This window comes from Aegilops tauschii, chromosome 7 (genome assembly GCF_002575655.3).
Source record: "Aegilops tauschii subsp. strangulata cultivar AL8/78 chromosome 7, Aet v6.0, whole genome shotgun sequence".
NCBI lineage: Eukaryota > Viridiplantae > Streptophyta > Magnoliopsida > Poales > Poaceae > Aegilops > Aegilops tauschii.
Window position 1 is genome coordinate 413,151,808 of NC_053041.3, and position 72,089 is coordinate 413,223,896.

Consider the following 72,089-nt stretch of genomic DNA (forward strand, 5'->3'; position numbering starts at 1 on the left):
AGCAAAACAAAATAAAATAAAATGACGCTCCAAGCAAAACACATATCATGTGGTGAATAAAAATATAGCTCCAAGTAAAGTTACCGATGAATGAAGACGAAAGAGGGGATGCCTTCCGGGGCATCCCCAAGCTTAGGCTCTTAGTTATCCTTGAATACTACCTTGGGGTGCCCTGTGCATCCCCAAGCTTAGGCTCTTGCCACACCTTATTTCATAGTCCATCGAATATTTACCCAACTTGAAAACTTCACAGCACAAAACTTAACAGAAAACTCGTAAGCTCCGTTAGCGAAAGAAAACAAAACACCACTTCAAGGTACTGTAATGAACTCATTCTTTATTTATATTGGTGTTAAACCTACTGTATTCCAACTTCTCTATGGTTTGTAGACTATTTTACTAGCCATAGATTCATCAAAATAAGCAAACAACACACGAAAAACAGAATCTGTCAAAAACAGAACAGTCTGTAGTAATCTGTAACTAACGCAAACTTCTGGAACTCCAAAAATTCTACCAAAATAGGAAGACCTAGAAAATTTGTTTATTGATCTTCTGCAATTGGAATCATTATTTTATCACGTTCTGGTGATTTTAAACAATTGTTTTCGTGAACAGAAAGTTTCTGGAATTTTCAGCAAGATCAAATAACTATCATCCAAGAAGATCCTATAGGTCTTACTTGGCACAAACACTAATTAAAACATAAAACTACATGTAACCAGAGGCTAAATGAATTATTTATTACTAAACAGAACCAAAAAGCAAAGAACGAAAATAAAATTGGGTTGCCTCCCAACAAGCGCTAACGTTTAACGCCCCTAGCTAGGCATGATGATTTCAATGATGCTCACATAAGAGATAAGAATTGAAACATAAAGAGAGCATCATGAAGAATATGACTAGCACATTTAAGTCTAACCCACTTCCTATGCATAGGGATTTTGTGAGCAAACAACTTATGGGAACAAGAATCAACTTGCATAGGAAGGCAAAACAAGCATAACTTCAAAACTTTAAGCACATAGAGAGGAAACTTGATATTATTGCAATTCCTACAAGCATATATTCCTACCTCATAATAATTTTCAGTAGCATAATGAATGAATTCAACAATATAACCAGCACATAAAGCATTCTTTTCATGATCTACTTGCATAGAAACTTTATTACTCTCCACATAAGCAAAATTCTTCTCATGAACAATAGTGGGAGCAAAATCAACAAAATAACTATCATGTGATTGAAAATTAAGATCAAGATGACAAGTTTCATGGTTATCATTATTCTTTAAAGCATACGTGTCATCACAATAATCATCATAAATAGGAGGCATGCTTTCATCATAATAAATTTGCTCATCAAAACTTGGGGGACAAAAAATATCATCTTCATCAAACATAGCTTCCCCAAGCTTGTGGCTTTGCATATCATTAGCATCATGGAATTCAAGGAATTCATACTAACAACATTGCAATCATGCTCATCATTCAAATATTTAGTGCCAAACATTCTAATGCATTCTTCTTCTAGTACTTGAGCACAATTTTCCTTCCCATCATTATCGCAAAAGACATTACAAAGATAAAGCATATGAGGCACCCTTAATTCCATTTTTTTGTAATTTTCTTTTATAAACTAAACTAGTGATAAAACAAGAAACTAAAAGATTCGATTGCAAGATCTAAAGATATACCTTCAAGTACTCACCTCCCCGGCAACGGCGCCAGAAACTGCTCGATGTCTACTACGCAACCTTCTTCTTGTAGACGTTGTTGGGCCTCCAAGTGCAGAGGTTTGTAGGACAGTAGCAAATTTCCCTCAAGTGGATGACCTAAGGTTTATCAATCCGTGGGAGGCGTAGGATGAAGATGGTCTCTTTCAAACAACCCTGCAACCAAATAACAAAGAGTCTCTTGTGTCCCCAACACACCCAATACAATGGTAAATTGTATAGGTGCACTAGTTCGGCGAAGAGATGGTGATACAAGTGCAATATGGATGGTAGATATAGGTTTTTGTAATCTGAAAATATAAAAACAGCAAGGTAACTAATGATAAAAGTGAGCACAAACGGTATTGCAATGCTAGGAAACAAGGCCTAGGGTTCATACTTTCACTAGTGCAAGTTCTCTCAACAATAATAACATAATTGGATCACATAACTATCCCTCAACATGCAACAAAGAGTCACTCCAAAGTCACTAATAGCGGAGAACAAACGAAGAGATTATTGTAGGGTACGAAACCACCTCAAAGTTATTCTTTCCAATCAATCCGTTGGACTATTCCTATAAGTGTCACAAACAGCCCTAGAGTTCGTACTAGAATAACACCTTAAGACACAAATCAACCAAAACCCTAATGTCACCTAGATACTCCAATGTCACCTCAAGTATCCGTGGGAATGATTATACGATATGCATCACACAATCTCAGATTCATCTATTCAACCAACACATAGAACCTCAAAGAGTGCCCCAAAGTTTCTACCGGAGAATCAAGACGAAAACGTGTGCCAACCCCTATGCATAGGTTCATGGGCGGAACCCGCAAGTTGATCACCAAAACATACATCAAGTGGATCAATAGAATACCCCATTGTCACCACGGGTATCCCACGCAAGACATACATCAAGTATTCTCAAATCGTTAAAAGACTCAATCCGATAAGATAACTTGAAGGGAAAACTCAATCCATTACAAGAGAGTAGAGGGGGAGAAACATCATAAGATCCAACTACAATAGCAAAGCTCGCGATACATCAAGATCGTATCACCTCAAGAACACGAGAGAGAGAGAGAGAGAGAGATCAAACACATAGCTACTGGTACCCTCAGCCCCGAGGGTGAACTACTCCCTCCTCGTCATGGAGAGCGCCGGGATGATGAAGATGGCCACCGGTGAGGAATCCCCCCTCCGGCAGGGTGCCGGAACAGGGTCCCGATTGGTTTTTGGTGGCTACAGAGGCTTGCGGCGGCGGAACTCCCGATCTATTCTGTTCCCTAATGGTTTTAGGGTATATTGGTATATATAGGAGGAAGAAATACGTCAGGGGAGCCACGAGGGGCCCACGAGGGTGGAGGGTACGCCCAGGGGGGTGGGCGCGCCGCCTGCCTCGTGCCTTCCTCGTTGATTCCCTGACGTGCACTCTAAGTCCCCTGGATTGCTTCCGTTCCAAAAATAACTTTCCTGAAGGTTTCATTCCGTTTGGACTCCATTTGATATTCCTTTTCTGCGAAACACTGAAACAAGGAAAAAACAGAAACTGGCACTGGGCTCTGGGTCAATAGGTTAGTCCCAAAAATAATATAAAAGTGCATAATAAAGCCCATAAACATCCAAAACGGATAATATAATAGCATGGAACAGTAAAAAATTATAGATATGTTGGAGACGTATCAATGATGAAGATGGCCTTCTTGATGGCTTGCCCCTCCGGCAAGGTGCCAAAGAGGAGGTGAGGTCGCTTTGAAACAGAGGCTTGCGCCGACGGAGTAAAAGTTCTATGTTTTTTTGGGGGGTTTATCAATTTATAGGAATTTTCAACGTTGGAATCACGCCAAAAGGAGTTGCGAGGGACCCACAAGCTCAGGTGGCATTCCTACCCCCAGGGCGTGCCACCTGAACTTGTGGCCACATCTTGGGTCTTCTGGTCCTTCCCCAAAGCTACGGGGGTCTTTTATGTTCCAAAAAATAGTCAAAAAGTTTCGTCGTGTTTGGACTTTGTTTTGTATGGTTTTTCTGCAAAACCAAAAACAAGCAGAAAACAGCAACTCGCACTGGGCACTAGATTAATATGTTATTCCATAAAGAAAAAGTCCATTTTACTACCCTGAACAAAGTAGGTGGTTCACATTACCCCCTGAATTTTTTTGGTTCCCTTACCCCCCTAAACAAACCCATACCGGACAAAAAAACACTCGGTGGTTTGCCCAGACCAGATGCTGACATGGGCACGGTCAAAGGTGGTAATTGACCTGCGGGTGGGTCCCGCTTGTCAGTTTTTTATCTAAGAAATAAAGAAAAGAAGTACTGTACCTGGGCCTTACCTATTGTAAGTTTTGGCCCAGCCCAACCCAAAGAGGGGTAGGGTTGTCTTCAACCCCTAGCCAGGAGGACGACGTCGTGGCAGAGTGTGCGACGCCAATCTCCCCCTTCTGCTCCATGCTGGCGGCCTCCCCGTGCCCAACTCCTCGCCCAGGAGATGAGCCCTACCACCTGCACCTATCCTCTCTCTCAGAATTCACCCTTTCTCTCTCTCTCTCTCTTTCTCGGATTCATCCATCGCAGTGAGCACCGCCCTCCATCGACATAGCCACCAGCCACCCCGCCACCAAAACATCGTGTCCAAAGCCTCCAAGATCTCATGAAGGTCCTCTACACCGACGGAATTGGGATAAAAAGCCCGGAGCTGACCCAATCGAGCCGTCTTCTCAGACTGCGGCCGTTGGACGCCGACGAGTGATTTGCCACGCACCAATGAGCCCCGGTCTAGCCGTTGCGTGCATTAGACTCGCGTGAGCCTCTCCTAGTTTCCCCTCTGCTCGGGAGCTTGCACTCGTGTTGTAGTTGTCATCCACGTGAGCTCATCACCGTCGTGCGCCATGGCACATGTGCTCCTCATTTTCGAGCTCCCCTTTGTGTCGTCATGCTGCCTACCGTGCTCAACTGGTCCGTAGATGCCGCCCATCTGCATAGTTCGCTCGGGTTCATGCCGTAATGCCGACATCGTCGGACCCGTGGCTCTTCCGCTGCTTAGCTCTGTTGCTAGCCTACTTCCGACCCTCCCACGGCCTCCCAGGACCACCCATGGATGCATGCGAGTGGGGTCTACACCTTGGTAGCCTCAAACGTCGTTGTCGTGGTCTTTGGCGAGACTCCACCATGATTCAAGGTTGCCGACGGTTAACCCCAGCCATGTCGATGTGGCATCATTAGTTTAGGTTGACTAGGGTTAGTCTGATACATTGGCATGTGGGTCCCCTTCTGTTAATGATGTAGTTAGGGCTAAATTAGTCCTTTGTTAGTCTCCATGCAACCGAGATGTGGGCCGCATGTGTCATATTTGACTTGGCTCAGTCAATGTTGACCGGGCCCAATAGTTAGTGAGAGTGGCTAGTTGAGAGGGACCTGAGGGAGTCCTGGATTCGGGGGTCCTTAGGTGTCCGGCCTATTCGATATGGGCCGGACTGTTAGGCCGTGAAGATAAAGCAGGAGACTGACCCCCGTGTCCGGGTAGGACTCCAATATGCGTGGACGGCAAGATTAGTGTCCGGATGTACTATTTCCTTCTCTTGTAAACCGACTCTGTACAACCCTAGGTCCCTCCAGTGTATATATAAACCGGAGGGTTTAGTCCGTAGAGGCCATCAGAACAATCATAGGCTAGACAACTAGGGTTTAGCCATTATGATCTTGAGGTAGATCAACTCTTGTAACCCCTATACTCATCGAATACAATCAAGCGGGACATAGGGTTTTACCTCCTCTAAGAGGGCCCGAACCTGGGTAAATATCGTGTCCCCATTGTCCCCTGTTACCATTGATCCTAGACTCACGGCTTGGGCTCCCTACCCGAGATCTGCCGGTTTTGACACCGACATTGGTGCTTTCATTGAGAGCTCCGCTGTGTAGTCACGAAAAGCGATCCATGGCTCGCCTCGTCATCAACAACGATATCACCTTTGGAAGGAGCCTAACTTCAGGACAGGTCCTCCAGCTTGCCGGTTTCATCATTGGTACCCGCATGGCCATCAAGCCGGCAGCGTCCCTCGCGGTCGCTAAACGGCACCCCCGCATCGGTCTCGAATACTCGGAAAAGATGGATCCGGCGGACATCTCGTCCTTAAACAAGCTGCTAGATCTCATTGCCACCCTAGGGCTTTCGACAGACTATGATCGGATCAGGTTTAAACCTGACCAGAGGGAGATAAACCTCCCGCCGATCACTCACCTGGTTTCGGTCATCCAGGAACAAGCCGAAAACACCTCTTATCCTAAATTAAAAACCTACTATGTTCAGGTCTCCGAACACCTTGAGCCGGATACTCTTCCTTTGGACAAGACTCCGCATCCCCCAAACTCAGGGTCGGACTCAGGGTCCAGGAAGCACTTGGCTCTTCCCAGATCCGAACTAGTAACCTTGGAGATTTTACAAACTCCAGACACAATTTTGGGTCGGGGTTCAGGTTTTAGCCCACCCACCCACCACAGTCAATACTCTCCAAGTAATTCAGGCCCTCCAGACATATATGACCTGATGTATGTACAACAGCAACCTCAGGAAACGGTCCATCACTTTTGGGCCAGGTTCCTACTTGTCAAAAACAAGATTAGAGATTGCCGCGATGACGATGAAGTCTTGGTCTTTCATCGCAATTGTACCGACAAAGGAATTCGAAATGCCCTCGACCGCTGTCTCATACAGAGCTTCGCAAAGTTATCGCACGTAGTACGCAAGTACTGCACGATGGAAATCACATGGAAGGCCTAGAAGACCCAACTGGAACCTGCTGCCTTTAAGCAGTGCACTGCCCGGGCCAAACGGATACACCCTTACGAGGCATCCGACCATAAGCAAGTCGGCATGAAAAACAAACCCTTTATGGGACACAGCTCGGTTCCGAACTCCTCGACAAGCCCTGTCCGATACATGCGACGCCAAGCAGAGACCCAACTCACAGCCTCCATACATGTTGGGCACTCCGGCAGGTAGCTAAAAGTGGCGAGGCCATCCTCACCACTGCCACTCCAGAGAAGCACTCTCCGGAGGATGACGATTTTAATGTCCTTACGGTCTTCGAGACCTTCTCTTCAAATAATCGGCGCAAGAGGGCACTTCGCGACCTCGCCGAAGTCCACCAAGTAACCGTAGTGAGCCCATGGAACGACGCGGCAATAACCTTCACCGCCGACGACGAACCAAAGGCCCGACCAGTCCAAGCACCCGCCGTATTAGTTTTAAACCCAATTGTGGACGACTTTTGACTTACCAAAGTGCTCATGGGCGGCGATAGTGGGCTTAACCTCATCTATGAAGACACGCTCGACAAAATGCAGGTTGATAGAACACGCATCAAGCAAAGCAATACTACCTTTCGAGGCATCATCCACAGCCGAGAAGCACGATGTTCGGGGAGAATCAAACTTGACGTAGTATTCGGCACGCCTGAAATTACAGGTCGGAGGAGTTGCTCTTTCACATTGCTCCTTTCAATAGGGGATATCACGCCATCCTAGGGTGGGGCGCCTTTTCACGTTTCCAAGCCGTACCACATTATGGGTACATGAAGCTTAAAATGCTAAGGCCCAATGGAATAATCACAGTTACAAGTGATCCAGATAAAGCACTCCGCGCCGAAAACAAAACCGCATCCTTGGCCCTTGAGGCACTATCTGAAGCCCTTGCGGCCGAAGAACTAACCACCCTACGATCCATGGTGGACAAGGATGGTGTGATTCTCAATAACAGACCTAAATCCACCTTTTTCACGCCAGCAGATGAAATAGTTAAATTTCAAGTGCATCCGACAGATCCTAATAAAACAGCGTCCATTGGAGCACAGCTGGATCCGACGGTAGATTTGGGATATCTTTGCCTGGCACCCTTCGGACATGCCCGGGATCCCATGCAGACTGGCCAAACACAACCTCAACATAATCAAGGGGTTCAAGCCAGTCAAGCAAACACTACGGCGATTTTCTGAACCCAAACGACAAGCTATGGGGGAGGAGCTAGCCAAACTACTCGAGGCCGGGTTCATCAGAGAAATCAAACACTCGGATTGGCTAGTCAACTTGGTCATGGTGCCGAACAAGGATAAATCTTGGCGCCTTTGTGTCGATTTCAAAGACCTCAATAAGGCTTGCCCCAAAGACCCTTTCCCGTTGCCCCGCATTGACCAAATTATTGATGCGACCGCCAGACACGACTCATTGTGTTTCCTCGATGCTTACTCCGGATACCATCAGATTAAAATGAAGGAGTCCGACCAGGCCGCAACGATGTTCATTACCCTGTACGGGCCTTTCTGTTTCAACACTATGCCCTTTGGGCTCAAAAACGCTGGTGCCACTTACCAACGCATGATTCAAACATGCTTGGAAAAACAAATCGGCAAGACAGTTGAAGCATATGTGGACGATGTGGTCATCAAGACTAAACACATCGAAACATTGGTGGACGATCTCCGCCTCACATTTGACAACCTCCGAACATGCGACATACGGCTCAATCCGGAAAAATGCGTCTTCGGCGTTCCAGCCAGAAAGCTACTAGGGTTCATTGTCTCCCATAGAGGAATTGAAGCAAACCCAGCTAAAATCTAAGCCTTGTCACAATTGGCTACACCAACAGACTTAAAGCAGGTCCAAAAACTAGCAGGGTGTGTGGCGGCTTTGAGCCGCTTTATCTCCAAATTAGGAGAAAAAGCATTACCACTCTACAGACTGCTTAGACGCACCGACAACTTCAAATGGACGGATGCGGCTACAGCCGGATTGGAAGAAATAAAAACCTTATTAGTAGGCAACCCAATCCTATCCGCCCCAAGTGTTGGCGAGCCTATGTTGCTTTACTTATCCGCAACTCACCAGGTCGTGAGCACTGTACTCGTCGTTGAGCGAGGGGAAGAGGGACATAAATTCCCCATCCAAAAACCAGTGTATTACGTATCGGAGGTCCTCACACCATGTAAATCCGGATACCCTCACTATCAAAAGATAGCTTACGCGGTGTTTATGGCATCCCAAAAACTGCGGCACTATTTTCAAGAGTGTTCGATCACGGTGGCATCCGAAGTACCGCTTAATGACATTATAAAGAACGGGGACGCCACCGGCCGCATAGCTAAATGGGCCATTGAGCTCTTACCGTTTGAAATAATATACAAGCCACGCCGAGCTATTAAATCTCAGGTGCTGGCCGACTTCGTCGCCGAGTGGACGGAAGCCGAGCTCCCCAAAGAGTACAGCTCATACTCCACCTGGATCATGTACTTCGACGGCTCTAAAATGCTAGCCGGACTGGGGGTTGTCGTCATCTTGACATCCCCTATGGGGGACATAGTCAGCTACGTGTTGCAAATCATGTATACGGACTCCAATAATGCAGCCGAATACGAGGCGCTTCTACATGGCCCCCGCATGGCCGTCTCCATGAGCATACAACGCCTCGAGGTGCGTGACGACTCAAACCTCGCCATATCTCAGGTAAATGGGGAAATCAATGCAAAAAATCCAAAAATGGCGGCATATCAAAACGTCGTATTAAGAATATCAGCTCGGTTCATGGGGCTTGAATTTCACGTCGCTCGAGACAGTAACTACGCAGCAGATATACTCGCTCGCATGGGCACCAAGCGCGACCCTATCCTGCCTAATACCTTTGTGGAAAGGCTCTTCAAGCCATCCGTAGTATGGCAGGACGAGAGTGGAGACACCTGTACGAACCCGATCACGCCCCCAGTAGCCGAACATAGTACAGATCATCGGGGGTTTGGATCCCGAAATAACACCCTCTGCTCACGAGATCATGGTCGTTATTACTCCATGGACCGAAACCTTTCTGGCCTACCTTAATAGCAGGAGCTTCCTGATGATCAAAATGAGGCCCATCGCATTGTTCGGCGTTCTAAAGCCTACAAAGTTCACGAAGGTGAACTGTACAAGAAAAGCACTACCGGAGTCCTCCAAAGGTGCATTTTCGAAGAGGAGGGGCAGCAACTCTAGGTGGAAATACATGCTAGTCTGGGCGGCCATCACGCCGCAGCTCGGGCCCTCGTAAGCAAAGCCTTCCGGACAGGTTTCTTCTGGCCAATGGCCCGAGCAGACGCACAAGCCCTTGTCCAACGTTGTATGGGCTGTCAGCTTTTCGCCAATCAAAGTCATATGCCTCTGATACGTCTCCAACGTGTCTATAATTTTTTATTGTTCCATGCTATTATATATTCTGTTTTGGATGTTTAATGGGCTTATTTATACACTTTTATATTATTTTTCGGACTAACCTATTAACCCAAGGCCCAGTGCAAATTGCTGTTTTTTTTTGCCTATTTCAGTGTTTCGCAGAAAAGGAATATCAAACGGAGTCCAAACGGAATGAAACCTTCAGGAGATTTATTTTTGGAACAAACGTGATCCAGAGGACTTGGAGTGGACGTCAAGAAACATACGAGGAGGCCACGAGGCAGGGGGCGCGCCTACCCCCCTGGGCACGCCCTCCACCCTCGTGGGCCCCTCATGGCTCCACCAACCTACTTCTTCCTCCTATATATACCTACGTACCCCGAAACCATCGAGGGGCACCACGAAAACCTAATTCCACCGCCGTAACCTTCTGTACCCGTGAGATCCCATCTTGGGGCCTTTTTCGGCGCTCTGCCGGAGGGGGCATCGATCACGGAGGGCTTCTACATCGACACCATAGCCTCTCCGATGATGTGTGAGTAGTTTACCACTGACCTTCGGGTCCATAGTTATTAGCTAGATGGCTTCTTCTCCCTCTTTGGATCTCAATACAAAGTTCTCCTCGATCTTCTTGGAGATCTATTCGATGTAACTCTTTTTGCGGTGTGTTTGTCGAGATCCGATGAATTGTGGGTTTATGATCAAGATTATCTATGAACAATATTTGAATCTTCTCTGAATTCTTTTATGTATGATTGGTTATCTTTGCAAGTCTCTTCGGATTATCAGTTTGGTTTGGCCTACTAGATTGATCTTTCTTGCAATGGGAGAAGTGCTTAGCTTTGGGTTCAATCATGCGGTGCTCGATCCCAGTGACAGTAGGGGAAACGACACGTATTGTATTGTTGCCATCGAGGATAAAAAGATGGGGTTTATATCATATTGCATGAGTTTATCCCTCTACATCATGTCATCCTACCTAATGCGTTACTCTGTTCTTATGAACTTAATACTCTAGATGCATGCTGGATAGCGGTCGATGTGTGGAGTAATAGTAGTAGATGCAGGCAGGAGTCGGTCTACTTGTCGTGGATGTGATGCCTATATACATGATCACGCCTAGATATTCTCATAATTATGCACTTTTCTATCAATTGCTCGACAATAATTTGTTCACCCACCGTAATACTTATGCTATCTTGAGAGAAGCCACTAGTGAAACCTATGGCCCCTGGGTCTATTCTCCATCATATTAATCTCCCGTCAACTAGCTATTTCTGTCGTCGTTTATTTGCTTTCTTTACTTTTAGTCTTTATCATAAAAATACCAAAAATATTATCTTATCATCTCTATTAGATCTCACTTTTGCAAGTGGCCGTGAAGGGATTGACAACCCCTTTATCGCGTTGGTTGCAAGGTTCTTATTTGTTTGTGTAGGTACAAGGGACTTGCGTGTGGCCTCCTACTGGACTGATACCTTGGTTCTCAAAAATTGAGGGAAATACTTACGCTACTTTGCTGCATCAGCCTTTCATCTTCAAGGGAAAACCAACGCATGCTCAAGAGGTAGCAAGAAGGATTTCTGGCGCCGTTGCCGGGGAGTCTACGCACAAGTCAAGACATACCAAGTAGCCATCACAAACTCTTATCCCACGCATTACATTATTTGCCATTTGCCTCTCGTTTTCCTCTCCCCCACTTCACCTTTGCCGTTTTCTTCGCCCTCCTTCCGTTCGATCTTGTGTTACCATGAGCCTTCTTTTTGCTTGCATCTTCGCTTGCTAAAAGTTTATGGATCCTCATCCCCTTGCCAATCTTTTTAAGAGATCCAATTATGATGAACCAATTTCTAGTGATTTGAGTGCACTAGATTATCTTTATGAGGTTTTGCCTGAAATTCGTGAATCTGAAAATTGTGATGAAGAAATTTATGAAGAGATTCACGATAGCTCCTTGAATAAAAAGCATGATTGCAATGATTTTACTATAAATTCTCTTGATGTCAATTGTGCTAATAGTATGCAAAACCCTAAGCTTGTGGATGCTAGTTTTGCTATGTCTACTACCTGTTGCAATGATCATGATTGGGGTGATTCTTCTTACAATCTTGAAAATTTATTTAAGCCCCATGATGAATATGAGATTGATAATAGTGTTTGCAATAGTATTGAAAGTGGGTTTGGAAGAGTGTCAACTTTAGATCCCACATATTTGGAGAATGTTCAATCTTATGGTATTTTTGATAAAAGTGGGTTTGGAGAGGTCATGACTTTAGTTAATGATAATCCCACTATTTTGGAAGAGTGTCAACTTCGCATGCATGTGGATCGTGTTGATAATATGTTATGTGATAGCTATTTTGTTGAATTTTCCTATGATCATACATGTAATTATTATGAGAGAGGAAAATATGGTTGTAGAAATTTTTATCTTACTAAATTACCTCTCATCATGTTGAGATTGCTATTGTCTCTTTCTTCTTCCTTGCATATGCTAATTTTTGCTTGCTATGATAATTTGTTTGCTTATAAAATGCCTATGCATAGGAAGTATGTTAGACTTAGATGTGTTTATCACGTGTTCTATGATGCTCTCTTTGTGCTTTAATTCGTGTCTTTGATGTGAGCATCATTAAAATTATCAATGCCTAGCTAGGGGCGTTAAACGATAGCGCTTGTTGGGAGGCAACCCAATTTTATTTTAGTTTTTTGCTTTTTGGTTATGTTTAGGAATAAATAATCCATCTAGATTATGTTTAGATGTGGTTTTGTGTTTTAATTAGTGTTTGTGCCAAGTAGGACCTTTGGGAAGACTTGCGGAAAGTCTTTGCGATCTTGCTGTAAAAAACAGAAACTTTAGCGCTCACGACATTAGCTACAACTTTTTACTGGAGAGTGATATTAAGTTGGTTCTTTTTTCAGATGATTAATATATAAATTTCTCACGTCCAGCAATTTATTTTAGAATTTTTGGAGTTACAGAAGTTTGTGTTAGTTACAGATTACTACAGACTGTTCTGTTTTTGACAGATTCTGTTTTTCGTGTGTTGTTTGCTTATTTTGATGAATCTATGGCTAGTAATTGAGTTTATGAACCATATAAAAGTTGGAATACAGTAGTTTTAACACCAATATAAATAAATAATGATTTCATTACAGTACCTTGAAGTGGTGTTTTGTTTTGTTTCGCTAACGGAGCTCACGAGATTTTCTGTTAAGATTTGTGTTGTGAAGTTTTCAAGTTTTGGGTAAAGATTTGATGGATTATGGAACAAGGAGTGGAAAGAGGCTAAGCTTGGGGATGCCCAAGGCACCCCAAGTTAAAATCTATGGACAACCCAAAAAGCCTAAGCTTGGGGATGCCCCGGAAGGCATCCCCTCTTTTGTCTTCGTCCATCGGTAACTTTACTTGGAGCTATATTTTTATTCACCACATGATATGTGTTTTGCTTGGAGCGTCTTGTATGATTTGAGTCTTTGATTTTTATTTCACCACAATAATCCTTGATGTACACACCTTTTGATAGAGACACACATTAATTGGAATTTATTAGAATACTCTATGTGCTTCACTTATATCTTTTGAGCTAAACAATTTTGCTCTAGTGCTTCACTTATATCTTTTAGAGCACGGTGGTGGTTATATTTTATAGAAATTATTGATCTCTCATGCTTCACTTATATTATTTTGAGAGTCCTTTAGAACAGCATGGTAGTTTACAAAGTGCATTGAATAGTAAGAGAAGTTTGATACTTGATAGTTGTTTTGAGATATAAAGGTGGTAATATTAGAGGTGTGCTAGTTGAGAAATTGTGAAATTGAGAAATACTTGTGTTGAAGTTTGCAAGTCCTGTAGCATGCACGTATGGTAAACGTTGTGTGAAAAATTTGAACCATGAGGTGTTCTTTGATTGCTTTCCTTATGAGTGGCGGTCGGGGACGAGCGATGGTCTTTTCCTACCAATCTATCCCCCTAGGAGCATGCGCGTAGTGCTTGGTTTTGATGACTTGTAGATTTTTGCAATAAGTATGTGAGTTATTTTTTACTAATGTTGAGTCCATGGATTATACGCACTCTTACCCTTCCATCATTGCTAGCCTCTTCGGTACCGCGCATTGCCCTTTCTCACCTTGAGAGTTGGTGCAAACTTCGCCGGTGCATCCAAACCCCGTGATATGATACGCTCTATCACACATAAACCTCCTTATATCTTCCTCAAAACAGCCACCATACCTACCTATTATGGCATTTCCATAGCCATTCCGAGATATATTGCCATGCAACTTTCCACCGTTCCGTTTATTATGACACACATCATTATTGTCATATTGTTGATCATGTAGTTGACATCGTATTTGTGGCAAAGCCACCTTTATAATTCTTTCATACATGTCACTCTTGATTCATTGCATATCCCGGTACACCGCCGGAGGCATTCACATAGAGTCATATTTTGTTCTAAGTATTGAGTTGTAAGTAAATAAAAGTGTGATGATCATCATTATTAGAGCATTGTCCCAAGTGAGGAAAGGATGATGGAGACTATGATTCTCCCACAAGTCGGGATGAGACTCCGGACGAAAAAAAAAGAAAGAAAAGAGGCCAAAAAAAAGAGAAGAAGGCCCAAATAAAAAAAGAAGAAGAAATGAGAGAAAAAGAGAGAAGGGACAATGTTACTATCCTGTTACCACACTTGTGCTTCAAAATAGCACCATGATCTTCATGATAGAGAGTCTCCTATTTTGTCACTTTCATATACTAGTGGGAATTTTACATTATAGAACTTGGCTTGTATATTCCAAAAATGGGCTTCCTCAAATGCCCTAGGTCTTCGTGAGCAAGCAAGTTGGATGCACACCCACTTAGTTTATTTTGTTGAGCTTTCATATATTTTTAGCTCTAGTGCATCCGTTGCATGGCAATCCCTACTCCTTGCATTGACATCAATTGATGAGCATCTCCATAGCCCGTTGATTAGCCGCGTCAATGTGAGACTTTCTCCTTTTTTGTCTTCTCACACAACCTCAATCATTATATTCTATTCCACCCATAGTGCTATGTCCATGGCTCGCGCTCATATATTGCGTAATAGTTGAAAGAGTTTGAAAAGGCTAAGTATGAAATAATTGCTTGGCTTGTCATCGGGGTTGTGCATGATGAGAGCATTTTGTGTGACGAAAATGAAGCATAGCCAAACTATATGATTTTGTAGGGATGAGCTTTCTTTGGCTATGTTATTTTGATAAAACATAATTGCTTGGTTAGCATGCTTGAAGTATTATTATTTTTATGTCAATATTAAACTTTTATCTTGAATCTTTCGGATCTGAACATTCATGCCACAATAAAGAAAATTACATTGAGAAACATGCTAGGAAGCATTCCACATCAAAAATTCTGTTTTTATCATTTACCTACTCGAGGACGAGCAGGAATTAAGCTTGGAGATGCTTGATACGTCTCCACCGTATCTATAATTTTTGATTGTTCCATGTTATTATATATTCTGTTTTGGATGTTTAATGGGCTTATTTATACACTTTTATATTATTTTTGGGACTAACCTATTAACCCAAGGCCCAGTGCAAATTGCTGTTTTTTTGCCTATTTCAGTGTTTCGCAGAAAAGGAATATCAAACGGAGTCCAAACGGAATGAAACCTTCGGGAGAGTTACTTTTGGAACAAACGTGATCCAGAGGACTTGGAGTGGACATCAAGAAACATACGAGGAGGCCACGAGGCAGGGGACGCCTACCCCCTGGGCGCGCCCTCCACCCTCGTGGGCCCCTCGTGGCTCCACCGACCTACTTCTTCTTCCTATATATACCTACGTACCCCGAAACCATCGAGGAGCACCACGAAAACCTAATTCCACCGCCACAACCTTCTGTACCCGTGAGATCCCATCTTGGGGCCTTTTCCGGCGCTCTGCCGGAGGGGGCATCGATCACGGAGGGCTTCTACATCGACACCATAGCCTCTCCGATGATGTGTGAGTAGTTTACCACTGACCTTCGGGTCCATAGTTATTAGCTAGATGGCTTCTTCTCTCTCTTTGGATCTCAATACAAAGTTCTCCTCGATCTTCTTGGAGATCTATTCGATGTAACTCTTTTTGTGGTGTGTTTGTCGAGATCCGATGAATTGTGGGTTTATGATCAAGATTATCTATGAACAATATTTGAATCTTCTCTGAATTCTTTTATGTATGATTGGTTATCTTTGCAAGTCTCTTCGAATTATCAGTTTGGTTCGGCCTACTAGATTGATCTTTCTTGCAATGGGAGACGTGCTTAGCTTTGGGTTCAATCATGCGGTGCTCGATCTCAGTGACAGTAGGGGAAACGACACGTATTGTATTGTTGCCATCGAGGATAAAAAGATGGGGTTTATATCATATTGCATGAGTTTATCCCTCTACATCATGTCATCTTACCTAATGCGTTACTCTATTCTTATGAACTTAATACTCTAGATGCATGCTGGATAGCGGTCGATGTGTGGAGTAATAGTAGTAGATGCAGGCAGGAGTCGGTCTACTTGTCGCCTTTCAGCTTTTTATTCTATTTTTGTGCGTCCGATAACTGAGCCTTTAAGTTCTTTATCTCTTCGACTTGCCTATCATTTTCCTCCTCAAGATTGCTCTTTTGGTCACTGGTCATCGTGACTTTCTTCATTTCCTCTAGCTCTGAGGTGGCGGCATGTAGCTTTTTCCGGCTAGTTTCAAGCTCCTGGGATAGCGCACCGTTCTTCTCTTTAAGAACCTGCGGTGATAACGATCCTTAAATCGGTTGGTTTAAACCGCTTCAAGCCTCGGGGGCTACTGGTATATATCTATTAAATTTACACAACCCATTACCTGCATGTCTTTTGAAAACAGGTGAGCAACTCCAGCAAGTCCGTCCCGGGCGGCTCGGATATATGCATCCATGGTGCTGAGGGCAGCAAATTCCTGCTCAGTAAAAACTGGAGCGCGCATAGTCTCTCTCAGTCGTCGGTGATTCATCATGCACTCCACTTTGGAATTTGTAACGGATACTTCATCTGAATCCTCATGGGGTGGATGAGCTGGCGCCTCATCCGTATGGGCTCTTGTCCTGGTTGATGAGTCCGGTGTCGGATTAGCTGATAATCGGCTAACTGGGACTTTGGACACGGTTCGTCGTGTACTCTTCCTAGAATAAGACGGGAGCAGATATATGACAATCTGATCTTATGCCTATGCGCATATTAAAGGATATACCTCTTTGATGAAGGAGGGGGCTCGACTGCACTCCCGGTTTCCTTCCGCTTTGAAGGCTCACCCTGCATATTGGCTACCTTCTTGGGGGCTGCCCTTGGGGTACGGCTCACTGAGCGCCGATCCTATGAAGCACAATTCAGTGTGATGGGTGAGACACAAGTGGGGGGTTCCTTTTTGAGGATGATCTCCGAATACTTACATTGGAGAAAGAAAGGAGGTCGGGATAGTCGGCCATAATAGCCACTTCCAAGCCATCAAGGCTCGCTTGATAAAAGACTCCATCGACAAACTTTATAAATATATCCGGATCCTCGCGGGAGCCGGGGTCCTCGTTGCGACCATAGTCCTCTGGCCGCAGGGGGGGGACAATGAATGTTTTCGACCACCTTCCTCCAAGTCTGTTTTAAGACAACCAGAGCAATTTGGTTAGCATATCTCGATGACGAAGCAGTACAATGTTGATAATCGAAAAACTTACCCATTCAATGGGGTTATACATGGAGAAACCTTCCTGACAATTTAAACGAGCGAATTCTTCCTACTCCCCCTTATAAAGATCTGCTAGAATGGCGGCCAGAGCGGCTGGGGTGTCTGGACCTTCGCGCTTATAACGAGATGTGTCATCCTCCCCGTTGTAACACCATAAAGGGGTTACTCTAGACTGAAGAGGCTGGATGCATCGCTTTATCACAATGGCCATGACTTCAACTATTGAGAGTTCGGAATGAGCCAGTAACCTAACCTTGCTGACCAGCGTCATTACTTCTATACTGTCCTCTTGCTTGGGGCTCCGGGGGCACCAGTTGAGGCGCTTCTTCAAAGGAGCGCTGGATAATTCTGGAAGTCCACATCGAACTGGGTCCGGAAGGGGAACAACCTCAATATAAAACCATTCCAAAGTCCACTCTTCGGACCCCTTTTTGGGAGTTTCGATGAGATAGCCTTATCCGGCTATGCGAAATACTTTGGCGCTGCCCACTTCAAATATGGAACCCCCTCAATGATGAGGGACGAGGCAAAAGAACTTTCTCCGTAGTTCAAAATGGGACTCGCAGCCTAAAATAGTTCACAGAGAGCGACAAAGGCCGAGATGTGCAAGATAGAACCTGGGGTGAGGTTGTGCAGCTGGATCCCGTAGAACTCCAGTAGACCCCTGAGGAAGGGGTGGATCGGGAATCCTAAGCCCCTCGGAAGAAATGAAACGAAGCACACCCTCTCCTTGTTGGGGTTGGGGAAATTCTTCGCTAGCGCGTCATTGCCAATCGAGCCTAATCCCGCCTGCACAAAGACTAGATCTGCGGGAGGGAGATATCCCTGCGTCTGAAGTCGATTCAGCTGGAGGTGGGATACTGAACAGCTTCGCCAATCACCCTCTTGAGGGCCATGAGGGCGCGAGGAGGAGCCAGGAGCGCTTTCCATGGTTTGGAGTTTTTCGTGGTTTGCTCTGATGCTCTTTGTGCATTGTGGGATGGCACTTGGGGATCTAATCTCCTTATATAGATGCCACCCGTGCGTGGTGAGGGGTTTATTTGCAAAAAATTATGGACCGTTCGCATTCACCCAGCGTGTGGAAATCGAGGCGATGGGAAGGAATCGTAAAGACAGTACATGGAGGTCAAAACCGGACTGTCGTTAATCTGGAGTATCATGGAGAACCCGCCTTGCAAAGCCGAAGACATAAGCCGGATACTACATCGTCATTGAAGGCAAGTTCGGGGGCTACTGAGGGAGTCCTGGATTCGGGGGTCCTCAGGTGTCCAACCTATTCGATATGGGCCGAACTGTTGGGCCGTGAAGATAAAGCAAGAGACCGACCCCCGTGTCCAGGTAGGACTCCAATATGCGTGGACGGCAAGATTAGTGTCCGGATGTACTATTTCCTTCTCTTGTAAACCGACTATGTACAACCCTAGGTCCCTCTGGTGTATATATAAACCGGAGGGTTTAGTCCGTAGAGGCCATCAGAACAATCATAGGCTATACAGCTAGGGTTTCGCCATTACGATCCTGAGGTAGATCAACTCTTGTAACCCCTATACTCATCGAATACAATCAAGCAGGATGTAGGGTTTTACCTCCTTTAAGAGGGTCCGAACCTGGGTAAATATCGTGTCCCCATTGTCCCTTGTTACCATTGCTCCTAGACTCACAGCTTGGGCCCCCCTACTCGAGATCTGCCGGTTTCGACACCGACAGGACCCACTCGCTTGTCAAATACCGCTTTGACCGTGTCCACGTCAGCATCCGGTCTGGGCAAACCACCCAGGGTTTTTTTGTCTGGTATGGGATTGTTTAGGGGTAAGGGAACGGGAAAAAAATTCAGGGGGTGTAAACCATTGACTTTGTTCAAGGTAGTAAAATGGACTTTTTTCTTCAATAAAAATAATATAAAAGTGCACCAAAACAATGTAGAACTCATGTAAATATAGCATGAATACTTGATAAATTATAGATACGTTGGAGACGTATTAGCATCCCCAAGCTTAATTCCTGCTCGTCCTTGAGTAGGTAAATGATAAAAATAATAATTTATGAAGTGTGAATGCTAGAACAAATCATTCCAATAAGTTCAACATATCATAAAGTGGTAATGAAGTATCTCGCAACCTTTCAAAATTATATTGCAAACATAAAGCAATCAATGAATTAAAGATGATGACTAGTAGCTCGATTTGAAGATAACCATCATACTTATACAATTCTCAACAAATTTCTATTAAAAGAGTGCATGCAAAGCTAAGAGTGATCCCCATGCTCAATACTGGTGCCAAAAGAGAGAAAGATGGAATTGACTCAACATGAAAAGTACATAGAGAGGCCCTTCGCAGACGGAAGCAGGGATTTACTTATGTGCTAGAGCCCATCCTCTAAAAGACAAATAATTTCATTTGAGAGGTGTATTTTTCCTGTCAATTGTTTAACAACAAAGTTTCCAATATCTTCCATGCTAAACACGTTAATAGCGCTTTCCATGCAAAAGGTTTTTCTCCCATTCCACCACAACAACACAAACCATGCCTAGCCAAATCCACGGGTGTCTACCAGCTTTCAACTTTCCAGGGAGCATTTTTATAAATGAATTCAAGACTGGGCGTCCTTGTTACCATCCTCCCTCAAAGTTGATGAGTGAATAAACTCTCGTCGTGAGTAAAACACACTTAGCATGGAAGATAATGACTACGCCATCGCTCCATGAGCGATACAGGCACACAAAATAAATGTCCAGTCGAGGGTTTTAGAGATGGCACATGCAAATTTACTTGGAATGCGAGGGTAATACCGTATATAGGTATATATGGTGGACTCTTTTGGCATAACTTTCTGGGGGCAACCAATTTACCGCACAAAAACCACAATCATGCATTCCCTGATTAAGAACAATAAAATTGCACCTAATCCATGCTCTCTCATGAATTAGACATTTCTGGCCGTTTGATTTCGTGTGTTAAACGTTCTTGACTGTCCGATCTGAAGTTAATGCTATGTTTAGCGCAAACTGGGCCTAACGTCGCAAGGGCAACTACTCCTATAGCTATTTTGGAGCCCTATGGTTAATTGGGCTAGGCCAGTTTACCTGCTCAGCCCAAGCCAGCGAAGGCACTCTCCTATGAGCGCTCCCATTCCATAAAAGAAAAGGAAAACTCGCTCGACACATGAACGAAATGGGGGCGGTCGAGAGGATGCATTGTGCGGTTGAAAGTGAGTGGATGCGACCGCTCGATTCAGGCAAAGGGGGTGACATGGTTGACCTGCGGTGGGATCCAGCCTACGCGCGAGTGGATGCAACCAACATGGCTGACCTGCGTGGGAATCCCACGCGAGGATCGAGCAAAAGTACTAGATGCGGGAGAATCGAGGGCCAGTCGATCCACTCCTCGGCCGATCCGCCTGCAAGGTACGAAAGGGTGGGGGACATGGGCGATGATGGCTCCTTATCTCTTGGAAACTTCTCCACTTGGCCTTAATAAACAAAATCATACTTCAGTTTTAAGCAGCCGACGTCCCTTCTGCCGCACACTTCAGTTTCCAACTGATGCATGTATATATGCTTCCTTCCCAACCATTCTTCACTCACCCTCTCTACTCCAGTAGCACAAAATATTCAGCATCATGCTCGGGTAGATTTCCATGTATTCTCCCTTATGCCCAAGTGCTGTGGAGATTGCTATCCCAAGGTGAACAGATAATATCTTATTTTCTAGTATCCGACCGGTTCTTATAGTTACGTCCATACAGGAAAATGTTTTGGGGTATCAAGTAATAACAAGAGCAACGAGGAATGATTGTATGAATGGCAACTGTATGTAGTTATCCATAGGGACTTATCGATGGAAGGGAATTGCAAAGGCGATGGGCACAAGGGTCTCGGGAAAACATCGAATAATATCTTCAGAATCTTCTGGAGAATCAAGCGATCATCTGGAATGGGGGGCTCTCTGGGAGGAAGTAGTTACGAGAACCTAGAGTTAGAGTTAGTAAAAATTTTAACCCGAAAACAAGAGAGATCAGAATTCCAGAGTAAAGGAGAGGAATAAAAGATCCTAATCCCATCCATTTGCGATGTGGGCCCGTAAGCCACACAACAAAGTTAGTAAAATAGTTTTTCAAAGACTAGATTCAACTTCGGCCAAGGAGTTGGAAAGGGGCTTCCTACAGGCAGTCGGCTCTGATACCAACTTGTGACGCCCCAACTCAATCATGCACTAATCATACATGCAAATGTGCACGATCAAGATCAGAGACTCATGGGAAGATATCACGACACAACTCTAAGACACAAATTCAAACATAGAGCTTTATATTAGAAGCCAGGGCCACGAAGGGTCGAATACATAAGTCAGCGAAAGCAACAATATCTGAGTACAGACATAAATAAACAAGTTTGCCTTAAGAAGGCTGAGCAAAACAACGGCAACTAGATCGAAAAGGTGCACGCCTCCTGCCTGGGGCCTCCTAACTACTCCTGGTCGTCGGTCTAGACGCTAGACGTAGTAGTAGGCTCCGTCGGGGTAGTAGTAGTCATCGGCGGGATCGGCTGGCTCCTGAGCTCCGTCATCTGATTGCACCAATCAGGTAGAGGGGGAAAAGGTAGCAAAGCAACCGTGAGTACTCATCTAAAGTACTCGCAAGACTTACATCAGATCTAAGCTAAGTATGCATCAGTATCAAAGGGAAGGGGCTGTATCTGTGGACTATACTGCAGAGTTGCCAGAATAGAGGGGAAGGCCTAGCCTATCAAAGGCTAGCCTCTTGCAGCTTCTTGTAGCAACAGAAGAGAGTAGAGTAACATATCATATAGTAACAAGTACTCCCTCTGTAAACTAATATAAGAGTGTTTAGATCATTACTTTAGTATTCTAAATGCTCTTATATTAGTTTACGGAGGGAGTATATAATAGCAACGCCCAGAGATCCTTCCTCGTCTACCCCCGCGAGTAAGTGATCCCGGTGCCATCATATCAGTTTAGTGTCACAAGTTCCAGTTCTAGTTTTAGTACATCGGGATACAACTCCGAGCGTCCGTTACCGTGGACACGGCTGTTCAAATAGATTACTTCCCTGCAGGGGTGCACCAACTTACCCAACACGCTCGATTAACTCCAGTCGGACACACTTTTCCGGGTCATGCCCGGCCTCGGTTGATCGACACACCGTACTCCTACCTAGGCTCAATAGAGAGGTCAACACGCCGGTCTACATCCTAAGTGCGAAGGGGTCATGGACCAATCGCCCTTTGCACTCCTGCGCGTTGCGCAACTAGCCGGGGACCAGACCCACCTCCTTATACAAGCGCAGGCGGTTGTCGTCCACCCCAACAATCATCCTGCATCTCTGAACTGTGACATTTGAAGAGCTTTCGGGAGAATCGTACGACGGCGAGTGCCCATAAGTTATCACGCGTGGTGGTTAGTGCGAAAAGGCCAGAGGCCTACTCAGATCACATATCCAAACCCGTTAGTGTGTTGGGAGCTCGCGGTGACGATCAGTGCTCCTGTCGCCCCGTACCGCGGACTTACGACAAGGCCAGGCCCATCCCTCACTAGGGCGGTCTCTGCCTGCCCGGTGGTGCCGCGTCATTATCTTGCGGGTACCCTCATGGTCAACCAGACTTCAATAACTCTCGCGGGTACCCCTTGGGTCGACCCGACTTCAACAAAGGACTGAGGTGAAGGTCAAGGTATCTGTGTGTCCATAATATCAAGGGGGAATCTGGGGAATCACCCTCGATGGATTCCTACTCGATGTAACCGTCAAGGTAACCTTGGAGGAATCACCCTCGAAGGGTTCACACTTGAGGTGTTGCACGACAGAGTAATCATCGGCAGTGGTGAATGAGGAATCACCCTCAATAATCCATGACCGATTAGCTAATACTATAGAGGTATCATTAGGAGTGAGATGCGAGGTATCACCCTTGTCACTCGATAGTAGCTCTACAGAGTCGTACAACTAAGGGGGGTGCCAGTGATGTGTCGGTCTCTGCACCTCGATCACATAGATCGAGTCATCCGGAAGCAAAGCATGGCAACACAGACAAGGGTGTGGGGCCATTGATGGATCACTAACCAACCTATACTAAGCATATAGGATAACAGGTAAAGTAACAATAGCAGGTTACAAAAGCAGGCTATGCATTAGAATAGGAGCTATCGAACAACAGTAGCAAAATCTAATGCAAGCATGAGAGAGAAAGAATGGGCGATATAGGAATGATCAAGGGGGTTTTGCTTGCCTGGAAGCTCTGCTGAAAGGGGCTGGTCGTCAGGAGTGTAGCCGTACCCGTGAGCAGCGTCGGTCTCAAGGTCTATTGGAGAGAAGAGGGGCGAGAAACAGTAAATATAAAGCAAACAAATGCATCACAAAGCATGACATGGCAATATGTTGTGTTAGGGGTGACCTAATGCACTGCGCATTACAGTCAGAGCGGAAACATATCTGGGAATATTTTTCCGGCTTTAGGCAATTATCGAACAGACGAATCAGAGGGGAAGGTTCCATGTTTGCAGTGTTAGAAACATGTGACAGGTATGTGGATGGCATATTCGGATTCGTCTTAATTTTTCTGATCATTTTTCATATATATAAATTATTTTCAACCCAGTTACAGATTACTTTATATGAATTTCCAAAGTTTATTGCATTTTCTGAAATTTCTAGATTTATTTATTAATTTGAATTATAAATAGTAAAATACATTTATACATCCATAGTGGACTAGACACAGTGGATGACAGGTGGGGACAGAGGGCCCAGTTGACCCAGTCAATCATTTGATTGGTCAACAGCGTGAATGGTGCATCTCGTTCCCGCCTGTTAGTGACATATTCTTTTTACAGGGCTATTAGTTGTTTTCAAATAAGTTAATTAACAGGGGTGGCCCACATGTCATAGGGCCATTTAGATTAATTAGGTACTAAACTAATCTAACCAAAATTAGTCCTAATCTAAACAAGGCTGGGCCCATAGTCAGTGGCACAAGCCGTATGTGGCCATGGTTGTGCACGCGCACAGGCACAGCGAGCGCAGAGGCCACGCACGGGCGGCCGGCAGCGAGGCGCCGCGGGGTGTGGCTCGGGCGCGGCCAAGGCGAGCCACCACGCGGGCCGGCGTGGCGGGTATGCACGCGGGGCGCGGACGCGGACGCGAGCCTGGCCACGGCAGTGTTGGCACTAGGAGGCACGGGGGGGAGGCGAGCGGGCGCGGCCCGGCGTTCTCACGCTGGCCGCGGACGGAGGTGGCGAGCGCGAGCCCGGCCACGGCAGTGTTGGCACTAGGAGGCACGGGGGGAGGCGAGCGGGCGCGGCCCGGCGCAGTACGCAGGGGCGAGCGCACGGGATACAGGGGGCGTGGGGAGCACGGCGTCGACGCAGTCAACATCCATGGCGGACGGCGGAGCTCGGGCAGGGCGTTAGAACTAGCTAGGGGATGCAATCGAGGGGGAAAACTGGGGTCTTTCGAACGTTGGCTCATCCACTGCCGCCGGCGAATTTCCCGGTGAGCAGCGTGTCGACAACCTTCAGCACCCTCGGCCAGTTAAAATAGAACAGCACCACCTCTTAAAACACACCGCTCCCCGGATTTTCGGCCGCCACGGCCTGATGGAGGAAATAAAGCAAACAACAGCTTGATAAGAACATAATTCAGGGGATGTCAAAAACTGCCTAATTTGTACTATAACGTATTTGTAGCACCAATATTTCGGCTGCCCGTCTGTATGTACATCGTGGCAGTGTGACAGAATTGGAATTGCTACAAGTGCAACATAACGAGGACATTAAAGTTTTCCACGGATAGCTGGTGTTGCATGCAGACGACCAATTTGAGGGAACGCCCAAACCAGCACCTTGTTTGGCCAAGAAGATAGTAAGTACCTACAGAAAGAACCAAACTTAATTTCCTGCTCCATTTCATAACAAACTAACGCCTTATCAAGCACCATAAAAACAAATCAAGAAAGACTTGATGCTGCAAGACAAGCAGCAAGTACCTCCTCTCTGTGACTCTGGCCGTGAGTGTATTTATGATCAAACAGGCACCAACGCATGGAGCAATATGAACGAGAATTGACAGCGGAATTGCAAGCAAGCAAAGATGTTATTTACATGAGAACACAGATAATGAAACAGATACCGGCCTGCCGGATTTGAACCGGCTACGAAGGAGGAGCATAGGGCCTTTCAACCCCACGCCACCCAACACTCTTCCGATCGAGCAAAGGCCGGTGAAATGACATCACTGGATAGGTGATTGCTTAATGATAAGGTACCACGTACCAGAAACTTTCCAGAACATAGCATCGTCCATGCAGTCAAAATGGCATGTAGCTCAGTAGCTGCAAACTAGTACCAGATTTAAGGCAATAAAGACAAAAAAAGTGGGATGGAGCTATTATGCTCGTAAACGTGAGTGGAAGCAAATGTGGGATTGATGCTTACTCACAAGTCATTAATTTGTCACCTCTTTAGAGATTTTTCACAAGTGTTCAAATATTACCTTGATTTGCTTTTTGTTGACAAGGAATACATGCATCAGAAAGTTCCAAAATAAATAGTAACTTCCACTCCGGCAATGGATGAAATGCCCAGATATGCATTAATAGTGTCATTAATAATTGTACGCACTTGACACATGTCTAGCTGGCATGATCCACGTGAGTCATGATCAACATTGCCTGAAAAGGATCTCGTTAGAAAAACATTGCCTTAAAAGATAATGCAACATATCTTCTTTTAAACGCATGTTGCTCATCTAACAAACGCTGAAGACGGTAACGTTGATGCTATGGCAAACAAAAGCCCAAGCAAACCATAGGTTTCTTAAAAATTAAACAAAACTTAGTGCATTATTACTAGACCCATTTCCACTCCTTCCTACCATAGATCTTCTCTTTTCTTTTCAATCCTATTTCTATGCACCCATTACACAGGTTAAGGAAAGCAAACCCTTCAGCCTCATGTGACAAGGCACAGGTCTCAAGTCTCCACAATACTGACCAAAAGAAAATATGGATTAATCTGTTAAGCTTGCAGTCCACATAGTTTTGCAAATTCAAGAGGATGAGGCAATCAAGGGATGGAACACATACTACAGGGATTTGCAAGTTTGAAGGTGGCCACATAGTTTTATGTACCTGAAAGAACAGAGTAGGTTCATTAAAATCCTTCTTTGCCATCAGCCAGTTCTTTGCCGTCCGTTTTTTGTAAGCGGACGGCAAAGACCTTCTTTGCCGTCAGCTAGCAGACGGCAAAGAACTGGCAGACGGCAAATAAGCTAATTCCAGTAGTGCCATATTAAGAGGCAACTTCCATAAGAGGTGCATTATTAATGCGCCATATTAAGAGGCAACTTCTGTATCATCATGCAATTGGCAATGCGTGATTTTATATCAGAATAATGATAAGAGGTCCTATTATGATGTCACATTTTTTCTCTGCCGAACAACAAAACCACATTAGATAGAACCAAAATGAAAAAGGCCAAAAGGCATTTATTTGTAAAATCTTGCAAAAGTGTGTGCGTTATGTTTGCAGTCAATACTTCCATTTGTTGGTAACTGGTTATGGTGAACCAGTTACACTTTTTTTTACCTATTTCAATATTCTATTCATATCCATATGTTTGTTCTTTTCTTGCTGAATCTGTGGCAGCCAAATTTGTTGGAATTTTTTGTGTGCAAAATTTATGGTGCTTAAATCCAGTGGAAGGCTAACCATCAACCATAAACAAATATAAAGCATCACAATATTTGTTACTTTCGAGTTAGCAATAACTCCCATGGAAACCTTCCTAAAGTGACAATGCCACATGTCCATGCACGTTTAATGGCGACAAATAAAGAAAACACATTTATTTAGAGAAAATCAAGTTTGCATGTTAAGGAAAATATGTGAAACATCTTGGTTTCATAGTTTCATACTGCTTGCTATTACCACAAAGTTGCATATACTTCTAAAAAGGAAAATATTTATTTCATACTTCTTGCTATTACCGCAAAGTTGCATATACTTCTAAAAAGGAAATAATTATTTCATAGCTGTCCCTTAATTCTAAACTATTCAAAACTTGGCAAAATAGAAACAAAAACCTTACATTAACATCTCCCCCCCAACCCCCCCTTTATTCATGTCACTGATATATCCTAGTTGAGTCCATAAAAGGGGGGGGGGGATGAATGTGTTTTAAAGTTTCACTAGGTATCCAAATATTATAGAATGTTATCAGCTTTGTCAGCAGAGAATTGCTTAATAATGCTTACCATCTTAATTAACTGCGGGTCATATTTGTCAATTAGGAGGGAGGAAGACAATGTCAAATGCACAAATAGCTAGTTTTTTTTAAACACCAATTCCAGTTAAACAGATGGTGCAGAGCACATTATTTATGAATTTGTCACAGTAATTTCGATCATCCAATATTTCTATCGTGTTCATAGTTACAAGATCGATACAATAGATACTCTTACATGCAATCTTATTTTTTTGTAATTATTACTTAAAGATGCTCTTGGATAATTTCATGGATATTCTAGGCAATGTTAGTTACTAGACAAGGCATTTAGTTCTGGAAGATTTTACAATAACAACAACAACAAAGCCTTTGGTCCCAAACAAGTTAGGGTAGGCTAGAGGTGAAACCCATAAGATCTCGCAACCAATTCATGGTTATGGCACATGGATAGCAAGCTTCCACGCACCCCTGTCCATGGCTAGTTCTCTGATAGATTTTAGTTGTATCTTTTTTAATAACAATGATTGGAATCATGAATGCACATTACTTCCATTTTCACATCTACTATTTTGCCATAACATAAGGATATCCTCCAGTACGACACTAGATCAGTGGCTACCAATGTTCTATCTTCCACTATACCTACTCCAGTCCCATATTCACTTCCTATTTGTGCATCTTTAATGCACAAACTGCGAAAGGCAATTCCTAAATGTCAAACAAAAATACTAGATTTACCAAACCAAGTTTCTCATCTTCTTTACCGGAATGTATTGGTTTTAGGTACGGTGCTTGTGTCTGGTCATCTTGGTAATGGCGTCTACAATGGTACTCACTTAAGATGCAGCGCCATTGACTTCAAATTGTCTCGTGGAGCCTTTCAGTCCCAAACAAGTTGGGGTAGGCTAGAGTTGAACCCATAAGATCTCGAACCCTAGGCATGGTTACGGCACGTGGATAGCTTACTACCACGCACCTCTGTCCATGGCTAGTTCTTTGGTGGTATTCCAGTCCTTCAGGTCCCTCTTTACAGACTCCTCTCATGTCAAGTTCAGTCTACCCTGACCTTTCTTGACATTATGAGCAAGCTTTAATCTTCCACTAAGCACCGGCGCTTCTGGAGGCCTGCATTGTATATGCTCAAAGCATCTCAGACGATGTTGGACAAGCTTCTAATCAATTGGTACTACCCCAACTCTATCGGGTGTATCATCATTCCAAACCCGATCTTATCTTGTGTGGCCACATATCCATCTCAGCATGTGCATCTTTGCTACACCTAACTGTTGGACATGTCGCCTTTTAGTTGGGCCAACATTCTACGCCATACAACATCGCAGGTCGAATCGTCGTCCTATACAACGTCGTCCTACGCAACCTGGCTTTTAGCTTTCGTGGCACTCTTGTCACAGAGGAGGCCAAAAGCTTGACGCCACTACATCCATCCAGCTTTGACTCTATGGCTCACATCTTCATCGATATCACCATTCTTTTGCAGTATCGACCCCAAATATCAAAAGGTGCCTTCTGAGGTACTACCACTTGCCCATCAAGGCTAACCTCCTCCTCGTGCCTAGTAGTACTGAAACCGCAACTCATTTACTCAGTTTTAGTTCTACTAAGACGAACCTTTTGATTCCAAACTATGTCTCCATAGCTCTAATTTTTATTGACCCCCCATGCGACTATCATTGACTAGCACTACATCATCTGCAAAGAGCATACACCATGGGATAGCTCCTTGTATATCCCTCGTAACCTCATCCATCACCAAAGCAAAAGGATAAGGGCTCAAAGTTGACCCTTGGTGAGGTGCTATTTTAATTGGAAAGTCAAAAGTGTCGCCATCACTTGTTCGAACACTTGTCACAACTTATCGAGCATGTCTTTGATGAGGGTAAGGTACTTTGTTGGGACTTTGTGTTTCTCCAAGGCCCACCACATGATTCTCCAAGTCAATGAACAACATATGTAGGTCCTTTTGCTCACTATATCTCTCCATAAGTTGTACCAAGAAATTAGCTTCCATGGTCGACCTCCCAGGCATGAAACCGAACTGATTTTGGCCGCGCTTGTCATTCTTAAGCGGTGCTCAATGACTCTCTCATAGCTTCATTGTATCGCTCGTCGACTTTAATTCAACGGTCATTAGTACAACTTTGAATATCACTCTTATTCTGAAGATTGGTACTAATATACTCCACCTCCATTCTTCGGACATCTTGTTTGACTGAAAAATGAGGTTGAAAAGCTTAGTTAGCCATACTATCACTATGTATCCAAGGCATCTCCACGCCTCAATGGGGATACAATCAAGGCCCATTGCCTTGCCTCTTTTCATTCTTTTTAAAGCCTCCTTGACCTCAGACTCCTGGATTCATCCCACAAAAAGTTTGTTGGTATCATCAAAGGAGTCGTCTGGCTAAATTACAAAGCTCTCATTCTCTCCATTGAAAAGTTTGTCGAAGTACTCCCGACATCTATTCTTGATCTCCTCGTCCTTCAGCAAAAGCAGATTTGTTCCTTCCTTGATGCATTTGACTTGGTTGACAACTTGACATCCCTAGTCTTCCTCTCTCGGATCTTGGTCATCTCATAGATGTCCCACCCTCATGGGAAAAACACCATATTCAATGTATAATTTACATTATAGTACACCATCACGCGTTCTACCAAGATGTCCCACTCTCATGGGAAAAAACCATATTCAATATATAATTTACATTATAGTACACCATCATGCGATCTACCAACAGATATAGTCATCGAGTCACTTTCTAGTGCTCATTTGCATGTTCTGTTATACTGCTATACTGCTGCCAACTCCTAGCAGAGGATGGTAGTGTTTTAGAGATGATTTACAGGACTTCCTGTGTAAAAAACTTGGGCCACTAAAGGTGAAATTAACAAACTTATCCTGGATTTACTGATAATCACTTTGTATCCTGTAAATTCCTACGTGGGTTTCCCTAGCTACTTTACAGTTCTAAACATATGGTGTTTGTGAGCCAATAACTTTACAATCAGGCTTCAGCTAAAAAGTGTAGAGAAGGTAGGCTCAAAGGATCAATGCCACTTTGGATAGATAGACAGGAAGTAACTCCATGGTAGCCTCCTACCAGCCGCCGAACAGCGATGTTGGAGAACAAGCCAGAGAAAGAAATGACAGTACAAAGGCCTACAAAGGCACCCTGCCTGGATTCCCAAAGGAATTTTTTTGGTACGGGGTGTTATGAAAGCAACTTATCTCTATTGAAGGCCCAAGGGGAGTATATATATTACAGAAGACTTGAGGTGCAAAAGGAAAGTAAACATAGACTAATAGGACTCCTAAACCAATACTAATACTTCCTAACCCCCCCCTCTCTCTCAAAGCGTATGCAATAACATTGCATTTGAAGAAGTGTAATACTAGGGAAAAAATGATAATCCAAATGCGCGTCTTGAGAGTGTCGTCGTAGCATGAAGAGTCTTCAAAACTTGTCGAGTCGCCAAAGGGGATAACAAAGAGATGACACATTAGACAAAGACACCGCATCACTTGAAGATACAACACTAGTATCAAGAGAAGATGGGTTGTCAAAAGAAGATGGCACATCAAGAGAATAAAGCATTGCGTAGAAAATCATAGCCCACGACAACCGACGGCGAAAGAAGCTCGACAGTTAAGGCACAATGGGCATAGATCAACAATGCAGAAACGGTCCATGAAAATCCTAAAGAAAACAACAAGGGCAATTAGGCCACAAAAGTTGTATAGAACAGATCAAGACGAAAGAAAGGCTGACGGACAATGGTATGGTGGACTCGCATGGCACAAAAAACACGAAATATCAACAGATTTGGTAGACGCAGCGGAAAACAAGGAAAACTAGAAAGCTAGGAAGCACACACTAGATGAAGATGCAAAAGACATCGTGAAAGCAGAAGAGACTGCAAAAGAAGTCGTGCATGTAAGATGCCGACAATGAGCAGCAACAAGTAGCAGCTAGCGATGACTCAAAGGAGGCGAGCAGTAGCAAGAACGCATCACCAGCTAGCAGCAGCGTGTAGCAAGGGGAGTTACAGCAGTGCAGAGCAGCGCCTAGAGCAGGAAAGGGCAGCAATAGAGTAGGACGTGTGAGAGTAGCTAGCATGAGTTGCACGAGTTGAGATCGAGACGAGGCAGACGGAGAAACGGCAGCACACCCCATCTGGAGGCGTGACCATCGGTGGCTCTGCCCAATCTGGACGGAAGGCCGCCAGGCGGCCCGAATTAGATGGATGCAAAGCGTACAGCAACGGGATCCAGCAGGCGGGTGCATCGATCCGGATGGGAGACCTGCTACAGGGCACGTCGATCTGGGAGGGAAGGAGCGGCCGTCGATGAAGAACACGGACGTCCGTCGAGGGTTCAAATCCAAGAGTCGGCCCGTGGCTGCCCAGCAGCGAGCGTGTAGAGGCCCAACGGCACATCGATCCAGTAGGCTTGCCGGGCGACGTGGAGCAGCAGGTGGAGCGGCCTGAGCACCAATTTTGATGGCGACCGGCTGAGGCGGCAGTCAGCGCACGTCTTGGAGGGAGCAACAGCGGGCATGTTCTTTTCGGACTCGATCAATCTAGTATCGATGGCAGCAGCGGCATGCGATAGATCCAGGGGATCGGTCGAAGATAGATGACGGGAGAAAAAAAAGCGATCATGAGGCGAGTTGCAACGCCGGAGGGGGCCTAAACCTAGGGTCTAATACCACGTTATGACAGCAACTTATCTCTAATGAAGGCCCAAGGGGCGTGTATTATATATATATATATATATATATATATATATATATATATATATATATATATATATATATATATATATATAGTGAAGACTTGAAGTGCAAGGAAAGTAAACATAGACTAATAGGACTTCCTAACACGGGAAAGCGTCTGACCAAGGAAGAAGACACACAATGCACTGACTGCACGGAGTACTGTAGGTAAGGGGCCCAATGCCAAAGGACAACGTCATCCTGGCAGCGGCAGGGGGTGTGACGCTGATCAGGCTCCAGAGCATGAGGTACTCGGCCAAGATGGGCTTGGTATGTGTACCAGTGATGTCTCTAGCCTAGGAATTGTTCTGCAAGGCATGAGTAACCGTTCTTGTGGCACAGATCCATGGTTGATTGCTACCGAGGCAGATGGAGCAATGGACTGATTGGCATACCATCAATTCAATGGTCCATACAAAACCAAATAAAGATACAATGTTATCAAATGGATATGGACAATGGCACCTGCTGCCTATGAGTCCAGATGGGTGGTACCATGGTGCTACATTGCTACAAACAACTCCTTTATGTTAATTTCATAAACATAAACATATCGATATGCTAGTAGGGTGTATTTGTATTCACAAGATTAATGTTACTTGAGTTATCATATACGTAAAAAATTAGACAAAGCCTAAATGCAAAATTATAAACCTGCCACTAAATCATTTAGTGTCCGTGCAGTATTGTCATGTGATGTAAAAAAAAACCATGTAAACACCAACATGCGAACAGGAAGTATATAAGCTGCAAGTACATACAAACACAATAACAAGAACACATGATGTTGATAATGTCAGTAAGAAAAATTGATGTCAGTAATGTTCTTGGGGCCGGAAGCCTGCCGCAAAGTCATTCAAAGAACCTGCCAGTCAACCCGGACTGATTTTACACAAGAGATCTGGAATATTGAGTTGCTCTGAACCACCAGCAATACCTGCATACTTAATCAGATTACAGTTAAGACTAAAAAAAAGAGCAAGAAAGAGAAATAGAAACATGATGGAAGTAGCCCACAGATTGGGACACACTATGTTATCAGGAAGATCCCCATAATTTATCTATTATGTAGTTTATCATTTAAATTAGGAAGATATCCTTTAGCATGGGCCTTGAGCCAATTAGAGATACATCTACAATTTGCTGCTTAGGGTCCGTTTGGAATGGGTGTAAATTTTGTGCGCTCACTAGTATTTAGCTCAAACTTGAGCTAAATACCGGTGGCCACACTAATTTTACTACCTTTCCAAACAGACCCTTAGATTAGGTTGTTAGGCCTCTATGTAAAGCAAGAATTGGAAGAATAATTCTTCTGCCTCCAGGGACGAGGGGTCCTCTCCTATTTCTCCCTAACACACTAGTAGGCCGGTACCCTCCCTGCCTCTCCCCAAAACCCCAGTACACTACAATCTATTCCATATCAATAACACCCAACATTTAAATGCCGCTCAGTTTCTTATTGCTGAAGCACCACGAGAATACGAGACTGATTGCCTACCTTTCTACAGAAGCTTATGTGGGGTGGACTGCTCAGCCCATAAACTCAATACCTATGTTTTTAAGATGACGCTTCGCTTTAAGGCGCTGGGGGGGGGGGCTCGACGCCTAAAGCGGACATATTTGCAAAGCGCTGGGAGGGCGCCTAGACGCCTAGGCGTCGCCTAACAGACGCCTTAAAAACATGGCTCAATACTTATCACATGGTAGTTAAATTGGACTTAACTCGAACCTCATGGTCCGGAAGTTAGGTAGACAGACTCAGAGTAACATAATGAATAAGAGTGTAATGTGATGAGAAAAAATCAGTCTCAAAACAGAGTAGTCACTATGATGGTTAGTGACTACCTCATGTATCAGCCATTGCACAATACAGCTACGAGGCACCAAGGGGCTGTTTGGTTGCCACCATGACCAAAATTTGCCTGGCCGGATGAATCCCTGAAACCTGCCGGATGCGTGCTTGGTTGGAGGCCTGAAGCTCTCAGGCCACCGAAATAGGAGGTTTGGCTCCGGCTAAAAGCAAATCAATAAACTATTGGGAAAATCTATCTAGCAGTGTGCGCACGGACGTCGTCCGGTGCGGCGGCATGGGACGGGCGCTCTCACACGTGTGCCGGAGGCGCAGGTGGACAGTAGTAGGGGACCATTTCTTTTTTAGATGTCCCAGTCAATCCCGACACAAGCATGTACTAGCATATATGCATGGTCTACTTTTTTTCCGCGAAATGCATGCATGGTATATGCTGTTATATATGGAGTACTACTACATAACACAAGCTTGTAGCATGCATGCATGGTCTACCTTTTTACATGACATAGCATATAGCATGCATTCTTGGTCTACTTCTTTTACTACATGGAACTACTTGTGGTAATGAGGTAGTAAGGGTGCAGGACTTTATGAAATAACTGGCCACTAGGTATAATTTAAGTGGCAAGCGTTGCAAAATAAATCGACAACTATAGTGTTTATAACAACTGACAAGCTTATATGAGACAGTCGATTAGAGTTAAACTGACCAGCACAACAAAACACTACGATAACTAGGTTTTAGAACAACCCAACAACCGGGGTAGAATTCAACTGATAAGTACAGCAAAACACTACGACAACTATTTTTTACAATAACAGACAAGCTGTATGAGACAATATGGCAACGAGGTAGGATTAAAATGACAAACACAACAAAATATTTGCGGCAACTGGGATTTTATAAGCACCGACAAGCTATATGAGACAACATGACAACTTGGTAGAATTAAAATGACAAGCACATCAAAACATTGTGGGAACTGCATTTATAAGCACCGAAAATCTTGTACGAAACGACATAAAAAATATGGCAATTAAGTTAATTTTTGGCAGGCAAGTAAGTGGTTAATAATATGGCAAGTGAGTGGAACAATGTGCCAATTACGGACGGAAAAAAAAAAGTTTGTCGGAACATGTCGACATTGGATCTAGTTTCGATGATCTTATCGCGACAAAGCCAATGGTGGAAACAGACCATCGATCGAATTAACAGTTTTAGAGATAAAACCTTTTGAATTTCAAGCATTAGAGAGAATCTTGACGACGCCATCACATGCATGGCATGGTGAAGAGAGAGGAAATTCAGCCATACTTTATAGCTACTGGTTCTTATTTATTTAGATGCATTCGTCTTTGCTTTTTGCCAACGTATTTTGCATGTGGACACCAACCGCCGCACGGGAGCACCAGGATGTGGCGCCGCTGCGTAGTTGACTCCTAAACTGCACAACTTTTCCTCCAATTTAGCTATCCCGTCTATGGCTTGGCTCAGGTCACGAACCAAACGCACGTGTCATAGGCTAACCTGGTCAGGCGCATGGCACTGGAATTTCAGGCTCAGGCCAGGCGCTTAAAACTTTCAGGGATGGTACTCAGAGCACCAACCACCCAAACAGCCCCTAAAGCTTCTGGCTGAAACAATACTAGTTACTGACATGGAAACTAAAAAAACATCCCAGTGTTATGATCAATTAATCACAAATAAGCAGCCAAACGTTCAGCAGATCTATCCAAGCGATGAATTGACAATATCTGACTTCAGTTAGAAGTTTGAAAAGCCAAATATTACAAGCGTAAACCATGTCCCATTGTTGTGGCATCTTAGAGCCCAGTTGTCTCTTAAGCTTAGTCTAGAAGTATCCAGGGTGTGTATGAGTCCTAGTAGAAGAGTCTTTGTGGGTGGAGTTCAGTTGTCTCTTAGATGGACCCAGCTTAGTCTAGAAGTATCCAGGTGTGTGGAATTACTGTTTAGTGAACAGTAGCCGGCCTAAAGGGTCTACATAAGGATGTATCGCCCCTTGTAAGGGAGGCAAGCAATGAAATATCTATTCCCAACCTGTGCTCCTCTTCTACCTCCCTAATTCTCTCAGCCTTTCCCCCCTACCCCTCTACTGACCACGGCAACGACCCTTGCGTTCAGCCAGTGCCCCAACCTACAACCTCCGGAGCAAATGCCGGCTGAAACACCCATGGACCAAAGCAAGCGTCTTTCCTAGTATCACCACCAACACATTTATGGAAACCAAGTGACTGACAACATATAACGTCTTAGATTCAAAGATAAAAAAACTAAGCAGATCAACAGGGATGGAGACCAAAACTAGAAACTGAAGTCAATACATGGAGAACTTCCACCAAGGAAAGGAAACACATGCAACTATTCATCAAGAACATACCTTGCCAACTCCATTCCTCAGTTCATCGATCCACGGCACCTACAGATGTACATAAATAAGTTCAGGGGCAAAGCACTATAGGAACCGAAGGAGCATGCAACCACTATCAGCAGAAGAACTTAAAGAACAAACTAATATTTTCTTCAAATGTTGAGCAAAGTGGTCACATTTATTTTTATGTAAGCATATTTATGATCATATGAAGAGTTAGTTTATTCAATTCAGTGCATGGAGAAGCTATTCTTTCTCATAGAACTAGAACCAAAGCACTCCCAGAAAGATATTATAGCTCTTAATAAGATATGTGCAGTGCATGTAATAAGTTAATATTCCACTAAATATGTACAGCTAATTATTTCCAATATAAAAAAATATAGTACGGTGTTCCAAAATGGCAAGCTGGTCTCATGAAAATGGTAAAATATCATATTTAAACCATCAGCTTCCAGGTCTCCAGGACATATGGCAGAGAGCCTTATACACAAACAGACGAAGTTTACCTCTTTGAACCACATAGACACGGAATTTTGATCTCATCAAAAGGAAATTTATAATTGTAGGTAAGCTCTTCACCCGCCTTAATCTTGTTTTTTGCAAAAATGAATATTTTCTTCTTTCCATTGACACGGATCACTTTCGTTTCACAGTTTGGCTGCAACAGTAAAAAGAGGTCATTGTTTAGCAAGTCATATACTTCTAATACTGAAGAAAGTATATACTTTTTGGAAACTGTTTTTTGTTGATCAGAATGCATACCTCACAAGAATGATTAATGTACCGAGCGATCCCACCCCGGTGAGTAGCATCAATCTACAGAAAATAAAAGAGCACATGTAATCCACAGAAGCAAAAAGTACAAGGTAGTTGCTCATGTCAATACCCAAAAGAAACAGAATAAACAGAAAATAACAACTCTAGATGTTCATACCACATAATTGGCATCAAGCTTGAAGAAGTAGTCGCATATACCAGACTTCTCATAGACAAGTTCACGTTTGTCTGAAACCTGCAGAAGATAGACTATGTAAATTCTTGCATCCTTCCCCAGATCCCACCTTCTGTGGCAGCTTTCAGCACTGGGTGTACGACCTTTTTTTGCAAACTTACCGACTTGTATATCACTTCCCCAATATACTCCACAATAAGTTCTTCACAATTAATTTCCTTTACAGTCAGAACACCCCAGCCATGGATCTTGCTCCTCTCAACACGCAAATTTTTTATCCTCGCCTATGAAGTCATGCAAAAAAAAAAGTTGATCATTCAAACACAGAGGGAGAAATGTTTTGTGCATTCAAAGATTTTTCGTCACCTTCATCTGTATATAGTTTGCCAACTCAGGAGGTATATCACTCATCAACATGTTTCGTACTTTTGCTCGAGAAGCTCGAGCATCAGTGCATGGACTGTGATTTCTAATGCTCCATTCTTTGGGACTGGCTTTTTCTACTCGCAGAATTTTCTTTGTATCATTCCATCCTCTAACACCGTCTTTCTCCGCTATAGTAGCGTTCCGTGACCAGTTACGCCACTGCCAACCATCAATGGAAGTCCGAGCGCTTTTGTTTGATCTGCATGCAATCGGGAAATTTTCCTTTTTTGTGCGGTAAGTCAGACACTTTTCCTTGAAATCTCGTCGACTCTTTGAAGTAGTAGCTCTACAAGGAGCCTCAGCTGTATTGAGAAGGTCCACGATCAGCTTCGTACGTCCTTTTTTCTTCAGCGGACTTGTGGGAGAAGTATCAAAATTGGTTTTTGATGCATAATCACTTGGACGCTTCCCATTTGGAAAAATAAGAGGCTTCCGTTTAATATTATATTGTCTGCTTTCTGCAAAAGGAAGATAAATAACGGACGTAAGCAACTATTGTAGGGGGTGAAGAAACAAAGAAAATTAAATCTCACCCCTTATCCCACTGGAGGAAAAATGTTCCACGCATTGTTGAGTATTGAAATGGAAATTGTCGTTGAGATCCACTATCATGTCCTTCTTCCTCGTCTCCTGAATGCTCTTTACAGGAGCAACATAACAGGCGCCAAAACGCTCACTAGTGTGATTACCTGACAGGAAATCTTCCACTTGTTCGGAAGGATCGTCAGCAAGTCGTACCATGGTGATATGACTCGCGCTTTGCCAGTAAGTGCCAAATAAGGTGAATTATTCTGTACTGCGGCTAAACTAGATGCTTCACATGTAGTCATTTGAGAAACATGTGGCGGTGTCCTACTCCTATCCATAGATTCACATGTATCTGCTGGTTCCTGCAAAAATATGTACAAATAAATAATGTAAAATCTTGTAATACTAGTTAGCTACTAGCTCATTTGCATAAAACCAGTGGTCATGTCTCTCACCTGACTAATAATACCATCATACTGAGGGCACAATACTTTTGTTATTTCCTCTGCAACCACTTCTTTGAAATGATCAAACAATGCTTCCTTTGCAGAGACATATAATTCATTCTTCAGCCTTGAACAAGAAAGTGATGTCAAACTGTGTCCTGGGTTGTCATCAGCTTTCATTTGCCTGCTAGGTCCAACTCCAGATGGGTAATCCATACCAGATCGAGGAGCATCTATTGGCTGCAAAATCATCAAAAGTAGCAACAGATATCAAAAGCTACAAACATAATAAGCATTTGATTTTTGTATACGTCATACAATAAGTTAATTACACCCCGCAAAACCCTTGACCTCAATCCCTCGCTGCCTCCGCAGACTTCACTGTTTGTAGAAAATATGTCATAGGGGTACTATGGAGTATGGAAAACTGTCACCTACTCAAGCTACCTGTGACTGCAAGCCACCTGCTCAAGCATACCTGTGACTGCGAGTCACCTACCCAAGCATACTTGTGACTGTGACAGTGAGAGTTTCCATGCTGAAGTATCAGTGATTTGCTATTGTTTCGCCATTTTCAAATATAGTAAATAAATTCATTTTATGAAAAATGACACAATCATGCTTTTCACACCATGTGCCAGACATGATCCCACTTTCGCGCCAAATCTTTTGAACAGAACAAACAAATGTAACCATTAATTGATAAATGGTCCCTAGAATCTTTTCATGCCGTCTGGTAGACGAATAAATGAATATGACCTCATGTTGAGCACAAATAAACAACTTCCTACCTTCATAGGTCATCGCTCCTGTCCGCCTGTTGGGTCGCAAATAACAGTTATGGCGGCTTATTAGATACAAACCAACCGCTTACCCCCTGCCATCCCACCCTGGACCTGACCAACTTGCCCTTGCCTTCTCCAAATGCACCAACCTTCCCGTCCTCCTCTATTTCTAACAACACCTTCTCCATCTTGTTCCCCTGATCCCCTCCCCGTGACTCCTTCCCTTCTCTCTTGCCACTTCTATCCCTAGGCATGCTGTTGTATCACTCTAGCTCCCACACCTTCTAAAAAAGAACAGATCTGGAAAACTACAAACAAACAAAAAGGTCTGAATTTCTTTTATATGTTGCACACGCCATGATTCCTTCCCCTAATTGGCAAAAAACCTTCACTGTGCACAAAAAAAAATGACGTTTGGGGTAGTACTATGTAAAGCTCTAGCCTACTCAAGCATTTCTGAGGGTGGGTGAGGTTAGTATGCCAAACTGCCAGAAATAGTAATTTAGTATCATTTATGCTAAAAAATGCCGCAAATGTGTTTTTCGCGCCGTGTACCATATCACTCTTTTCGCGCTAAATCTTTTGAGTAGAACAAACAAAAGTGCCATAATCAATGAACAGTTTCCACAATCCCTTCTTGCCGCCCTATAGGCAAACGAACGAACATGGCCTATGTGTCACGCCAACCGGCCTTGATGGGACACCTAACTCTTCCCTCATGTCGATAGGAAAATAACGGTCATGACAGGGTTTCACGTACAAACCAACAGCTTCCCGCCCCGCCACCTTCATCCTGACCTTTCCCCTCCTCAGCCTAGACCACAACCCTATAGCTCTCGCCTTCTCCAAAGTCACTAATTCTCCCCTCCCTTCCCCTGGCTGCCTTCTACATCTAACTTCCCTCTCTTGCACTGCTTCCTCTTACCTCTTCCATCCCTAGACATAATGTTCCATCCCCATATCCCTCACCGCTCAGAAAATGAAAAACAAGAAGAATAACTGGCCATGGCGAAAGCCGACATGCAATCCCTTGCAAAGCAGCATTTCTCACGAGCAAACGCAGACGGATCAGTCACTCCAGAACCTAATGCAAATGAACCCACTGGAGATCATAGGACAGACGGCTAGGTCGCCCTGCATTAGAGACAGAAACTAAACCCAGCAAGACACACATACATAGACACAGCAGATCGGCGAGCCGCGGGATACCAGGTACCCTTCCCCTAAAGTCCCGTAGGTCTAAACCACCACAAGCACCAGCGGAAGCTACATCTAAAGCGGGGAACAGCCCAACACGGTCAGAGCAGCTACGAGGGAAGCTGCGAACCCGCCCACCCCCGCTGTTGGGTTTCGAGAGTTTTGATCTTTTCAAAGTTTAAAACTCCCATTCACCCACCCCCGGTAGACATACTTCGTCCCTACAAGAGTCTTGAAGCTTGGACAATGCTTTGTCCTTTGCAGTTTGAGGGGTCCACATATCTATCCATCTACTTGCCTAGGGTAAACTTTTCCTGAAATATACTTGAGAAAAACATTAGTCCAATAACATGTATATTGACATGAAGTGCCAAAAACACCAAGGAAGCAAATGTGCTTTCACCTGTGCCCCCCACAAACCATATATATAAGAGAGGCAATTTCCTACGCATGGTGGTAGCTATGCACTTGTGTCAATGCCATAAAAATGACACCCTATATACCTTTTCGTTGTATAGAAATGGCCTTTTATCACATCTCTTTGTCTTTTTGCTTGTGTGGCACAATTGCCTTTTTTGCTTGCTCAACTGGTCCCATGACATGAAAATAACATTATTTTTGTTAGAGAGTTATTTTCCATGGTCCAAGATAATTTACCAAAATAATTAGAGATAAAAATTAGGGGCATGCGCAACTACCATCATATGTAGAGATTTTTTTTTTCGATATATAAATGACATGTGCTTCCAAAACCAGGGAGAAAGCACTGCCCGTGCTCTCACAACCATTGATATGCGCCTTCAAAATTAGGGGAAAGCATAGTCGTGCTCCCATGAATCATACATGTGCTTCCAAAATAGTATAGGTAAAAAGCGTGAAAACAACACCACATGTCTATCACCTACTAGCAAAGAGCGTGTTTGACGAGTGGAGGATCTAGATTTGAAGCTAGGGTGGTCCTAAATTTTCTTTTTGCCAACAAACATGACATGTGATTATGTGAACAATCGAAGTAGTTGCCAATACCACATAGAAATAAATCAATATGGTCTTAGAATCTTACTAAAAATTCCAGTTTTGCATAGCATAGTGTATACCTTGAGAAGTTAAAGAAGACTATGTTTTTGGCTTACACTTTTGCATGGTCATGAAAGTATCAATTATATCTCTAGTTTGCTCTTCAGCAACATCCTGCATGGCCCCTTCCTTCTTCCCCATCTACAAAGCATGTGAAGGAAATATGCCCTAGAGGCAATAATAAAATTGTTATTTTATATTTCCTTATTCATGATAAATGTTTATTATTCATGCTAGAATTGTATTGATCCGAAACATAAATACATGTGTGAATACATAGACAAACATTGTGTCCCTAGTGAGCCTCTACTTGACTAGCTCGTTGATCAAAGATGGTTAAGGTTTCCTGACCATGGACATGAGTTGTCATTTGACAACGGGATCACATCATTAGGAGAATGATGTGATGGACAAGACCCACCCATTAGCTTAGCATAATGATCGTTCAGCTTTATTGCTATTGCTTTCTTCATGTCAAATACATATTCCTTCGACTATGAGATTATGCAACTCCCGGATACCGGGAGAATGCCTTGTATGCTATCAAACGGCACAACGTAACTGGGTGATTATAAAGATGCTCTACAGGTATCTCCGAAGGTGTTTGTTGGGTTGGCATAGATCGAGATTAGGATTTGTCACTCCGAGTATCAGAGAGGTATCTTTGGGCCCTCTCGGTAATGCAAATCATAAGAAGCCTTGCAAAAAAAGTGACTAATGAGTTAGTTACAAGATGATGTATTACGGAACGAGTAAAGAGACTTGCCGGTAACGAGATTGAACTAGGTATGTGGATACCAACGATCGAATCTCGGGCAAGTAATATACCGATGACAAAGTGAATAACGTATGTTGTCATAACGGTTCGACCGATAAAGATCTTCGTAGAATATGTAGGAGCCAATATGAGCATCTAGGTTCCGCTATTGGTTATTGACCAGAGAGGTGTCTCGGTCATGTCTACATAGTTCTCGAACCCGTAGGGTCCGCACGCTTAACGTTTGATGACGATTTAGCATTATATGAGTTATGTGATTTGGTGACCGAATGTTGTTCGGACTCTTGGATGAGATCACGGACATGAGAGGAGTCTCGAAATGATCGAGAGGTAAAGATTGATATATAGGACGATGGTATTCGGACACCGGAAGTGTTCCGGAGGGTATCGGGTACTTATCGGGTCACCGGAAGGTGTTTCGGGTACCCCGGCGATCCTATGGGCCTTGTGAAGGAACACACCAGCCCACAATGGGCTGGTGCGCCCTATAAGGCTATAGGAGGAGGAGAAGGAAAGGGGGGAAGGGAAAGGAAAGTGTGGATTAGGATTCCCACTTCCTTCCCTCACCCCTCTTTCCTTCCCCTTCATGCATACATGGAAAAGGGGGGCGCAGGGCAAGGCAAGGCCCCTAGGGGGAGGCAGCCAACCCTAGGGCGCCCCTGGCTGCCTCTCCGCCCCATCCCACCTATATATATATATATATATATATATATATATATATATATATATATATATATATATATATATATATATATATATATGTGGGGAGGGTGTGACGCCCCCGATTCAATCATACACTAATCATACACGCAAACGTGTATGATCAAGATCAGGGACTCACAAGAAGATATCACAACACAACTCTAAAAATAAATAAGTCATACAAGCATCATAATACAAGTCAGGGGCCTCGAGGGCTCGAATACAAGTGCTCGATCATAGACGAGTCAGTGGAAGCAACAATATCTGAGTATAGACATAAGTTAAACAAGTCGCCATAAGATGGCTAGCACAAACTGGGATACAGATCGAAAGAGGCGCAGGCCTCCTGCCTGGGATCCTCCTAAACTACTCCTAGTCGTCGGCGGCGGTCTGCACGTAGTAGTAGGCACCCGTAGTGTAGTAGGAGTCATCGTCGATGGTGGCGTCTAGCCCCTGGGCTCCAGCATCGGGTTGCGACAACCGAGAAGAATGGAAAGGGGGAAAAGAGGGAGCAAAGCAACCATGAGTACTCATCCAAAGTACTCGCAAGCAAGGATCTACACTACATATGCAATGGTATCAATGAAATGGGTAGTATCTGTGGACTGAACTGCAGAATGCCAGAATAAGAGGGGGATAGCTAGTCCTATCGAAGACTACGCTTCTGGCAGCCTCCATCTTGAAGCATATAGAAGAGAATAGCTGGTAAGTTAACCAAGTATCATCGTATAGCATAATCCTACCCGGCAATCCTCTCCTCGTCGCCCTGTGAGAGAGCGATCACTGGGTTGTATCTGGAACTTGAAAGGGTGTGTTTTATTAAGCATCTGGTTCTAGTTGTCATAAGGTCGAGGTACAACTCCGGGTCGTCCTTTTACCGAGGGACACAACTATTCTAATAGATAAAATTCCCTGCAGGGGTGCACCACATTACCCAACACGCTTAATCCCTCTGGCCGGGCACACTTTCCTGGGTCATGTCCGGCCTCGGAAGATCAACACGTCACAGCCCTACCTAGGCTCAACAGAGAGGTCAGCACGCCGGTATAAATCCTAAGCACGCAGGGGTCTGGGCCCATCGCCCATTGCACTCTTGCACGTTGTGTGGGCGGCTGAAAGTAGACCTAGCCTCCCGAATACAAGAGTAGGCGTTCCAGTCCAATCCGGCGCGCGCCGCTCAACCGCTGACGTCAAGAAGGCTTCGGCTGATACCACGACGTTCAGTGCCCATAAATGTTCCCGCGTAGTTGGTTAGTGCGTATAGGCCAGTGGCCAGACTCAGATCAAATACCAAGATCTCATTAAGCTTGTTATTTTGAAGTAATCGCGGACGCCGGCCAGGGGCCAGGCCCACCTCTCACCTAGGTGGTCTCAACCTGCCCTGTCGCTCCGCCACAAAGATCCACTCAGAGGGCCATCGGGACAAATGTCCTTTCAGCCCCCAATCCGTGAATCACTCGCGGGTACTCTACGAGTCGACCCGACTTTAGTCACCACATATATCATATATTATGTATATAAGAATATACCCGTGATCACCTCCCGAGTGATCACGACCCGATAGTATAGCATGGCAGACGGACAAGAAGGTAGGGCCACTGATGATAAACTAGCATTAGGGCCTAACTAGCATCCTATACTAAGCATTTAAGATTGCAAGTAAAGGTAACAACAGTAGTAGCAAAGATAGGCTATGCGGCAGAATAGGATTATCCGAAAGTAGTAACATGCTACACTACTCTAATGCAAGCACACTGGTGCGCGTCGGTCCTAAACAAACGGTTTTTTACCCCTTTCCGCGACGGCCTTCGGAACCGTCGCCAAGTGAGTGTGTGCGATAGGGGGTCCTTCCCACACGACCCAGAAACCGTTAGGGATATGGAATAGTGATCCAGAGGCCTTCCAAAATGTAATCGTGTGCGATGCAGCACACACTAAATTCTTTCGCACGTGTGGTATCGGTGATTAAGCGTTTCTAATGACGCAGTGAAACCATATGGTTTGTCGTAACGAACCGTTTGGGAACAGTATGTAAGGCACACGGGCCAACATATGAACTGTGTGTGATTTGTGCCCTATCGCACATGAGTTTTCTGCGTAACCCGTCTGCCATGCTTGACTCCATCACACACATTTTCCAACAATTATCGTCTGCGATAATGTTCTATCACAAACGGTTCAGGAGCCCCTTCGCACACATACAAGTGTTGCAGACCGTTTGTGATTTGTTAGGTATCACCGACGGTTGCGACAAGAGTGACGTGTGCTTTTCGTTTGGGATCCCACACGTTTCCTGGAAAAAATACGACTGGGATTGTATTTTGCATTGGGCACGGTTTACTCCCAGTTCTCGTGTGCGATAACGCGATATCACAAATGGTTCCGGAGAACGTACGCACACGTAGTAGCGCCGCGAATCGTTTGCGATCTGCTGTGTATCACCGACGGTTCCAATACGATTGAGGTATGCTTTCCGATGTGGATCGCACACACTCATTTAGTTGAACCGTGTGCGGAGCAATTGCCAGGTTAAAACAAAAATATCCCATTTTGAATCGGCACGCAAAAAGCAAATCACCATAATATTTAATTGAACAAATAAACAAAAATATCCCATTTTAAATTGGCACGCAAAAAGCAAATTCGCCACAATATTCAATTGAGCAAAAGTGTCCACAGGAAGAACATTCATCAGATTTCGCAACAATTGCAATTGAACATATGGTAGCTAAATTCCAATGATTTGTCCACACATACATGCATTACATAATTAATCATAGTGTACAAAATACGAAGACCTCATCAGATGGAAAATAATGGATCCATGCGTTATATGTTTAGTGGCTAACTCTTACTCAATGTTTCAGGAGAAACCATGCTGAAATCTTCATCATCACAAGTGGGATTGATGTAGTGATCCAGGAAGAAGTCGCTGATAAATCTCCGAACCATCAGCAATTCACCAGCCGGGAGCGGTTCAGGGGTCCTCGATTTTAAGACGAGCTGCAGTATTTTTAAGATCAGAATGTGCCATATGAGTGGAGTAGAAGATATTAATTAAGATAGACTTACTGGTGTCGGTGTCAAAACCGAGGGATCTTGGGTAGGGGGTCCCGAACTATGCGTCTAAGGTCGATGGTTACAGGAGACAGGGGACACAATGTTTACCCAGGTTCGGGCCCTCTCTATGGAGGTAATACCCTACTTCCTGCTTGATTGATCTTGATGAATATGAGTATTACAAGAGTTGATCTACCACGAGATCGTATGGCTAAACCCTAGAGGTCTAGCTTGTATGACTATGATAATGGGTCTCTCTCTATCCGGACTAAGCTCTCCGGTTTATATAGACACCGGAGAGATATAGGGTTACACAAGGTCGGTTACAGAAAAGGAATCTGCATAAGTGATCGCCAAGCTTGCCTTCCACGCCAAGGAGAGTCCCATCCGGACACGGGTGAGAGTCTTCGGTCTTGATATCTTCGCAGCCCACCAGTCCGGCCCACGCCTAACAGGCCGGACGCCCGAGGACCCCTTAGTCTAGGACTCCCTCAATAGCCCCTGAACCTGGCTTCAATGACGAGGAGTCCGGCGCGCAGATTTGTCTTTGGCATTGCAAGGCGGGTTCCCCTTTCCGAACTCCAAGATAGTCTCCAGACGTAATGATTGTATCTGGACCTGTAACACACACGACACACAACCGCAGAGAGAATATAATACTCCACGAGTCCAATCCGCTGACAACTTTTTACAACATGACATCACATCTGCTCGGTCATAATTTTGAACCGTTTTTCGTCTGCCGCTCCACGTTTCGAGACGCGGTTGCCATTGGCACGTCTTGTCAAAGAAGAGATCGTGTCCCCTTATTGCGGGATTCTCATCAATACGGGTATGGGTAACCCAACCGTGCCATTTACACAGTCCTTGGGAATAGGCGAGTTTTGAGGCGAGTGGGGAGGCGCTTGATATTCATGGCCTTTATAAGGGGATGAGGATTCCCTTTCTTCACCCACGCCTTCTTTCTTCCTCCGCCCTTCCAATCTTGAGCTCCAGCGCCCAAGTTCTCATCTTTCTCTATCTCCGAAAAGCATCCGACCATGGCCGGATCCGGAGGTCAAGGCAAATGGATGGTCTCCTCCGTCAAGGAGAAAGACATTGCCGAGCTTCGGGCGGTCGGGTACTTGGCAAAGGAAATTGCCTACCGCCTACCAGCCCAAGGGCAAGTCGTCCCCACCCCGAAGCCTACTGAGAGGGTAGTTTTCCTCCCTCACTTCGTCCGTGGACTAGGGTTTCCGCTTCACCCTTTCGTCCATGGACTGATGTATTATTACGGGTTAGATTTCCATGATTTGTCCCCGAACTCCTTCCTCAACATCTCGGCGTTCAATGTTGTGTGTGAGGCATTCCTCTGCATCCAGCCCCACTTCGGGCCGTGGCTTAAGGTTTTCAATGTGAAGCCGAAGGTGGTGGATGGCCAGCACGTAGAGCGCGGGGGCGCCATGGTGAGCAAGCTGGCAAACGTCCCCTGGCCAAAAGGCACTTTCATGGAGATGGTAAAGGAATGGCAGAAACAGTGGTTCTACATCACAGAACCCCGCGGCGCCACCTGGGCCGCAGCTGCCGAGTTCAACCCCGGCACTCCCATGCGACTCACCTCCTGGGTCGAGAAGAGTCCGAACTGGTGTTCGCCGGATGAGCTGATAGCGCTGCAGACGCGCGTTCAAAGCATGGTGGACAAGGATGTCAAACTTGTCGATGTAATCCAGGTGATGCTAGTTCGCTGGATTCTCCCGTGCCAAAGCCGAAGCCGCCCTCTATGGATGTTCAATCCGAAGAAGCACCATACCCTGAAGAGGCTCTTCGAAACCACTCACGAAGATGCCTGGAAGTTGCTCTTTAAGGGCAACGAGAAGCCGCCGGCCACAGATTCAGACCGCGGGCACGACATTAACCACCTCGCCAGCGAGGTATGTTATTTTTAGCGCATCCCCTACTTTCTTGTTTCAAGGATGATATCTAAGCTTTTATTATCATTGCTTCTTTAGGCCTGGATGGAGAGGGTGAAGCAGATCCAGTGTCCGGCTGCGCTGCCTGAAGAACCAGTCGTCCCGCGTTTAGCGAAGATGCTAGTGCCGGCGCCCTATAAGGCGCCGGAGAAGAAGGCCAAGGGGGCCAAAGGTGGCCCCCGTCGCAAGGGCACTTCGGACGTGACGTCCGAAGACGAAGAGGCCCATTCCTCCGTCCCTGAGGACAAGGACGAGGAGGAGGAGGAGATCCCTCCCCGTGATGAGGGGAGGAAGAAGAGGGAAGCCTCCATGAATCTGGAGGTGGGGACACCCAAGAAGAGGAAGGGCTCCCTTGCGGATAACTCCGCATGGGATGTCGATAGCAGTCCGGAGCACTGCCCCCGCGCTAAGCCTCGGGCCGCATCGTAAGTGCTATGATTCATGCGTACCCATATATCCAACCTCTTCTCTTCATTGCATTGACATGGTTAATTGTGTTATTACAGTCCGGCCCACGACAGCTTCCAGCATTCCTCGTCAGGAGGTTCGTTGGATTCAAAGGAGATGGCCAGCATGTCACCGCCGACCGCTCAACTCCCAAGGCCAAGGACGACACCGAGGTGTTGTCTCGAAGGACCGCTCCAGGCCGAGGAGAGACTCCGGACGCTGTCAAGGAGGCGCCAGAGGGCGAAACCTCCGTCGCCGAGCACCAGGGGGAGCCAATCCCCGTGGAGACTGGTGATGAGGGTGAAAGAACATGCGGTGCCCCCATGTTTGGTTTTGGTAATTGATGACAATCTCTATGGACTAATGGTTGCCTTGAGTTATATTTGAAGGATTTGTCCATAGGCATTTATTGAAGTCCATGTGTTGGTTTCAAGGAGTTTATGTGGTGACCAAGGTGTTATTAAGGAATTATCCAAAGATTGGTCATGTGAGAGTTGAGCTTATTGCAAGCATGTCTTGAAGAAGAAGATTGTGTGATCATTCATGTTTACCTTCAAGACATCATCCAAATGAAGAGAGGTAGAAAGAGTCAAGGTTGATCAAGACTAAGTCAAGAGTGAATCAAGCTGATCAACACACAAAGCGCACAAGATGTACCGAGGGATCAAGCGATCCCATGGTATGGTAAGCATTGTCAATTACGCCTTGTGTACTAACCCATGGTCTTCGTGAGTGTTCTATGTGGGGTTAGGTATGTGTTCATGGGCTTGGGTCAAGAGGAAGATATCACTCAACCCATGGAGAGGATGACATCAAGTGGTGATCGTCACCAACATTGCCGTGTGCAAGTTCAAGTGGAGCATCATGAAGAGATCAAGTGCTTGAAGCTTGCCGTCCAGTGTGGTGACAATGGACTTGTGAAGATGTGCGGAAGGGTGGCTCACCCATAGTGGAGTATGGGGGAGCAATCAACTAGTCTTCATCGAGCCAACGCAATCAAGAAAGGTGGTCCATCTTGAGGGAGTCAAGATCGTCATCATCTAGCTCAAGTGGACCATGTGCAAGGCAAAGGTTTGCTCTTGATAGGTTTTCTATTTTACCAGTCTCATGATGGTAGTTGGGAGACCGGGTTATAGGATCGATTGTCGTACTATCAAGGGGGGGCTCTCGATGAGTAGCTTGATCGTATCGTTCATAGAGAGCTCAAACCATTGCATCCTTGCATCATCTTTATTGGTTCTTGTTTGGTTCTTCTCTTTGTGAGTTTTGGAGCTTATGGTCATCTTGATGACAAGCTCGAGTTCATCGAAAACGGAGTTCACTCGGATCTTCTATGATGTTTTCGATGTTGGAGGTTATGCCGGTTCTTCTCGGTTGGAGGTTTCAATCCTCTATTTGTTAGGCATACCTCCCTACCTCTTCTTACTATAACCAATTGCTGTTTTGATGCTACTCGTCGTCTTGTATCCAACAAGCTTGAGTTTGCTCAATTCGGAGCTCATATGAAGAAGTTTTGGCAGTTCTGGTTTTCCTTGGAGTATACTTGTTTTCGTGGCAGTGGCTTTAGGATGGCGCCAGCGGTAGTACCGCGGTACCCAGCGGTAGTACCGCTTAGGAGTCACAGGCGGCAGTACCGCTCCGCAGCGGTAGTACCGCCGGTGGGTCCTCAGCAGTAGTACCGCTGCGGTACCAGGCCCCTGCCGCGTCGACTCGAGGGGTCTTTTTTCGTGTCGGATTGTGCGGTACTTCGCAGCGGCAGTAGAGCGGCAGTGCCGCTCATGAGCGGTAGTACCGCCCTACCACCGCGGCAGTACCGCTCGAGTCTGTATCTCTCCTGCCCTCCTAACTCCACGGTAGTACCGCCCGGGGGAGCGGTAGTACCGCTGTTCTCAGCGGTAGTACCGCTGCCTTATGCGGTAGTACCGCCCTCTGCGGGGCTGTTTTGGGGGTAACGGTTGGATTGTTCCCCCCACTATAAAAGGGGGTCTTCTTCCCCATTCAACCTTATCTTTTGAGCTCGTGTTCTTCCCCCATTGTTGACCTTCTTCGAGCTTGCTAACTCTCAATCCCTCCATGGATTCTTGCTAGTTTTTGAGGAAAAGAGAGAGGAGATCTAGATCCACATTTCCACCAATCACTTTCTCCTCTATGTGAGGGGAACCCCTTGGATCTAGATCTTGGAGTTCTTGGTGTTCTCCTTCTTGTTCTTCCTCTCATTTTCCTCCCTAGCATTAGTTGCTTTGGTGGGATTTGAGAGAGAAGGACTTGGGCACTCCGTGTGCCCTTGCCATTGCATTTGGTGCATCGGTTTGAGTTCTCCACGGTGATATGTGGAAGTTACAAGTTGAGAAGCTTATTACTCTTGGGTGCTTGGTACCCTTGAGCTTGTTCCTCTTGGGTGCTTGGGCGCCCTAGACGGTTGGTGGTGTTCGGAGCTCAATCATTGTGGTGTAAAGCTCCGGGCAAGCGTCGGGGTCGCCAATTAGGTTGTGGAGATAGCCCCGAGCAATTTGACGGGTACCGGTGACCGCCCCCAAGGGTTGCCAAAGTGTACGGGTTCGGTGACCGCCCCCAAGGGTTGCCATTTGTACGGGTTCGGTGACCGCCCTCAAGGGTCCCTTAGTGGAATCACGGCATCTTGCATTGTGCGAGGGCGTGAGGAGATTACGGTGGCCCTAGTGGCTTCTTGGGGAGCATTGTGCCTCCACACCACTCCAAACGGAGATTAGCATCCGCAAGGGTGTGAACTTCGGGATACATCATTGTCTCCGCGTGCCTCGGTTATCTCTTACCCAAACCCTTTACTTATGCACTTTACTTTGTGATAGCCATTTTGTTTCTTGTCATATACCTTGCTATCACTTAGTTGTCTATCTTGCTTAGCATAAGTTGTTGGTGCACATAGGTGAGCCTAGTTGTTGTAGGTTTTGTGCATGACAAATTAACCGCTAGGTTTATTCCACATTTGTTCAAGCCTAAACCGTAATTAATTTAAAGCGCCTATTCACCCCCCCTCTAGGAGACATCCTCGATCTTTCAGAGGGCCATACTCAGTTTGGCCCTCCACCGAATACGACTACGGAGACCAATACGGCTCCGGGATCCGGTGTGCAACCTCCTTTGAAAGAGGGGGGAATGCCCATTCCGCCAGTGACCCATGTCCAACCAGGGGAACCGGATAATCTGATGGAAGCGCTACGAGGCGCTTCCATTGTGGATGAGCACCGTGTTCTTATGGGCACGGTGATTGAAAGGGTTCAGTCCGCCAAGAGCGGACTAACTGAAGCCTGCAGCAGCCTGCTGACAGATTTTGAGGTAAGCGACGTAAAGAGAGAAAATCCCAGTATAGACAGTAGCCCCTGAGACACTGTCCGGTGTTCGGAGAGAAATAGCCGGACAGAGGATCAATCTTTTAATGCAGGGAACTAACCAAAATTGTCTAAAATGAATACGCAGGCGTTGCTGCTGGCCACGGCCTCACATACTGTTGAAGTCTCCGAACTGAAGCAAAGACTGGAGCAGGCCGAGGGGGAGCTCTGCCAGGTGAAGAGGCAGCTCCAGGAGAATCGAGGTATGTAATAACCCGTTATATGTTCGAAAAGAGTAAAATGATATACACTGACTGAAGTGTCATGATATGTATAGGAACGACGACCGAGGTCGAGGCCCTGAAGAACGCCCTGGCCGAAGCCGAGGGGAAGGCGGTTAAGGAGCAGGCCGCCCGTAAGAAGCTCAAAGCCCGGGTCAACGAGGTCCAGAAGGAGCTCCAGGACACAGTGAGGAGGTGCGAGGCCTTGGAGCGCGATGCGTCGGTGAAAGAGACCGAACTCTCCAAGGCTCGTCAGAGTGCGGAGACGGCCCGGAATGAGGCCCAGGGCGCCCTCCAAGAGATCCAGGAGGCCAGGAAGGTCGCGGCGGGTAAGGCATTCAGTATGCAAAGCAAATATGTGAAGAGGAAGTATCTTTTACTAACCTAGATTCGGAGTTCTGCAGGGGCTTTTGCTGATCTACCACGGAGTGTGGCCGACACCGCGGAGTTCTTCTGAGCCGAAGAAGGGAGCTCCACGGAGAAGCTGTTCTGGTCGCAATATCTTGCGCAAGAACATCTGGTGCCCTTCAGCGATCAGCTAAAACAGCTGGTCGAGCTGCATCGGGTGGCCGAACTGGCCATGAAGGATTTAATAATCCGGTTGTGGCCAGCCGAACCTATACCCGGCAGTTACTTCGGCCTTGTGAAGCGGCTAGTGGATGCATGTCCTTGGATGGACGTCGTCAAGCGGTCCGTCTGCATCGAGGGCGTGCGTCTGGCCTTCTCTTATGTCAAGGTCTGGTGGGCGAAGATGGACGCTGTCAAGTTAGCGACCGAAGGGCCGCCTGAGGGCAAGGAGTACAACACACCTGAGCGATACTTTGGCGACGTCTTGGAGGGGTCCCGCATTGGCGCGGATCATTGTGCGAAAGACATGATTTTTGAATGAATGTATTCAAGTTGCCTCTACCTGTATGATAAAACAAGGTGGGTTTGTAATATAATGATTGTTATGTTTTTAATTTTACCTCCTGTGCGGCCGTGTTGTAAGAAATCTGAGGGTTGGCCAGTCGTCGGCTTCTGCCCCCGCGTAGGTAGTACGGAGGTGTTCGGGATGGAATCTAAACAATCTTGATCCAATTATATGGTCCTTGAAGGAGTTGTTTAGCGCAACGAACTAGGCAACCAGACTATTCGGCTTTAACACCCTCACTTACCCATATGAGTTCGACAATAAAAACATGGATGCAGCCCCTAGTACTCGAACTAGAGTGCTATAAGTGTCTGGTCGGGAAGTACCGATCCTTCGCGTAACGCGGAGGAAATCTCCAACGGTTTGCAACCTCCGAACAGTTGACTGGCTCTCGCCGCATCATGACAGTCAGTTTTCGGCTTTCTCTACTGAGGTGCTCATCCGGATAAACTAGGGCACAATCACAGTACTTCTCCCTTTACTACCTTAGCCGATGTAGCGGAACGTAAGGTAGCAAGCACAGGAGCCGGGCAACCCAACTATTGACCAAAGACATGATTCGGAGCCAATGCATATAATGCTAAATTCGGGGTGCCGAACTTATCTGTAAGAAGTGTTTGGACTTTGTTGCCGTTTTGTGGGGCGCTGGGGAGCCCCTAGCAAATATGAAATGTACCAAAGTGTACGGATGCTAGAACATAAGTTATCAAAAGGAAAACAGAAAGAGAACAGAGGTAATATCTGGGGCCCTTAACTTGGGCCGCGAACTGTTTCCATTATAACTGTATTAATGCGTCATAGCGCATCGATACAAATAGTGCGATAAGCAACTGGCTATTTAACATGCCACAACCAAAGGCGAGCTGCGTGTGGGTCCTGACAACAGGTAGAGTGATCGTTAATTTGACCTCTAGAACTTCCCTGTACGCCTGTGCTTCTTGCTATCCTGGTATATTTATCCTTTTACAGGACCGATAATCAGGCCGTCCTAGAAGGCCTATGTAAAAGAAACCTGGAAAAGGAAAAGGGAAATAGTGAAAGTATATGTGTGTCCGGGATCGGTTGAGCCGAACTGTGGATCACAAGCTAGTTGTGCCTCCGTCGATGCCCATGGAATTTTGAGTGCGTAATTATGTACGCGTGGTACGAATGCCACTGCTTGATCGGGGCTGGGATGGAGGCCAAGTTGCTAATCGAGCTCTTGACGAGCCGAGTTGTCCTGTTGCAGCATAGTCCGGACCTTCTTAATGGTGTCCAGGGGCTCGGCAGCCGGATTGCGGTTCTTCTTGAGAAGGCCGCTCTGTACTTCTGCTGCTAGGGCGGCGGTGTGCTCCTCTGTATGGAGGGAGCGTTCCGTGTTTCCGTTGACCGTTATGACGCCGCGTGGACCGGGCATCTTGAGCTTAAGGTAAGCATAGTGCGGCACCGTGTTGAACCGAGCGAATGCTGTCCGCCCGAGTAGTGCGTGATAACCGCTACGGAATGGGACGATGTCGAAGATTAACTCTTCGCTTCGGAAATTATCAGGGGATCCGAAGACAACCTCTAGTGCGATTGAGCCCGTACAGCGGGTCTCTACACCTGGTATGACTCCTTTAAAGGTAGTCCTTGTGGGCTTGATCTGTGATGGGTTAATGCCCATTTTGCGCACTGTATCCTGATAGAGCAGATTGAGGCTGCTGCTGCCGTCCATGAGGACTCGCGTTAGGTGGAATCCATCAATGATTGGGTCCAGGACTAGTGCGGCTGATCCGCCATGCCGGATACTGGTCGGATGATCCCGACGATCAAAAGTGATCGGGCACGATGACCATGGGTTGAATTTTGGGGCGACTGGCTCTATCACATAGACGTCCCTTAGTGCGCGCTTGCGCTCCCTTTTGGGGATGTGTGTAGCATATATCATGTTCACCATTTTGACTTGAGGGGGGAACATCTTCTGCCCCCCTGAGTTCGGTTGCCGGGGCTCTTTGTCATCGTCCTCACTTTGTGACCCCTTTTCCTTGTTCTCGGCGTTTAACTTGCCGGCCTGTTTGAAAACCCAATAATCCCTATTGGTATGATTGGCTGGTTTGTTTGGGGTGCCATGTATCTGGCACGGACGATCGAGTATGCAGTCCAAGCTGGATGATCCCTGACTGTTCCTTTTATATGCCTTTTTCCGTTGACCGGACTTGGAGCCGCTGAATCCGGCATTAACTGTAGTGTCTTCGGCATTATCAGCATTGCTTCGGCGCTTGTGTCTGTTACGTCGGAGCTTGCCGTTACTGCTTTTGACCTCGCAGGGGCCCGCCTCGCTGGTTGTGTTTTTGCTACGAGCCAGCCAACTATTCTCACCCGCGCAAAAGCGGGTCATGAGTGCCGTAAGGGCTGCCATAGATTTCGGCTTTTCTTGGCCGAGGTGGCGGGCGAGCCATTCGTCGCGGATGCTGTGTTTAAAGGCCGCTAGGGCTTCGGCATCCGAACAGTCAATGATTTGGTTCTTTTTAGTTAGGAACCTAGTCCAGAATTTTCTGGCTGATTCTCCAGGCTGTTGGACTATGTGGCTTAAGTCGTCGGCGTCTGGTGGCCGGACATAAGTACCTTGGAAGTTGTCAAGAAAAGCTTCTTCCAAGTCCTCCTAGCTACCGATGGAATTTTTAGGCAGGCTGTTTAACCAGTGCCGAGCTGGCCCTTTGAGCTTTTGTGGGAGGTATTTGATGGCATGGAGGTCATCTCCGCGGGCCATGTGAATGTGGAGAATAAAATCCTCGATCCATACCGCGGGATCGGTTGTTCCGTCGTATGATTCAATATTGACGGGTTTGAACCCTTCGGGGAATTCATGGTCCATTACTTCATCAGTGAAGCAAAGAGGGTGTGCGGCGCCTCTATATCGAGCCGCGTCACGACGTAGCTCCGATGGAGTCCATCTATGGTTTTCGGCCCGGGCGTGACTAGGTTTGTCACGTCCGAATAGGTAGCCGTTGTTGCGTGTCAAGGCACGTCCTTGCGATCCGTAGATCGATCTTGTGTGTCCTGCTCTACTGTCCAGGTCTTGACGAAGGTCATATGTATAGCCCCGAGCTGTCTTATCCCTGCCTTTACGACGAGGTGGGACAGTCTGTTTTTCGGCTCGGGTTTCCGTTTTATCCCGGCCGCGCGGTGGACGATCAACCGCATTGCGTGATGCTGGTGCGTGCTCTGGCGCCTCATCGTCGAACTGAGGTAGCTTCGGGTAACTTTTGGCTGGGCGCTTAAGGCCATATTCCTCGGCTGCTAGGTCATCGGTCCATCTGTCATTGAGCAGGTCTTGATCAACTTGAAGCTGTTGCTGCTGCTTCTTTTTCAGGCTCCTCACAGTGGCTATTAGCTGAAGCTTAAAGCGCTCCTGCTCGAGAGGTTCCTCAGGCACGATGAAGTCTTCATTGCCGAGGCTCACCTCCTCCTCGGAGAGCGGATGGTAACTACCGTCCTCCGAGTCTTCTTTCATGGCATGTTCGTCAGGGCTGACTTGCCCATCTTCCCGATTGTCTCGTTTGGCAGTTTGTTCGTCAGGTTCCTCTGTATCTTCGGCACCATCCGGAGTGTTGTCGTTTCTTGTGCCGGTGTCGCTGTCTCTACTGTGGCGCGATTTAGAGTGGCGCCACTGATGCCGGCGTTTTGGTTGTGCCTTAGGAGGGTCCTCCTTCGCTAGGTTTTCCTTGTCGTCGCCGCTGATATTTTTGGGCGTATCTACCATGTATACGTCGTATGAGGAAGTGGCCGTCCATCGTCTAGTAGATGGCGGATTTTGGCCCTGCTCCTCATTGGCATCGCCGTCCATACTGTCGATGTCTTCGGAGCCATAATCAAGCGTGTCGGTTAAATCTTCGACTGTGGCTATAAAGTGGGTGGCGGGTGGGAAGCAAGATTCTCCATCATCAGCCCCTAGCTCGAACCGAACATAGTTCGGCTGTGAGTCCCCTACCAAGGATAGGTTCTTTAATGAGTTTAGCACATCGCCCAAAGGTGAATGCTGAAAGATGTCTGCGGCGCCGAATTCGAAGATCGATAAACACTCAAGTTTGGCGTCCGCGGGCTCATATGGTTCGGAACTTATGACCGGAGATGAGTCCGGAGTTCCGGTAACGCAGATGTCCCATGAGTTTAGGTCCATGTGCGGCTCCAACACCGCGGGATCTGTGGCCTCTGTGGTGGGGTTGAGCTTCCCGTCCTTGGATGGCGCAGTATGCTCCGGATCTAAGGCTGGAGTAGTTACAGGAGCTATCTCCTGAAAGCGGTCCGACGACAGATTTAGGTCATGTTCGTCGAGGTGACCAGGAGCGGTCGCCGCGGTCTCGAATCCGGCGAAGATCAAGTCTCCACGGATGTCCGCGACGTAGTTCAAGCTCCCAAATCTGACCTGATGGCCAGGGGCGTAGCTATCGATCTGCTCCAGATGGCCAAGCGAGTTAGCCCGCAGTGCGAAGCCGCCGAACACGAAGGTCTGTCCGGGGAGGAAGGTTCCTCTTTGGACAGCGTCATTGTTGACGATTAAAGGGGCCATCGAAACCTTCTCGGGGACGGCACAGTGGAACTCTCAATGAAAGCACCAATGTTGGTGTCAAAACCGACGGATCTCGGGTAGGGGGTCCCGAACTGTGCGTCTAAGGTCGATGGTAACAAGAGACAGGGGACACAATGTTTACCCAGGTTCGGGCCCTCCCTATGGAGGTAATACCCTACTTCCTGCTTGATTGATCTTGATGAATATGAGTATTACAAGAGTTGATCTACCACGAGATCGTATGGCTAAACCCTAGAGGTCTAGCTTGTACGACTATGATAATGGGTCTCTCTCTATCTGGACTAAGCTCTCCAGTTTATATAGACACAGTTTATATAGACACCGGAGAGATCTAGGGTTACACAAGGTCGGTTACAGAAAAGGAATCTTCATAACTGATCGCCAAGCTTGCCTTCCATGCCAAGGAGAGTCCCATCCGGACACGGGTGAGAGTCTTCGGTCTTGATATCTTCGCAGCCCACCAGTCCGACCCACGGCTAACAGGCCAGACGCCCGAGGACCCCTTAGTCCAGGACTCCCTCAACTGGTACTAATTCACGAGGATCGTCACAACTATCAGCAGATTTGCAGATGGAGATCATGTGTCTGCAAACATAGTATCCACAAAGGTTGGTCCCTGCTTCTTGCTGAGGACACTGAAATTTTTTGTACAAAATTAGTCATGTATTTGTCCTGTTAGGAACAACCTAACCGGTGTTAGATGTATTATTTTTTCTTTGAACAAGATAGAAATAGGTTTATTTAGAAGCTTGAACATTTGACTAGCGTAAGAAAGGTATTTGCAGACTGTTGGATAAATTTTCTGAAAATAATGGATTTCGGTGTGTTACCGGAGAAACGATCTCGTGCTGCAGAGGTAGTTTCCTCTTGAACAGGTTCCCTGTTTTAGTTTCCCACAATGCGAGCACACTGCAAATGATGATGAATTTTGACAACATCAATTATTGAACTAGATATGAATGCAAATTAATTTCAACACCATAGAATTCAATACCTATCCAAGAATTGTTGAAGATGTGTCAGATCCTGAGCGTTTGTTGACTCTCTGAGAGAATCGATGTAGTAAACTGTGTTCTTGTTTGGAACAATGAATACCAATATCCAGTGATTGCTACATATTAAGAAAGCCATGAACTTACGAATGATGTCGAAATCTGAAAGACAATCAGTGTATGCGTGGTTGTTTACTTGACTTACCCTTCATGATATGGCCAGAGAAATGATTCTGCATGGGACGTGTTTTCGTAGATACGGACGACCATGTTAATGGCCTAGTCCCCTCGGTCCTTTTCATGTAATGCTGTGCCATTTGCTAATGTAGGATCTATGAAATACACACTCTCACCTTGTCTTCTCTGCGCGTTCAATCCCCTGAGAGGAATAAAATGCAGTTAGCTGTTTATCATTTACAACCTTGTATGGAGAAGTTGATCAGAGTTTGTTAAGTACTTACAAAATCACACATCTAACAAGAGTGGCATTGAGCACGTTGAAGTTGAAGAAGAGATGTAAGTCCTCAAAACTCACAATGATGGAACCAACATCGTGTCGGAAATGATCTCTGTTGTAGTGGACTAGCAAATGGTGATGACCTTCTGACATTTGATCCATGCAATATTCTTGTAACTCGCGGCAACTAGAGCTGCACTCATCAAAGTATTCGCCAACAACAAATGGCTAGCCATGGACGTAATTGCGTGCTTCAAGTACGTCTGCTTTTCTTTTAGCAAGCAACAATTCTACTTGTTCATCATCTGTGGCGTCAGAAATAATATTACTCCCCGATTCGAACAAGCTATTGTTAATTTGGTTATGGGCGATGAGTGCTTTAAGTAAGAGGCAATCGTTCTCTTTCCTCTTCACTTTCCCGCTGCGCTTCCTCGTGGTCGTGGGTGTAGCCTTTTTGGCCACTTCCTTCTTGGTACTTGAAGCATTTCTGGCAGAACGTCTGGTTGCCTGCACGGTAGACTGCCGAGCAGACGGTGAAGCTTGGACGGACTTCTTAGCAGACTGCTTATCTATGCCGGACCCCTGAGCTGGCGGTGCTGCAGTGACGGTCTACTGAGCTGTAGGAGCAGAGGCATCGGACTGCTGACCATGCGTTGAAGTTATGTCGGGTTTCTGCGCAGGTGGTGCCAACTTGTCAGTGTGCTGAGGAGGCCGTGCCAACGCATTGGTTTGCTGAGCAGGAAGTGCTGGCGCATTGGTATGCTGATCACGCGCCTGCGGACCGACGGACTGATGATCAGTCGGTTCTAGACCTACAGACTGCTTAGCAGGCGGTTCCGAAGCATCAGACTTCTTAGCAGTCTGTTCCACCAGGTTGGTCTGCTGAGCATGTGCTGCAGCTAGGTCTCCCCCCGCTGCTTCAGCGGCCGGCAACTGAACCGGTGGTGCGTCATCAGCAGTTGTAGGCCTTGCCACTAGCTGCTTTGGGGCGGAGGATGACATGGCCTGTACGCCACAAAGTCGGTCCGGCTGATCACAGGTTGATGCATCAGCCCGCGAGAGCTGCTCTGGCAAGGAGAGCGTCACCGGTTGAGAGGCGACAGTGGTTGCTCTTGGCGGGGCTTCAGGAATCTCATCGATGAACTCTATTTCCTTTCGTGGCCATTGGATGTGATGTAACAGTGTTTCTCCCAAGGTCCTTTGCTCATCAAAGTCTCCTAGGACATTCTTCAGGGCAAATTCATTGAATCCAGGCTTTACTTCAGTCACGTAGCACTTCACACAGCCCGGCTTCAATGGCACATTGTCCAAGAAGAGGCCATCTTCCAAGAAGGGTGGGCAAACCCAGGCTGTTGCACATTTCAATGTACCTTCATAATGTGTAAGCACGCCCTTCAGTCTGTCTTTCATTCTAGATAGATCAGATATAGCATCATCACGAGCAGCTGCAGTCTCAGTGTCGCTGGGGTCAGCTGATGCACAACTACTCTTGTGCAGTGTTGTCCCACAATAAGCAGCATCATCCATGCCCGCCTCCCCTCCCATCTGCTGGCTATCTGTCAGTGTTAGAGTCTTCTGCATTATCATCATTGACTCCTCAACATCCTTTCGAACAGCCGGATAAATCTCCTTCTTCAACTTTTCCAGCAATGCATTCTGCTTCATTTTACTCCTCGCTTTTTTCATGCCGAGCCTCTCTTCTTTGCTGAGTGTGAAAGCCCTCTTGTGCGGGACATTAACGCCTATACCCCTTGCACGGCCAGGGGGCTCTTTTGTGTCCAGAGCAATGGACAGAATGTCACATGGCCCTGAGTTCCTCTAGAACCTTCCAGGGATCTGGGAAGCCTCTACCATCACTTCATACAGTTTGGCGTCACGTGCGTTTTCAAAGTAATAAGTTTCGTCATCACGCCTCTTTGCACGTGCCCGCAAGTAGTCTCTGGCGTGTTCGCCCTTGATTTCACTAAAGGCCGGACTCCCACCCGCCGCTACTGCTTCTTTGTCCTCCTGTTCCCATATCAGTTTCATGCCGTAGTATCCTGCCACACCCATATGGTGCGGGTGTATGTTCTTCTTCTGAAGTTCCGATTGCTTGAAACTCTTCGCAGCAAACTCTAGAGTTGCCCTGACCCTTTTGAATTTTGTCCAGTCTGCCTTTGTAATTTGGGGGTATGCGGGGATTGGGTCCTTGCCTTCACTCAAGTACTTCTTGTACAGCACGTGCTTCCAGTTTCTCCAAGCATCCCTAGCCTTCTTTAGTGCAGTGTGTTCCACCTGCATTCTCCACTGCTCTGGAACGTTGAAGTGATCCATGATCTCCCGGACTATCCTTCGTCGTGTTTCTGTGTCAGCCTTCCGAAACCCCGACAGATTAATGCTGAGCCTTGCCCTGCCAACAAATCCACACACACACTCCTGAACCTCATGCGTGCTTTATCTGGTTTAGTTGGAGCCCAGGACTTTAAATCAATGTCGGTTACTTCATATACACCTTTAGGCTGGTGTGTGGGCTTCCTTGGAGCGTTCCTCCGTGTCCTGACCGGAAGGGTAATTGCTGCAGCTCTATCCCGTTCAAGACTACTTGATCCCTCACAATCTGCTGAAGACCTAGGGTTGTCCGAATCAGATGAAGATACATGGCCTGAATGAGTGTTGTCGCTGCTACTCGATGATGACCCACAAGTATAGGGGATCTATCGTAGTCCTTTCGATAAGTAAGAGTGTCGAACCCAACGAGGAGCAGAAGGAAATGATAAGCGGTTTTCAGCAAGGTATTCTCTGCAAGTACTGAAATAAGAGGTAACAGATAGTTTTGTGATAGGATAATTTGTAACGAGCAACAAGTAACAAAAGTAAATAAAGTGCAGCAAGGTGGCCCAATCCTTTTTGTAGCAAAGGACAAGCCTGGACAAACTCTTATATAGAGAAAAGCGCTCCCGAGGACACATGGGAATTATCGTCAAGCTAGTTTTCATCACGTTCATATGATTCGCGTTCGGTACTTTGATAATTTGATATGTGGGTGGACCGGTGCTTGGGTGCTGTTCTGACTTGAACAAGCATCCCACTTATGATTAACCTCTATTGCAAGCATCCGCAACTACAACAAAAGTATTAAGGTAAACCTAACCATAGCATGAAACATATGGATCCAAATCAGCCCCTTACGAAGCAACGCATAAACTAGGGTTTAAGCTTCTGTCACTCTAGCAACCCATCATCTACTTATTACTTCCCAATGCCTTCCTCTAGGCCCAAATAATGGTGAAGTGTTATGTAGTCGACGTTCACATAACACCACTAGAGGATAGACAACATACATCTCATCAAAATATCGAACGAATACCAAATTCACATGACTACTAATAGCAAGACTTCTCCCATGTCCTCAAGAACAAACGTAACTACTCATAAAGCATATTCATGTTCATAATCAGAGGGGTATTAATATGCATATAGGATCTGAACATATGATCTTCCACCAAATAAACCAACTAGCATCAACTACAAGGAGTAATTAACACTACTAGCAACCTACTAGTACCAATCCCGGACTTGGAGACAAGAATTGGATACAAGAGATGAACTAGGGTTTTGAGAGGAGATGGTGCTGGTGAAGATGTTGATGGAGATTGCCCTCTCCCGATGAGAGGAGCGTTGGTGATGACGATGGCGATGATTTCCCCCTCCCGGAGGGAAGTGTCCCCGACAGAACAGCTCTGCCGGAGCCCTAGATTGGTTCCGCCTCGTGGCGGCGGAGTCTCGTCCCAAAAGGTTGCTTATGATTTTTCCCTTGATGAAAGACTTCATATAGCAGAAGAGGGCCACCGGAGAGCCAACAGGGGGCCCATGAGGCAGGGGGCGCGCCCTGGGGGGGTAGGGCGCGCCCGCACCCTCGTGGGCAGGTGGTGGCCCCCCTGGCGTATTTCTTCCGCTCAGTATTTTTTATTATTTCTAAAAAAAACTTTCGTGGAGTTTCAGGACTTTTGGAGTTGTGCAGAATAGGTCTCTAATATTTGCTCATTTTCCAGCCCAGAATTCCAGCTGCCGGCATTCTCCCTCCTTATGTAAACCTTGTAAAATAAGAGAGAACAGGCATAAGTATTGTGACATAACGTGTAATAACAGCCCATAATGCAATAAATATCGATATAAAAGCATGATGCAAGATGGACGTATCAACTCCCCCAAGCTTAGACCTCGCTTGTCCTCAAGCGGAAGCCGATAACGATAAATATGTCCACATGTTTAGAGGTAGAGGTGTCGATAAAATAAAATACGGACATGAGGGCATCATGATTATTCTTATAACAGCAACATATATGGATATTGTCATATGATTTCTTATGCTCAAGTAATAATCTATTCACAATGAAAAGTATGAATCAGAAACTTTATTGAGAACTAACAAACTATAATCTCAGTCACTGAAGCAATTGCAATTTATCATAACATCAGAAAGAGTCTATGTCAGAGCTTTCTAGCAAGTCCACATACTCAACTATCATTTAGTCTTTCATAATTGGTAACACTCACGCAATACTTGTGGTTACGGAGTTTTAATCGGACATAGAGAAAGATAGGGGCTTATAGTTTCGCCTCCCAACCTTTTACCTCAAGGGTAATGTCAACAATAATAACTCATGCTGACTTACATCCAATTAGATATATCTATCAGGATCTTTCCAACACCCTGTGCTTGCCAAAGGATAAAATATAAAAAGGAAAGGTGAAGATCACCATGACTCTTGCATAATGTAGAAGATAATAGTAAAAGATAGGCCCTTCGCAGAGGGAAGCAGAGGTTGCCATGTGCTTTCAGGGTTGGATGCACAAAATCTTAATGCGAAAGAACGTCACTTTATATTGCCACTTGTGATATGAACCTTTATTATGCAGTCCGTCGCTTTTATTTCTTCCACATCACAAGATCGTATAAAGCTTATTTTCTCCCACACTAATAAGTCATACATATTTAGAGAGCAATTTTTATTGCTTGCACCAATGACAACTTACTTGAAGGATCTTACTCAATCCATAGGTAGATATGGTGGACTCTCATGGCAAAACTGGGTTTAAGGGTTTTTGGAAGCACAAGTAGTATCTCTACTTGGTGCTGAGAATTTGGCTAGCATGAGGGGGAAAGGCAAGCTCAACATGTTGGATGATCCATGACAATATACTTTATCTCAGATATAAGAAAACATAACCCATTACGCTGTCTTCCTTGTCCAACATCAACTCTTTAGCATGTCATATTTTAATGAGTGCTCCCAATCATAAAAGATGTCCAAGATAGTATGTTTATATGTGCAACCTCTCTTTCTTTATTACTTCCTATTAATTGCAACGATGACCAAAGCTATGTTTGCCAACTCTCAACAATTTTTAATCATCATACTCTTTCTATGTGAAGTCATTACTCTCAATAAGATCAATACGATCTCTTTATTTCTTTTATTTGTCACCTCCTAGCTAGTTCATGCATTAGAGTGTTGCATCATGTCTACTTTTCATAGAAAGTTGAAATGGGGATGACAGAAACCCCCAGCACCCCCTGAACACAACTAGGGTTTACTAAAATCCTTTTCAATGAACCTGAAATGCCCTTCATAAATGTTCACCATCTTTGGTCCTGGCTAAACCCTCTGCAAAAAATGGTTTCAAATTTTTGGAGGCTATTCTGGATTTTTGCACCAAGCCATAAGTATTTGCATTTGGGCAATTTAAATCCTATAAATATTTTAAAATGCCCAAATAATCTTGAAGGTATTTTTAGGCTGTTGAGAATATTTTCAAATGTGCCTCTGAATATTTTCAGGTTTTTCCTAAATGGAATAGTATTTCTACTATTTCAAAACACAGAACAGAAACAAATAAAAAGAAAAACAGAAAGCAGAGAGAGAATCTTACCTGGCAGCCCACTGGCCGGCCCAGCACTGTGCTGGCCCGCGCCAGTCAGCTGCTTCCTCCCGCCAGAGCAGGCAGAGAGGTGACGCCGGCGTGCGCGAGCTCGCCACGGCGCCACTTGCTTGCTGCTTCGCCCGTGGACGAGCTGGACGACCTCCACGTCGCGCCCCCGAGCCCCTGGACACCTCCATTCGCCCCCTGCACCTCTCCCTCACCTTCCTCCACCATGGCCGACGCAGCCGCTGCCACCTCGCCGACGTAGCCATAGCCACCGCCGTCTCCGCGTCACCTGACCCTGTCCAGCAGCTCCGCCGTCGCCTTCTCCTTCGAGCAGGTCGGGCCCCGAGCGCCCGCTTGCCCCGAAGCCACTGCTCCGACCTCGCCTTCAGCGCCCACCGCCGGAGATCCCCTTCCCCGTCACCACCGCAGCAGTTCGTCCCCGACAGCGCTGCCTAGCTCATCGCCTTTGCCGTGAGCTTCTGCCCCTTCCCCTTCCTCTCATTCTTGCTGCTGCCCTCTGCCTCGACCGCAACAAGCAGCACCGCACGCGCCGCCGCCGAGCTCGTCGCCGACGATGCTCCGGCCACCCAACGGGCACGCCACCATGCCCAACGAGTTCACCTCGTCACGTAGGCCACGTAGGACCTGGCCTTGAGCCTCCAAGAGCACCACAACGACATTTCCGACCTCACCCGTACCCCGGCAGCCGCACAGCTCGTCGCCGGCGTCATTTCCGGCGACCCCGAGCTTCACCTCCACCACCAATCAACGCGGGATGCTCCCAGCTACGCGTAGGTGCCCTCCGCCGCCCCTTTGGTCGACGGAGGAGGAATTCCGCAGCCTCCGCCGCGTCTGGACGTCGCCGGCGGCTAAACGCCGGCGAGTCAGCGTGGTTTGACCACGGGTTTGACTCCCCAGAGTCACTGACAGTGGGGCCCGCCTGGTAATTAACCTGAGTTAGAGTTAAATTAATTCTAATTAGTTTAGCTAACTAACAGTGACACTGACACAGGGGACCCACATGTCAGGTTTGACCTGGACCGCCCCGTTGACCGCTGACGTCATCATGTCACACTGCTGACGCAATAAGTAATTTAATTACTGGAATTATTCTTATACAGGAAATTCCAGAAAATATCACAAACTTCAAAAAATCATAGAAAATAATCTATAGCTCAGAATGAAAAGATTTATATATGAAAAATGATCTGAAAAATCCATTCTATCCATCTGTACTGGTTTCATGCATGTTTAAGCAAATTAACCTTCTGTTTAATGCAGAACAAGATAAAGCACTAATAAGGGCCATTTATGAACTTGGAATTTGAATCTTTAATTCAAAATAGTCCAAACCCATCTGGTCTTAGTTGCATTAGCCCAATACATCCATTTTTCCATGTCTCATGCATGCATCATATTGTTGCACTTTGCTTGGTGTTGATTGTGCTTCGATGTGTTCTTCGTGGTAGGTTCTGCCTCCGAGGATATTCACGAGTATCCAACTGAAGGGCAGTATTCCACCACCACTCCGTCAGGCAAGAAACCCATTGATCATTTTGATACAAACCCATCTTCTCGCTTCTGCTCTCATTTACTGCATTAAGACAACGCAATTCAAACTGCTGTGTGTTGCGGTAGTTGAACCCACTTTCCTTTGCATGACCTGTCATTGCCACAGTAACTAGATGAAACCCACTAGCATGTGTAGGAGTTGATTGAGCCATGTTGTGATTCCTACAATGCTATGCTTGCTACGCTTAGAGTCGTGTCAGGTCTGGCTCATCAGGGTGATGAACTAGAGTGAAAGCATGTGTCGGTAATGAGAGTGAGGTGTTGAATACGTTTTGGTAAAGGTATCGATGAGAGGCCATGTAGGAGTACATGGTGGGTTGTTTCATTGAGACCGTCCCTAAGAACTGAGATCTGTATGCGTGATTTAAGATTCAGCTACTACCACGCATTGGGCCCGAAACCAATGGACCCCCTCGGCTTCTTAATCACCCTTGTCCTCTGTCCAGGAGTTGCACGTAGTTTCTGGTGTTTGTAGTAAGCTGGATGCCGTGGACAGCGCTGACCCGAGGGGTGGGCTGTGATGCGGTAGGCTCATGGCCCGGTGTACCGAGTCGCCCGTTTGGTGTCTCGGGAACCCTGCACACATCGTTCGGGGCCGTATGTGGAAACCTTGGCCGGACTCCCTGCGGATGGAACCTGAATAGGCGATAAACCTGGACTAGAGACTCGAGTGTTTAGGTAGGCTGTGGCCGACACCCACGTTGGGCTTCCGCTTGAAGGTTGCCGAGTACACGTCGTGTAACGACGGTAAGTGGTGAGAGCGTGTGTGACGAAGTACACCCCTACAGGGTATAAAACTATTTGAATAGCCGCGTCCGCGGTAAAGGACTACTTGGTCGCTTATGCAGTTCATAGACAAGTAAATGGATACTACTAAAAGCCTCAAGATAAGTGTGAGTACTGCGGATGGCTCTCTCGGGGGGATGACGAGGGAGGATCCACGGTGGAGTATTGAGAGGGTGATTAGTGGACTCGTGTGCAAAAACTATTTTACAAGTGGTGTCTCGTAGGATAGCTTAGCCAAGAGTCAAAGCTGGCTTGCTGCAATAACCCCACTACCTTCTTAAGAATGTACATGTATAGTAGGATCTGTTGTAAGACTTGCTGAGTACCTTTGTACTCATGTTGCTTCAATTACTGTTTTCAGACGACAACACCGCCCCTTCCGATGGGTTCTATGTAGATCTCGATGACGACGAGTGACTTGCCACCCAGGTGGTGATCTAATCTTATGAAGGGCCTACGTAGATAGACAGGCTTCGTCAAGCCTTCTTTCTTTCTAGTGTCTGTACCCAGACAAGTTGCTTCCGCATGTGCTTGTATGATTGTATGACTTGAGTGTCGGGTCATGTGACCCCTATCTGTATGAACATGTTATGTATGGCTCTCCGGAGCTCTTTAAATAAAGTACTTTGAGTTGTAGAGTTTTGTTGTGATGCCATGTTGTATTTACACATATCGAGCATATTGTGTGTATGATTGAAATGCTTGGTATGTGTGGGATCCGACAATCTAGTTGTTTATCCTTGGCAGCCTCTCTTATGGGGAAATGTAGTCTAGCGCCTCCTTGAGCCATAGTAGTCCGCTACAGCCCGGTTCACCGGAATCCTGCTAGCCCAGCACTACTGCTCTGGACACTTGACTGGCCGGCATGTGTTTCACGTCGTTCCTGTGTCTGTCCCTTCGGGGAAATGTCACGCGGTGACATCCGGAGTCCTGCCTAGCCTGCTACAGCCCGGGTTCCCGGAGTCCTGTTAGCCCAGTGCTACAGCCCGGATTCACACGCTGCTGACCGACACGTTCGATGTTGATTCATGTATGCCTGTCCCCATACGTTAGTGCCGCTTTGGGTTCACGACTAGCCATGTCGGCCCGGGTTCTCTGTCATATGGATGCTAGCGACATTGTGATATACGTGAGCCAAAAGGCGCAAACGGTCCGGGCCATGGTAAGGCGACACCCGTGGGAGTACCGTGCGTGAGGCCGCAAAGTGATATGAGGTGTTACAGGCTAGATCGGTGTGACTTAGAATCGGGGTCCTGACATTATTCTTTTTCTCTTATTCACTCAAGATCATAGCAAAATAATCAAGCCCTTGACTCAACACTAATCTTTATTATATATAGCTCACGGACTCGATTACAAAGAGGGATCATAAAGCAAAACTCAAAACTAGATCATGCCTTAAACTTTATTCTACTAGATCAAGATACTACTAATAGGATCGAACTAAGAAAAAGGTAAAGATAGGAGTGTGATGGTGATACGATACTGGGGCATCTCCCCCAAGCTTGGCAGTTGCCAAGGGGAGTGCCCATACCCATGTGATTATGTCTCCTTTGTTGGTGAAGAAGATGATGATTTGGTTGATGGCGTAGGCTTCTTCCTTAATTTGCGCTTGAGGACAGAATTTTGATCCCTCAAGTCGTCAATCTCCTGCTCCAGGATTAATATCTTTTTGCATAGTTCCTGCTTGTTTTCCTGCAAGAGACGAAAAGGGATAAACTCGATCTTAGGTTTCTTTGCTCTATCAGGGAGGCTTGAATTTTTGAACTCCACATGCATGTCCCCAGGTTGAGGTAATAGGGCTTCATCTTCATCTGAGCTCGTCTCGGCCTTCCTCTTGGGTTCATAGTCCTCTTCTTCCTCCGTAGTCCAACCACAATGCTCCACCTCTCCATAGACCTTAGGATCTGCAAGGTAATCGTCCACATAGCTTTCTCCTTCCGAATCCTGGGACGACATGTTGCTCTAATCTGCAGCAGGACAGCTCGAACAAGAACAGAGGATAATTGCGTGATACGGTGGTCAAAACCTTCGGGAGATTATATAATGAATTTTTACCGACCAAAATACACATCGTGCAAGAAAACGAAGTCCGGAGAGCACACGAGGTGCCCACGAGGTAGGGGGCGCGCCCAGTAGGGTAGGGCGCGCCCTCCACCCTCGTGGAGGCCTCGTGTCCTTCCCGGACTGCCTCTTATTTTTCTATTTTTCTAAATATTCCAAAACGGAGAAATATTGCCTTAAAAACTGTTTTGGAGTCAGTTTACTTACCGTACCACATACCTATTCCTTTTCGAAGTCTGAAACGTTCCAGAAAGTGTCCCTTATGTATTCCGCCGGGGTTACGGTTTCAATAACATTGGTTTCAACATTTATAGGATTACCTGAGATATAATGTTTAATTCTTTGACCGTTCACCACCTTCGGATTTGTGCCTTCGAAGTTGTTGATTTTTATGGCATCGGAACGATAGACCTCCTCGATAACGTAAGGGCCTTCCCATTTAGAGAGAAGTTTTCCTGCAAAAAATCTTAAACGAGAGTTGTATAGCAATACATAATCACCTACATTAAACTCACGCTTTTGTATCCTTTTGTCATGCCATCTTTTGACTTTTTCTTTAAACAACTTGGCATTTTCATAAGCTTGGGTTCTCCATTCATCAAGTGAGCTAATATCAAATAACCTCTTCTCACCGGCAAGTTTGAAATCATAGTTGAGCTCTTTAATAGCCCAATATGCCTTATGTTCTAGTTCGAGAGGTAAGTGACATGCTTTTCATAAAACATTTTATACGGAGACATACCCATAGGATTTTTATATGCAGTTCTATAGGCCCATAATGCATCATCAAGTTTCTTGGAACAATTCTTTCTAGATCTATTAATAGTCTTTTGCAAACTTAATTTGAGCTCTCTATTACTCAATTCTACTTGACCACTAGACTGTGGGTGATAAGGAGATGCAATTCTATGATTAACATCATACTTAGCAAGCATCTTTCGGAAAGCACCATGAATAAAATGTGAACCACCATCAGTCATTAAATATCTAGGGACCCCAAACCTTGGGAAAATAACTTCTTTAAGAATTTTAATAGAAGTGCTATGATCAACTAGTTGGAATAGCTTCTACCCACTTAGTAACGTAATCAACAGCAACTAAAATATGTGTGTAACCATTAGAGGCAGGAAAAGGTCCCATATAATCAAAGCCCCAAACATCAAATGGTTCAATAACTAGTGAATTATTCATAGGCATTTCTTGACGTCTACTAATATTACCAATTCTTTGACATTCATCACAAGATAAGACAAACTTACGGGCAACCTTGAAGAGAGTAGGCCAATAAAAACCGGATTGCAATACCTTATGTGCAGTTCTATCTCCAGTGTGGTGTCCTCCATAAGCTTCGGAGTGACACTTGCGTAGGATCTGTTCCTGTTCATGCTCAGGTACACAACGTCTAATAACACCATCTACTCCTTTATAAAGATGTGGGTTATCCCAAAAGTAATGTCTCAAATCATAGAAAAACTTTTTATTTTGCTGATATGTGAAACTAGGTGGTATAAATTTAGCAACGATGTAATTAGCATAATCAGCATACCATGGAGCAGTACGAGAAGCATATATGACATTTAATTGTTCATCAGGAAAGCTATCATCAATAGGTAGTGGGTCATCAGGAATATTTTCTAACCTAGACAAGTTGTCTGCAACGGGGTTCTCAGCTCCCTTTCTATCAACAATATGCAAATCAAATTCTTGTAACAAGAGAACCCATCTAATAAGTCTAGGTTTAGCATCTTTCTTTTCCATAAGATATTTAATAGCAGCATGATCCGTGTGAATAGTTACTTTAGAATCAACAATATAAGGCCTGAACTTATCACAAGCAAATACAACTGCTAAGAATTCTTTTTCAGTAGTAGCATAATTTCTTTGAGCATTGTCTAGAGTCTTACTAGCATATTGAATAACATTTAATTTCTTATCAACTCTTTGCCCTAGAACAACACCTACAGCATAATCACTAGCATCACACATAATTTCAAAGGGTAAATTCCAATCAGGTGGCTGAACAATAGGTG

At 45.6% G+C, this 72,089-nt stretch overlaps 1 protein-coding gene and 2 long non-coding RNA genes across 3 annotated transcripts; 1 reads left to right on the forward strand and 2 right to left on the reverse strand.

Moving 5' to 3' along the window:
* Positions 1 to 8,743: 8,743 nt before the first annotated feature.
* Positions 8,744 to 9,583, forward strand: LOC141027218 (uncharacterized). Its single transcript, XM_073504198.1, has one exon. It carries the CDS (start codon positions 8,744 to 8,746, stop codon positions 9,581 to 9,583), a length of 840 nt encoding a protein of 279 aa, XP_073360299.1.
* Positions 9,584 to 25,213: 15,630 nt separating this feature from the next.
* Positions 25,214 to 27,504, reverse strand: LOC120969933 (uncharacterized). The gene is made up of 2 exons (XR_006666888.1): positions 25,645 to 27,504; positions 25,214 to 25,528 (listed from the first exon to the last, which is right to left on the reverse strand). It is a non-coding gene; the product is annotated as an uncharacterized lncRNA (long non-coding RNA).
* Positions 27,505 to 33,423: 5,919 nt separating this feature from the next.
* On the reverse strand, positions 33,424 to 41,346 carry LOC109773401 (uncharacterized). The gene is made up of 8 exons (XR_002235302.4): positions 39,242 to 41,346; positions 38,792 to 39,148; positions 37,994 to 38,716; positions 37,815 to 37,892; positions 37,643 to 37,696; positions 37,387 to 37,538; positions 36,887 to 36,925; positions 33,424 to 33,614 (listed from the first exon to the last, which is right to left on the reverse strand). It is a non-coding gene; the product is annotated as an uncharacterized lncRNA (long non-coding RNA).
* Positions 41,347 to 72,089: the final 30,743 nt, after the last annotated feature.

Bases quoted from the DNA above. Each gene is read 5' to 3' on its own strand.
- LOC141027218 (XM_073504198.1), top strand. From the start codon at position 8,744: ATGGCATCCCAAAAACTGCGGCACTATTTTCAAGAGTGTTCGATCACG.